Source organism: Nelumbo nucifera, chromosome 8 (assembly GCF_055504915.1).
Source record: "Nelumbo nucifera cultivar China Antique chromosome 8, China Antique-T2T, whole genome shotgun sequence".
In the NCBI taxonomy this organism is placed as follows: domain Eukaryota; kingdom Viridiplantae; phylum Streptophyta; class Magnoliopsida; order Proteales; family Nelumbonaceae; genus Nelumbo; species Nelumbo nucifera.
The window spans coordinates 30,600,880-30,672,968 of NC_142656.1; the positions used below are offsets into that span (position 1 = coordinate 30,600,880).

At 38.9% G+C, this 72,089-nt stretch overlaps 1 protein-coding gene and 1 long non-coding RNA gene across 2 annotated transcripts; one reads left to right on the plus strand and one right to left on the minus strand.

Annotated features, from left to right (window-relative positions):
- The first annotated feature begins 5,271 nt into the window (after nt 1-5,271).
- Nucleotides 5,272-38,864, plus strand: LOC104590070 (beta-mannosyltransferase-like protein). Its single transcript, XM_010248592.3, has 2 exons — nt 5,272-5,640; nt 38,259-38,864. Exons 1-2 carry the CDS (start codon nt 5,461-5,463, stop codon nt 38,430-38,432), a joined length of 354 nt encoding a protein of 117 aa, XP_010246894.1. The 5' UTR covers nt 5,272-5,460; the 3' UTR covers nt 38,433-38,864.
- Nucleotides 38,865-53,535: 14,671 nt separating this feature from the next.
- LOC148789817 (uncharacterized) lies at nt 53,536-59,388 on the minus strand. Its single transcript, XR_016079350.1, has 3 exons — nt 58,681-59,388; nt 58,071-58,221; nt 53,536-56,598 (listed from the first exon to the last, which is right to left on the minus strand). It is a non-coding gene; the product is annotated as an uncharacterized LOC148789817 (long non-coding RNA).
- Between the last annotated feature and the right edge of the window lie 12,701 nt (nt 59,389-72,089).

The window sequence follows — 72,089 nt, forward strand, 5'->3', positions numbered from 1 at the left end:
ACAGTACTCGTAACACAAAGATATAGTCCCAACTATATTTCGAATGGCATTGGGATAAAGCTGGTCAATGGTGACGTTAAAGTGATTTAGCACTTCCACTATCAAGGGGTGCACGGGGAGACGCAAGTCAGCCTCGAGTTGTTCCTGGAAGATTACTATGTCATTGGGACCATGCTCCCAAGGGAAGTTGCTAGTAGGGAGGCTGTAGAGTAGGTCCCTAGAGAGGCGAAAGTAGCGGATTAGAGACCTGAGTCTCTCCTTTGTCATGGAGGAAGGGCCGAAAGTGTCGGGCTCCCTCCCCCTAGAAGTAGACGCTACATTGCCGGAGGTCTCCCGAGCCTCCGGGATCTGCTCCCAGGCTCCCCCCGAGCTCGAGGAAGCATCGTCGTCCTGGTTATCGCCCCTGTGGTAGGTGTGGTATGGGTACCCAGACATGACTGACAGCGATTGGGACTCACTAAAAGAGACGAAACGAAGCAAACTGAGGAATTCGGGTAGACTAGATGAAGTGCGCGACCTCAGAATCCGAAGACAGCAAGATGGCATGGGAGAAAATGAGGCCTGGGAGGCCCCCTATTTATAGTCTCCACCCTTTCAAATTGACAGCCCGGATCAAAGCAGATCCAACGGCCCGTGGGTGCCCTAACCAAAACCAAAGGTGATTGGCGACACGTCTTCCATAATTAAGGTAATCGCGGCCGCACGACGTTCGAAGGTAAAAGCCACTTCAGCACATTTTCAGAATCCGAAAAGTCAGGAAAGTCAGAAAATCTCTTGATTCCCGCACATGCATTAATGTGGGCAGTCAATCAAGTTTGAATTTCGATCAAATCAGCTCGTCGCGCTTCACAAACTCCCTGCGCTAAGGCAGTGCTCTTAGCCCAAGGAGTGGGGGGCAATTGATGGAGGGTGATTTGACCCCATCTATGAAACGGTGACACATGAACACTGAATCAGCATGAGTGATAGCTTAGCGTTGTAACCCGGTACGACCAAGTGATGGGCTTTCCAAGCAGCTGGCTACGTTGTAGCTCACGAATGGATTTCGCCACCACGCGAACCCCAGGCTCCCCGAGCTACCTTTGAAGAGATACTCCGAGGCAACCTTAGCTCGTCCGAGCTCCCAAGCAGACAAGCCATTCTGAGGACCAATTCCACTAAGGGTAATCCTGGAGTGTTCCAAGCTCACTACAAAAACAGCTCACGAATAAGCCGTACGAGCGCCATCTAGGAAGCTTCTGACTGACAGACCGTGCCGGTCAGACTGCGTCATATCCCTTACTGACGGCGCAATCCCAGTCCTTTCGGCAGTCTGCGTCCACGTCTCTCAGCAAATAGAGGCGTGCCTGCCACTCTAGAAACGTGTCACTCACCCGGGCGAGACGTACGCCACAATGGCCACTTTCGCAGCCCTGGCAGGTAATGGCTGTGGCAGGAGCCCAGTGGCGGTTATGCCCGACCTGATGTGAGTGTCCCTATAAAAGCCCTCAGGACAAAAGATAAACTTCTTCTTGAGACCTCTAATCTCTCGAGTATAGTGAGAACGCGCTATCTGCACTCTTAGCTTCGTCTCCTTCTTGCTTCTCCTTCATAGTACTAACTTAAGCATTGGAGTATCCCCACCGAGAAAACTCCCCAGGGATTCTTCTTCTTCTCATCTCAGGTACCTTCCAGGAGCCACGTGAGTGCCAGCTAGGAGTGACCGGATCGCACCGCATCATTTGGCGCCGTCTGTGGGAATCGTTTCGAAAGGTATTTCTCTAAACTTTCACATCTTCTTACTCTCCAAAAACTCAACGCTCATGGCTTCCTTTAGCAACATCGGATGAAGCACGAAGATGAATAACTCCGCGGAATGTCTCCCAAGACACCTGAGGAGATTGAGGGCATGGCGGAAGTTCCCTATGCCTCAGCTGTAGGGAGCATCATGTATGCCATGCTATGCACTTGTCCTGACATTGCTCAGGCAGTGAGTGCGGTAAGTAGATACCAATATACCACAGGGCAAGAGCATTGGACCGCTGCGAAAAACATACTAAAATATTTTCGAAGGACAAAAGAGTTTTGTCTGGTATTTGATGGTAGTTCACTACAGATCCATGGGTATACTGATGCCGATTTTCAGTCAGACCCAGATGATAGAAAGTTTACATTTAAATATATTTTCACGATAAGATTGTGTGCTGTTAGCTAGAAAAGCAGCAAACAAGGGTCCATAGCAGATTCCACAACCCAAACCGAGCACATTGCCGTAATTGAGGTTGCCTAATGAATGAAGGTGTTCATTCTAGAACTTGGAATTCAACACATCACCCATTCCACTGTTGTGTGACAACACTGAATTTACGAGAGATTGATGGTAAAAGGTAGCAATAGCGGAGAATGTGGCAGACCCATTGAATAAGCCCCTGACACACAAAGTACATATTTGATTGCCCTTAGCTCCAATCAACATGATGTACATTATGACATTTATTGTAAATGAATAAAGTACATATTTGATTAATGTTATTGTGATGTGTTTTTGTGTAATACCCTTAAACTAGACACATATGAGACTCGTGTTAGTTTAGAATCTTTATAGTCGTTGGATAGATTTGGGGAGATTTATTCTGCCAATGCTGACACTGATGTGCCGCCAAGTTGGTTGGGTGCTTGTTTCACCTGATAGGGTGAGACTTGAGGTACATGCTGTGTGGGTTTTTCTCGAAACCCTGAACTAGACCAAATTCTAGTATTGCCCTGGACCTTAGAGATAGATGGGCAAAACTGGAATGTTACACCTGACCGCTAGACTCGATTATGATACTACGCTAGGTGTCGGATTGGGCTATCTTTGATATGCCAATCAGTGAGATCCTTAGAGGGGGTCAAAACCTGGGTATGTTGGGACAGTTCGAGAATTGATCTGAGTGGGTGATCATAGTGACATGATCAATCCGTTTGTCGGGCAAAGTGAATGATTGGGGAAATGCACTATCTCTGAGGGAAACCTAAACTGTCGGTTGTGGATTTCAAATATGTTTGAAATTTGGTTTTTGCAAAATATATTTATATAAAGATATACTTATATATTATGGTTTCAAAATTGTTTGCAAAAGGTTTTAAATCGTAGGATCAATGTGAGTAGAGAGTGCAACAGTATACCTTGCAGCCGAGGGAGAGGTCATCTCTTGTCGGGCAGTGTTTGATCATTAAGGGCTGAGATGTTAAGTATAAGACTATTGAGGGTTATACCTGATGGGCTAATCTTGCATCTGCCCACAGTCCTTGGGCCTTCATAAGATGGTTGGACCCAAGGACCATTTAATATAAATGTTGGACCCATTAAGAGCCCATAGTGATGAACTCAGGGGTTCACTGTATTTAACAGTGAATTCGACCAGGCCTTGTAACAGAGGTTTGGCTAAACCAATGTGGCTGATGTGTAGATCAATGTTAGGCATACCATACAAAGAGGCCTAAGCTAGCCAGCATTAAAGGGAAGTGAGCCTGAAAGCTTAATGGGCCTAAAACCCATTTCGAACTAGGTTAATTAAATAGGGGCAGATCTGGGTTTGGATCAGTAGATAAGGATAAGATGATAACTCTTATCCACTTAAAGAGTCCAGATCCAAATAAAGATTTGGATAAGGGACCTCTTAATTTGATTAGGAATAAACTGATTTTGAATTGCAGATAAGATAAGGGATTATCTTTATCACTTAAAGAATTTAGATCCAAATAATGATTTGGATCAAGAAACTCCTAATCAGATTTGAAGGTCACCTCTTTAAGGCTATAAATAGAGAGCAGGGCGGATCTAAAAAAGGACACACACACAACACAGAAGACAACTCAATTTGACTGATTTTTGCCTTTAGTTTTTTTTCTCCCTGCTTTTGCCGCTCTGCCTTGTTCGATCTCCATTTTTTGGAATTGATAAAGATTGGATGTTGATATTGTTTCCTTGCTATGAGAAACAATTCTAAAGTTGTGCTCACTACGCCATTCGATTCTTGCTGAAGAATCGCAAGTTCTTGGTGAAGGACTACCTACTGATCCTGTCTCATCCTACGTTGGGAGGAGTTTTTTGCATGGATTCCGTATCAGGTATATCCCTCCCTAATCTTGGTTTCAGATTTGGTCTAGTTTGGTTATAAGAACAAACATTGAAAGTGCAGTTTTCTAAATTGGGAATATGATTCCTGGATGAGAACAAAGAAATTTTTGAAATTTTGCACAACTTTCCTGTAGGGTTCAGCCATCCATATGATGGGTCTCTCATCTCTTCAAGAGATGTATTTAATAACATTGATAATGAATTAATCATGCAACACTTCCAAAACATGAAAACTGATAGGGCAAGTATGAGATGTATCTATTTGTCATAAAATGTTTAGAGTGAAAATGTTTTAATTTCATCTTTTATTTTATTTATTCAAATATTATAATTAAATTATTGTTATGATAATGTCTCACTGACTAAAATGAATCGCCACTACAGGTGTCCACTGGGTAAAATAGAAATTGCCATCACTAACACTCACACCTGACCATCATTTTATTTGATACCAAAAGTAAATGAGAGAGTGACGGTTCAGCCTAAGGTAATTTATAGGCACAAAGTACAGTTGGGGTAGGTGCCAATTTGGAATTGATGCTAATTCACGGGCGGGCATTGATGCATAGGATGGGGGTAATTGACCTTTTGAAATTCTGTATATCTGTAGTGATAATCAGAATTCTACAATGGGTCTGTTCGTACTTTTCCCAAATAAATTTAGACAAAAATCATAAATCACAAATTAATTAAATTTTATTCTTTCAATCTAAAAATTAGGAATAAGTGAACTGCAATCCACCTTATAAATCTGAATTGCAGCCCCCTCTAGTGGTGGACTGAACTATAAAAACCCCTTAAATTTATCCAAAGCCTACTTTTGTTAATAAGTCAAGTGCTTCAAAGCTTTTTTTTCCTTCATAAGTACTTCCAAGTTGGAATTGCATTTTATTACTTCCCCCGCTAGTGTAGGCAGAATAAAAGTGGATTGTGATTTGAATTTGAAGCCATGCTGGTTTAAGGAGGTTCATGGATGGAAAGGAATAACGTTTCCTTCACGTTAGATTGGAATCTAAAAGTAAAAGCACCTTGACGGTTTGACCTGATCTGACCCTATAATAAATATATTATACAAGTGTCGTCCCATCTGGTGGGACCCTCATTCGCAGTTCAGAGACGCATCCAGCTTCAAAATGTCTTTTGTCTTCGCATCTATGCCACGTGTCGAGGTACCAAGGTAATGGACGCTTACATTGGTTCCTAGTCCCGGCCGGATTGTATGTTCGGTGCCGGAACATCCTGATGCAGATATCAGGCGATAAGTGAAGCAATTGAGCAAGAGATGCCGAGAAGCGGCAGACCTATGTGATTCCAGTGTTTCGGAATATTGAGATATCTATTTCTGGTCGTCATTAGATATGTCGCTGAGAATTAAAGCTGTGGTAGATAAGTTCGTGCAGGAACTGAAAGAAGCCCTCGATGCAGACATCCAAGACAGGATCATGAAGGAGAGGGAGATGCAGAGCTATATAGAAGAGAGGGAAAGAGAGGTTGCAGAGAGGGAGGCTGCTTGGAAAGCTGAGCTATCTCGCCGTGAGGTAAACGCGAAAACAATAGCAATAAAAATGATTGAAATGGAAAGTTTCCTTGGGAGATGGTTATTGTTTTTGTCTTGGATTAAATTGAAGTTTTTCAGTTGTGAATGCTCACTTGGTGATTTGGAGAGTGCCTATGTTTAATTCTGTCGAGGGAAATTGAAATGGAAGCTTAATAGGTTATTATAAACCAGGATTCTTTTAGTTGTAGATTGTTTTGATAATTTAAATAACATAACCATTTCAATTTCTTATTTCGCTTAAAGGGGCTACAAGTATAGAACATATTAAGCTATAGCGTGTAAGATAAAAAAATGCCAAAAGTTAGGTGCATGTCCAATCCACCCTTCTCAAGACCCCAGATATCTGGGACCAACATTGGGCAATGGCTAGTCTTAGGAAAACTCGATGACCGTGATATCCAAATAAGGGGACAATTGAGATAAGGGGGAGGAAGAAGGGCAAAACCTTGATAAAATATATGAATATGAGATGTGCGGTTTGAGATAGTGGCAGAGTTAGTAAAAGAAACGCATAGATTAAGATTTTTCATTGGATAAGCTACTAATAAATACAATAAAACCAAACATAGATGTCTATCTTGATTTTTATTTTATTTAAAATAAAAATGTCACATTAAACTCCTAGAACCTGAAAATACATTAAGATCAACCAAAACTGTAAAATGCTAACAATAATTGACATCAATTGAAACAGCAAGTGTACTGAGTATCCATGAAAGAAATTATTAAGTATCAGGTAGTCGGCATAATAGAAAGATTACATAGTGTACATTGACAAAATCAAATACATGTTAACTAGATCCATTCTTCTTGTTAGTAATCAAAACAATTAAGTTGTGTGGTGTTTTTTTTTTCTTTGGTAATAAATAAAAAAGAAACTTTCATTCAAATAAAGAGAAGAATACAGGTAGTGGGGTGATGAGTAATCACCCATGAGTTTTTACTAGTTCCTGCACCAACCTTCCAAGAAATGCAGAGCCATCACAGAATGGAACTCCATAATCTCCTTCTACACCCCGCCCTATATGATGTTGAAACTTCCCTTGAATCCCATCCAAAATTAACCACCTCAAATTTAAAGCAACCACACTTCTCTATAAAACCTCCTTCTTCACCCGTAATCTCCAACTCCACTTACCCGATAAAGCTTTATTAAGCAACCTTTCTAACAAAAAAAAGCAACCTTATTCTTCTTATGCCCAATCCTCCCTTCTCCTTGGTCCTATATATCCAATCCCACTTTACCATGTGCATCTTTTTTTCCTCCACTCTGATGTTCCAAGGAAATTCCCTTTGCAATCTCTCAATTTCTTTTGCAACCAAAGTTTGCACTTTGAGAAGCTTGAGAGACCCTTTATGGAGGAGGAAATCAAGGCTGCCATTTCCAAGTTAGCGGATGACAAATCCCCAGGGCCAGATGGTCTCACCAACCTTTTTTATGTAAAATGCTGGGATATAGTGAAACAAGACCTGATGAATGCCTTCTAGGCGTTTCATGCAAATGCTTCTCTGCAAAGAAGCTTAAACACTACCTTTGTCACTCTCATTCCAAAAATAGAAGGGGCTGTTAATGTCAAAGATTTCAGACCAATCAGTCTTTTGCACATCTTTTATAAGATTTTAGCTAAAGTTCTAGCCGAGAGAATGAAAGGGGTGTTAGGAAATGTAATTTCAAACAATCAAAGTGCTTTTGTCCCGGGGAGGCAGATGCTTGACTCTGTACTTATTGCCAATGAACTGATTCATTCAAGAAGAAGAGAGAGAGTCCCTGGTTTGATTTGTAAATTAGATATTGAAAAGGCCTATGACCATGTCAATTGGAGATGCATTGATGCTGTACTGCAGCATATGAATTTTGGCTTGAAATGGAGGAATTGGATCAAAGTATGTATAACTTCCCCTAAATTCTCAGCTTTGATTAATGGTCAGTTAGCAGGGTTTTTTGACAGCTCAAGGGGCTTGAGACAGGGGGATCCCCTCTCCCCATTGCTAGTTTACTTGTGTTATGGACATACTTGTCCTCTTTTGCAAGAAGGCAGCTGACTCTGGTTGTTGGGAAGGCTTTGCAATATCCCTTGAGGGGGAAAAGGTCAATATCCTTCAGTTTGCAGATGATACATTATGCTTTGTGGATGCCTCCCCTTCTCGGTTGGACTTAGTCCTTGGGATCTTAACCTGGTTTGAGGTAGTTTCTGGGCTCAAAGTTAATTTGAATAAAAGTCAAATCATTCCAGTGGGGCAAGTTGACAATTTTGAAGATTGTGCTGAGGTGCTGGCTTGTCAGATTGATTTCCTCCTTGTGAAATATTTGGGACTGGCCTTGGGGGCAAATTGGTCTTCTTCCTCCGTGTGGGACTCAGTCATTGAAAGAATGGAGAGAAAATTAGCTTCTTGGAAGGCAAGATACCTCTCTTTTGGGGGCAGGGTTACTTTGATAAAAAGTACCCTCTCCAATCTGCCCACTTATTTCCTGTCTCTTTTCCCTATCCCAAACAAAGCAGCAAAAAGATTTTAGCAGCTTCAGAGAAACTTTCTTTGGAGGGGTTGGGAAGAGGAAAACAAAATCTACTTAGTCAAGTGGGACAAGTGTGTTGTCTCAAGGAAGAAGGTGGTTTAGGAATAAGGAAATTAAAGAGTTTTAATTCAGCCCTTCTAAGTAAATGGATTTGGAGGTTTTCTTCTGAAAGGAATGCTTGGTGGAGATCTCTTATAGCTGAAAAATATGGGGTGGAGTGGGGTAACTGGAGATCTAGGGATCCTCCTCCAAGTTGGGGTAACTCCCTTTGGAAAGGTATCATGAAGAATTTTTCTACTTTCTTGGAAGGAATTTCAGTCAAGATTGGGAAAGGGGATAGAACTAAATTTTGGAAGGATCCTTGGTGTTTGGATGACCCATTGGCTGATTCCTTTCCTCTCCTATTTAAGTGTGCTTTAATGAAGATTCCTCAGTGGCTGAGGTTTATTGTTCTTCAGGAGATTCTTTTATTTGGACCCCCCTTTTTAGGAGGAATTTATTTGACCGGGAGCTGGAAGAGGTCTTGGAGCTGATGGATCTCCCTCAGAAGCAGAAGCTAGACCTTGGCTTGGAAGATAATTGGTGCTGGAAATGGAACCCTGATGGCTGTTTTCTTGTCAAATCTCTAGCTTCCAAATTATGCAGCTCGGATCCCCCAGACTTCCCTGCTACTCAGATCTGGAATCCTACAAGTCCATCTAGATCCAACTTTCTGGTGTGGACAATGGTCCTTGACAAATGCCTTTCCAGATCTAATCTTGAGAGGCGTGGCATTCAAATATTGGATCTATCTTGTGGTCTTTGTGGTTCTCTCCCAGAATCTACAGATCATTTGTGTCTTCACTGTTCGGTCTCCTCTTAGGTGTGGGAGCACTTTCTGAAATCCATGGACATAGCTGGGTTATGCCTAGGTCGGTCAAAGAGCTACCGTGTTGCTGGAAAGTAAAAGGCCTAAGTAAGAGGAAAATTAGTGTGGAGGACCATTCCTGCAGCAGTTTTGTGGTCCATTTGGACTGAAAGAATCAACAGAATCTTCTGTAATAGAGTTAAAAGTCCTGAAGACCTTGTACAGAGAGCAGTGGGCAAGCTGATCTCTTGGGTGTCTGTTACTGAGGAGTTCAGGCATCTGAACTTGCCTCTTTTATTTCGGTCTCAGTCCTGTTGGAGCTTGTAATTTGTGTTGTTCTCAGGCTGTTTTTCCTTGGCCTGATCTCTGTCTGTACTGTATGGTTTCTTGTTCTGAATAAAATTACCTTACCTTTTCCAAAAAAAAAAAAATAATAAGTAGGTAAGTTGGACAAATTAGTGTAATTTTGCCTCCAAAAGGTAGGCACTTTTCTTTCCAACCTGCTAGTTTCTGCTCAACTCTATCCAACACTTTTGGCTGCCATGTGGATGCTGAAGATGCTTTAGCCCCAATTGGGAGACCCTAATAAGTAAATGGAACTTCCCCTACAAGACAACCCAATGATACTTCACAGTCCTCAAGCAACGAATGGGAGGATTTTTAGTGAAAAGAGTATAACAGAAATGGAAATCTTTGATTTGGTGAAAATTAAAGTGGCACATTTTGAGAACTTGGAAGGAAGTGGTCTTATCGGCTCAAGCCAAGGAAAGGGTAAACATGGAATGGAGACCCCCAACAACCAACTTTGTTAAATTCAATTTTGGTGGGAGTTATATTGGTAGTCAGGTTGCAGCTGGACTAGGAGGGGTGTTCAGAGACACAGAAGGAAAGGTCTTAGCACTGTATTCAGGGCCATTAATGCATTGACAGCAGAGCTCTGTGGATTACTCCATGGGTTAAAATTTGCTAGGCAATTTGGTTTTCACAACTTGGAAGTGGAAGTGGACTCCCATGGGTCTATAGACATACTTTTCAGCAAATGGGATGGAGGATACATTACCTAACAAGGGAAGCAAGGCATCAAATGTTTTGGGCAGAATTATAAAGTATAAAGTTTGTCTTTAAGAAGTAAATCCCACCTATTTGTAATACTTGAAATTGATATTAATAAAATCTTTTTTACTGATAAAAAAATGAATGAGCAATATCCTGTACACATTTTTGTTCAAGTTGATTTTTCAACACTGACAACACCGTAAAACATTTTAAAATAGCTATCAAATTCGGCAGTTGTTCTATTGAGGCTTCCACAAATATCAAAGTGTCCTCTGCATATTGAAATTAGTAATGCCTAATCTTTCACCTCCCACTTTGACACCTGTAATTAAACCTCGACCACCCCTTATTAATTAGCAAGTTTAACAACTCCACCACCAAAACAAAGAGCATAGGAGACAATGGATCTCCTTGCCTAATTCCTTTTGTTGCATTAAAAAATTGTGTTTAAACTCCAGCTACAAGCATTGAAAACGAAATTGAAGAAACACATGCAAACATCCAACTTCTCCACTTCTCCCCAAAATACATCCTGGTGAGAACTTCCTCCAAAAATCCCCAATCCACATGATTATGTGCTTTTTCAATATCAATTTTACAAATTACCCCCTCCACCCCACTTCTTATCCTTGCATCCACACATTCACTTGCGATTAACACTCTCCAATATTTGCCTACCCTCCACAAAAGCCATTTGAGCTGGGCCCACAATGAAGTGTAACACTCTCTTCAACCTGGATGATAACACCTGGTCAATAATCTTGTAAGGATCTGAAACCAGTGTTTTAAAAGGGCATGACACAAGAAGAAAAACAAAGGGGCCTTTTTGTTCCTGAGGTGCAAGGTGCAAGGCAAGGTGTGCACCTTTTTGAAGAAAGGCACAAAACTTTTTAAAATTTAAAAAAATGGAAAAATTCCAAAAAATTCAAAAAAATAGTATTAACAAAAAATTCATACTTAAATTTTAAACTAAGTGTTTTAAAAAACATATTAGCTCAAATTAAAATACATAAACATAACATATACAACAAATTCAAAGTGAATGTATACATATTTTGTTTTTGGATAATTAAATGAAATTTTATTGAAACAAAAAAGAGGATCAAATACAACAGGGCAAGGGGAGGGTAAAATTTCTTAACCCTTCCCAAGAACAAACTTATATTACAACATTGCCCAAAAAAGATCAACTCTTCCCACCCCTTGTTTAGCAAGTGCATTCGCAAAGGAGTTTGCACTTCTCTTAATCTGCTGAACCTTAATCTCCTTGTCTTGGATCAGCCATTTAAACTTTCTTTTTCTCATTCGAAAACTTCCAGTCCCATTCTCTTCCTTTTGAAGCCAACCAATGAGCAACATTAAATCACCTTCCACAACTGGTTTTCTGATAGTTATTTCCTTCGCTCTCTTTATCCCTTCCAAAATTGCCATAACCTCAGCTCTTAGGGAATCCCCTACTCCAATGGCACCAGAATACATAGCAATAAATTTTCCTTCCTCATCCCTAAAAAATCTTCCTATACCTGATGAGGTCAGATTGCTTTCACTACTTATGTCAAAATTCAGTTTTGTGAACCCAAATAGTCGGAGGGGACGAAAGTGGACTAGTCACATATTTAAGAGGAGTTGAACAAGCCACTTCTTTCCAATTCTTGGTAATGTCTCCTATTGAAATACCTCACAAGAGTTTCATAGTCTTTACACAATGAACCACCCTAATAGTTATTGTTTTAATGATGACATCCTTACTTTTTTTCTTTTTTCCGGAGATTTTTTTTTTTGATTTCTTTCTTCCCAAATTGTCCAACAAACAGCTGCTCTTACACATCTCCATAGTATTCTACTTCTTTTCTTTGATCTTGTAGTAGAAAAAGGAGCAAACAAGCTCTATAAACTTGGTGGAGGGTCCATCTACAACCAAATAGAGAGAGAAACCAATTCCAAAGCATTGAAACAAAAGGGCAGAAGATTAATAAGTGACAGCAACTTTCATCATTATCTTTACAAAGGATGCACTAGTTTGGGGATAAACACCAATTATGTCTTTTTCTTTGGAGCAAATCACAAGTGTTACACTTTTCTAAGAAAGCTTCCCAACAAAAAGCTCCTATCTTGGGAGGAATTGGTTTACCCCAAACTTCCTTAACTGGAAAAGGTTGCCTAGGGTTAGATGAATGATTTACTTACTCTCTAAAGAAGTAAGCATAGGAAAAAACACCCGATGGTGGAGTCCAAATCCGGTTAGCCCTTCTAGAAGGATCCAACACCACTCCATCTAGAACTTTAATCAAAGCAGAAACATTGTTCAATTTAGAATCTCTAAGTGCCCTTCTAAAACCCAGATTCCAGTAAAAAATTGAGCTTAGATTAGAATGGACTTGAAATGTGGTGACATGCTCATTTTTTAAACCTAGAGAGGAAATATAAGGACGGGAATTGTTCTTTCCAAGGTAATTCTCCCACCTAGACATGTTCCTAGAGTTTCACAAGATTTCCAGAGCAAATGTCATACCTGATGGAAGGAAGGACGGTAGAATGGCATGACTATATTTCCAAGGAGAAGTTCTTGTGGCCTTAGCCAATACTCCCACATTCCATCTTTCAGTTGCTTGCCCATGGATACTTAGAACCACTTTAATCCACAACTTAACCCTATCCACTCTCAGCCTCCATAACCATTTTCCCAACAAAGCCTTATTCTTCTTCTTTTGTAAATTACCTAATCCTAATCCACCAACACCCTTAGGAATCTTATACACTGACAAGAAATAAATAGGCAAATTATCCAACGTAGATTTAATTAATGTTATCCTACCTCCCAAGGAAAGGTAATTTCTTCTTTCATAAAGCTAATCTCTTTGTGAATCTATCAATCACCAGATTGCAAAAGCTGCTCTTATTCGGATTATCCCCTAGGGGTAGACCCAAATAACTCAACAGCCATTAAGCAACCACACAACCCAATATATGAGCCCTATCTTCCACTTCCGTATAACTCATATTACTTCCAACCACACAATTCTTATCAAAACTGTCTTTAAGATTGGACATTTGTTCAAACAAATTAATCACCAACTTCAAGTTACTAACCTGTCTGAGCTCATCTCCTTTGTAGAACAAGATGGTATCATTTGCAAATTGTAAATGGGTAATTGAAACCTTATCCCTTCCTACTTTCCACCCTCTCACCAAATTTCTAGAATCTACCCTCTTAATTAATCTCCCCAAAACTTTGACAATCAAAGTGAAGTGGAAAGGAGAGAGGGGGTATCCTTGCCTAATACCTCTAATGGTAGGAAAGCGATCTACCACTGAACCATTCACCAAAATAGAGTAGTGGCAAGTCCAAATACACCCCTATACCCACTTACACCACCTCTCCCCAAACCTAAAGGAATCTAGTAGTTCCATTAAAAATGACCAATCAACCATGTCATTTGCCTTTTCAAGATCCAATTTGCAAATTGACCCTTTTTTCCTACTTCTTTTAAAATCTTCAACACTTTCATTAGCAATTAAAAATCTACTCAACAATTTGTCTACTTTTTATAAAGGCACCTTGATTTGGGGAGATGAATGTATGAAGCACCTATCTAATCCTCCCAGACAGTACCTTAGCAATGATTTTATATTAACTGTTTACCAAGCTAATAGGCTGAAACTTTTGAAAGTAAGGAAAAATGCAAGGAAGCTTTAGTTGAAACAATAACATTGAGGGTGGCACATTGGGTAAAAAGCTTAAAGCTGTTCTCAGATTTAAAAGTTGAAGACTTTTTCAGGGTTTGGGGACTTATTGCTGTTTCATCATCTATGAGGTGACAGGTTTGTGAGACCTGGTCCCCTCCAACAGAGGGTTGGAAGAAGCTGAATTTCGATGGGAGTTGTGTGGGTAACCTAGGCCCTTCAGGTATTGGGGGAGCCATTAGAAATGAAAATGGTTCCATTATTGCTCTGTTCTCCGGTCCTGTGGAGGAGGGTGATGTGGCTAGGGCAGAGTTTCTAGCTGTAGTATATGGGGCTGAGAAGGCCAAAGAGCTGGGGATTAATAGACTGATCATCGAGGTAGACTCAAAAACTGTGATAAAATGGTTGCAGAAAGGGGAAGGAGTGACCTGGCAGCTGAAGAATGATTTCAGAAGGTTCAAATGGATGTCAAGGAATATGTCTAGCAAAGCAAAGGGTTCAAAGAACAGATATGTTTTGGGCACATTTGTAATTCTGTCCTGGGTCAGCTTCTATGCTGATTTCTTTGCAACTTCTTGTTGTATTCTGAAGCATCTTAATTAATGAAAATTTTTAGAGTTATTGATAAAAAGAAAGCTAATAGTCTGAAACTTTCTAGGATGACTTGCTCCCATCTTTGGAACTAAGGCAATGAAAGGAGTATTTAGACCCAGATTAATCACTCTCTTTCAAAAAATTCAATGAAAACCTTTTGAATGTCATCCTTAAGAATGTCCCACTAGTCCTGGTAACTTAGGCCAACCCTAACCTTCTAACCTTATTCTGTCATTTAGGGTCCTTGTATAGATATGTTTGAAGTGATCCATAAAAGCCCCTACAATTATCATTTACCACAAGCTTAGAGATGTGATTTTTCTTTCTCCTCCCATTTGCTATATTGTGAAAGTATTTTGTATTATTGTCTCCTTCCCTCACCCACTTGTGCCTAGATTTTTGTCTCCAACATATTTCTTCTTTGAAAAGAATATCTTCCAATTTCTTCCAAGTTCCCACATCTTCTTCTTACCCTTTCCCCAAAGTTCCTTCTCCTTCCTTTGCCTCCAAGACCTCAATTTGATTTATCACCTCTTGTTTTCTTTCTTCTATCCTTCCAAAATGCTGTATATTCCATTTCTTAATTCTAGATTTCAACTCTTTTAACTTCCAATGAAATTTCATTCCCTCCCTTGGGCTACTCTCATTCCACCAATCCTTTACTTTTTCCCTAAAATCCAGGTGAAGTAACCACATATTCTCAATTTTAAATGGGGCTGGACCTCTATCTCCAAACTCATTCTTACTAGTAGAAATTGGCCAATGATTAGAAGTTACTCTAGGAAGTGCATTGGATACTAAGTCGCCCCGATGCTCTTCCCAATCTGCAGTGAAGAGGAATCTGTCTAATTTTGAGTAAATTGGGTCAGCCTGGAGGTTGGACCAAGTGAAGCTGTTATATAACAAATTCAATTCCTTAAGCTCAAACATGTTGATGAACTCATTAAACTTCCCTATACTTGTGGTGGTTTTTTGCCTTGAATTATCAGACTCCTCTGTGAATCTAATTACATTAAAATCCCCTCCTATACACCAAGGTCCTTCACAAAGTCCTTTGATATCACCCAACTCTTCAAACAACTCATTCCTTTCTCTGTAACCATTAGGGCCATAGATGTTAGTCAAAACCCATTCATACTCATCCGCCACTTGTTTAAACTTAACAGAAACTGTAAATCTTCCCACCGGTTCTTCAACTCCCTTCACAATCTCATGATTCCACAAAGTTACTATCCCTCCAGATGATCCCCAAGTGGGACTCATTGCCTAACTAATTCCTCTTGCCCTCCACATACTTCTAGCCCACCTATCATCAAAAGTTGTCAGCTTAGATTCTTGAGTTAGAACTATGTCTAGGTTTTCTTTCCTTATAACCCCCTTTATTTGAGATCTCTTCCTTACATTTCCCAAACCTCTCACATTCCAACTTACAATCTTCATTTCTCCAAATTCTATTTGCCCCCTAGCCTATACTCTTGACTACCCGCTTCCCCTTCTCCTTCTCTTCCTTTCACTAAACTCTTTATCTCCTTCCACATCCAATCTTAATCTCTCAACTTCACTCAGTTTCCTTTTTATAAACTTTCCTTCTTCCTTCTTGTTCCTCAAACAGTTTAGCTCTTTCGGGTCTTTAGACCCCTCACAAATTTTCTCAGGTCCCCCCCATCCCTAGTTACAAGACTCCCATTTTCCTTTCCCATTATTCTTCTCCTTGTCCAAATCTTTTCTTTTTAATTCTTCAAACTCTTCTACTATTAAGTCCCACTGCCTTCTCCCTCTCTCCTCCTACACTACAATATCCCTGCTTTCTCCTTCAGCTTCCAATTCATGGGCCAGGGTTTCGTAGCAGTCTGGGAAACTAGAGAACAAACGACAGGCACAGAGCAAAAGTTAGTACCTGTAAGAATGAGGATCACCATGTAGGAAGGCATTTTTGATGTCAAGTTGTAGGAGAGGCCAATCATACATAGTAGCCAATGAGATCAACACCCGAACTGAACCAATTTTAGCCACAGGAGAGAATGTCTCCATATAGTCCACACCATATAACTGAGAATAGCCCTTGGCCACTAACCGTGCCTTCAATCGTTCCACATTGCCATCAGGAAGATGCTTCACTGTATAGACCCATTTACACCCAACAGTGTGCTTACCAGGAGGAAGGATGGTGAGTTCCCACGTATGATTATGTTGTAGAGCAGAGAGTTCTTCTTCCATGGCTTGCCGCCACCCTGGAGAGGCAAGGGCTTCTTGTACAGTCTTGGGAATGGGAACTGAAGAGAGTAATGATATAAACTTGCAATGGGAAGCAGAAAGGTGAGCAGTGGAAACATAGTCTGAAATGGGATGAGAAGTACAAGTACGTTTACCTTTCCGCAAAGCAATAGGGAGATGAAGATCTGAGGGAGAAGGAGCAGTAGCAGGATCTGTCGACGGGTGCCGAAGTGGAGGAGAAGCCGAAGCACTTCTGCGAGTATACACTTGAGTAATTGGCGGCCTCTCTGTAGTAACCGGCATATGATGTGCATCTGTCGTAGGAGTGGGAGCTACGGGAAGGGGGTCCACAACCGGAACAGGAAGAGGAACCACAGAGGGAGAAGAAGAGACCCCGGTATTGGAGAAAAAAGGAACTGATTCAAAGAAGGTGACATCCGGGCACACAAACGATTTATGAAACGTAGGGTTATAACATTTGTACCCTTTCTGAGTCCTTGAGTAGCCAAGAAAAATACACTTCGTAGCCCGAGCATCTAGCTTGTCTACTCCAGGCCCCAAGTGCTGAACAAAACAAACACAACCAAAGACTCTTGGGGTGAGAGGAAAGGGAGACAAAGTGGGGAACAACACGGAGAAAGGGGATTGACTCACAATCAGAATCCCCTTGATTGTTGATTTGTAGAGGTTTGGCCCTACATTTTCTTTTCCTATAATAATACTCTGGAGTCTTCTCCACCCCTTGGAAATAGCCTCTTTGTGTATTTGTAGGGGTAAGGCTACGTACATCTGTCTCTCCCCAGACCCTGCATTGGTGGGAGCCTTGTGGACTGGGCTACCCCTTTAACTTTCTCCACCCCAAATCTTTTTTCATTTTTCAATCTCCTTGTTTCCTCCTTCCTTCCCTTTTTCTAAGCCCTCCGTATTGTTATGCTTACCTTCCTTTTCTTCTACAAGACCCTCAGTCCTGGCTTCTCTTGGCTCCTAATGACTCTCCGCCCCTCCCTTTCAGATTTGAGATTCAACTCTATAGTTCTGTCCTCTAACTCCTTGTTTGAACTACCATTCTCCCCAACCTCTTCTCCTTTCAGCACCGCTTCTAACCTCTACCTCGTAAATATTTATCTTTTCTGTATTAACATCAACCTCTATTACTGGACCTAACTAGTCTTTGTGATTTCTTAACTCACCATCAACTGGATTATTTCTACATTCATCATGCAACCATGATTGGTAGTAAAAATTTGTCATGTAAGGTGGAGAAGCCAAAGGATGGAAATGACTCACCAAAATGGCCTCGAGAAATTCCTCTATTCCTAACTTAGTCCTGTCCTTATCAATTCATCTTTCACTTTGAACAACTATAATTGCATTGCCTACTTCGCTATTAATTCTTGTCCATTGATCATCTTCCTTTCGAACATTTAGGTCAATACCTACATTACCAAAGTGATTTGTTGAAATTGTTCCTACATGCTTGTATTCATAATGAGTGATAAACCATTGATAGTTGCCTCTCCCTCTTACCTCTGTTGTCTTTCGTGCTAAACATCTTGAAGCTTCTTGACTTTTCCTCTCCTTGGGATCCCTATCTTTGAACAACCCTTTGTAATGAAACCCTTAGAAGAATTTGGTAACCCCCACTCTTATTGTTAATGGGCCCAATTAGATTTGAATTGTTAACTGGTCCAAAACCTTTAAAATTTGAATTGGCCCCACCATTCCTTTTAATATTTGATTTTCCATGAATGCTGTTAAAATTTCTAGAATTACCTCGCTACCCTTCTTCGTTGACCCATCATCTTCCTTCTTCCCTTTCCCCTTTGCCTGTTTGTCACTTTCCTTCCCTTGTGAAACCCTAATTTTGTTCTCTGTCTTCTCCTTTAAGTTTTATGTTCTAGTGCACTTATCAATTAAAGTAAACATTGGGTCACCATTCCTCACAATCATTCTCAGTTCAAAAGCTTCTCCTACATGGAATAAATCAAGAAGAGTTGGAACTGAAGATGGGTCCTCTGTTTCTATTAAGATTTTTGCAGATTGTATTTGCTCCCAAAGCCTACAAAAATCAAATCTTTTGAATTTGCCACAAGCATTCTCTATTTCTACTAAGGTTTGTGTGCTCCAAGCATGAAGAGGGATTCTGAAGTCTTCAATCCAAATGAAGGATTTTTGCTGTGCTATAAACCTTGTGGGGACCATCTATCCAGCCTTAGTTCAGGTACCTCCCCCATTTTTCTCCCGATCTAGCAATGTCTTAGCACTACTCTTCTTGAAAATAAATAGGAAAGTACTTACTCCCAATTTTCTTGCTCAAGAGAAACTCCATCTATTCCATCCTGCAAATGCCCGCCTTTCCACCTCACTTATTTCACGATTAGAGTTTTGAAACCTCCTAACTAAACACCGGTGGATGAACTCCAACCTTTCATCTAGTTCCTGAAATTCCCCAACTATAACACCTCTTTGTGCCATCCCCTCCAATACTGTAACTTTCAATCAATGTTCTTCGCAAACAGCATCCCACAATCCCTTTTCCATTGTCATTGGCGATAGGAGGTCCATGCCAATTTGGATTTTCCACCCTTGTGAAGCATATATAGGAATCTATGTCTGTCTTCTATACTTTCTCATTACACGGAAAATCACAATTATTTTTTTTATGGTAAAGAAAAATTTTATTAAAAAAAGAAGGTATAAGGAAAGGTGATAAGAAATCAACCACCCTAAAATTATTGATAAAAAAATAACCACTCTAAAACCAAAATATAAACATCGTACTGCAAGGACAAGTAGCCCTTTATACATCAACCAGCCCAAATCCACAACCCCATTACTTCAACTAAAAATATCCACCTAAAAAGCACTATACCAGCATCTCCGGATTTTTTGAGATTCATTCCTCTTCCATGGCATCATTAGGCTCAGAATTTGGTATCTGCATCATTTCAATCCCTCCTCTCTAGATCGATAACAGCTTTTCTTGAAAACTAATCACCTCCCAAAAGGGTAAGGTAAGATAGTGCTTTTATTCATAGAACATGGAATATAGGACTTGTCAACAAAACATAATTGAGGCAATTTGCATTTAGGAAGACTAGAAGGAGAAATAAGACTAAGTTTATCAAAATGTGGGTGCCAAAGATGACGATGCCACAACTGCTAGTTACTCCTCGAAGAAGAGGATGTTGATGATGCAAGTGAACAACTATGGAAAGATGTCAAACTATTCCTACCAAACTCTATAGCAAAAAGGTGTCCAACCTTGTAGCCCCTCCCTTTCACAGTCCTAGTGAGTTGGTTCTCTATTAAACAACCATTACGAGAAAAATGGATAGAGTATCCATCATCAACTAGTTGACCCATAGAGATTAGATTAGTGGCTAATTTGGGAATAAGAAATATTTTTTGATCAATAACTGAATTTCATTAGATTAATAAAAAAATAGTTACAGGATTGGGAGATGTAAACTGTCTTACCTCACCACAACAACTATGCAATTACAAAAGAGCCCAAAACAAATGATTCCTTCCCATCCCTTGTTTAGCTAAAACATCAGCAAAGGCCTTTGCAGTCCTTTTAGCCCAGCTGAATTGCAATTCCATATCTCTCGTCAGCCATTTAAATCTCTTTTTCTCATTGTTGTAAATCCAGAAACCCTTATCTTCCTTTCTCAACCGTTCCACTACTAATTTTGACTCACCTTTGATAATCAACTTCCTAACATCCAGCTCCTTTGCCTTTTGCACTCCTTCCATGACAGCCGAGCCGTAACCTCAGCCCTTAGAGAGTCACCTACTCCAACAGGGCCCCGAATATAATCCAATAACACTGCCTTCACCATCTCCAAAGACCCCTCTAATACCAGAAGGACTCGAGTTTCTAGAACTACTCCCATCAAAGTTCAGTTTGATGTAATTAAACGTTGGAGGAGACCAAACAAGACTTATATTGGATCTATGACAATCAGAACTAGCCACTTCCATCCATGAATTCAAGATATCACCTGCTGAGAAGTTGGCAAACATATCCATTGATTTAACCCAATGAACCACTCCCACTGTAATGGTTTCTATGGTAGCTTCTCTACTTCTTTCCCTTTCTGAAAACAATCTTGCATTCCTCTCTTCCCATATGGTCCAACTTACAGCCACCCTAACACATCTCCACAAGACTCGTCCCGTTTTCTTTGGCCACCTCAAGAAAGAGGAATCAAACAAGCACAAGCTTTACACATTAGTCGGGGGAGACCACCTGTACCCAAGTAACGAGAAAAACCATTCCCAAATAGAAGTAACAAAGGAGTAGGAAATTAGTAAGTGAAAGCAAGTTTCTCCATTATCCTTACACATTACACATCAGCAAGGAGATAAGCACCAATTTGTTCTTTTCCTTTGGAGTAAATCGTAAATCGCACACCAATGAGGAGTTAAGCAAGTTTTTCCAGGAAGACTTCCCAACAAAAACCCCCAACTCTTGGAGGGATAGGATTACCCTAGACCTCAACCATTGGATATGGAATTTTGGAAGAATCAACAGGTTGAATGAGGGCCTTGAAGAAAGAAGCACATGAAAAGGAACCAGAGGAGGAAAGAGTCCAAATGCGACTATCAGGTTTTGAGGAGTCCAAGTAAACCCCATCAAGGATATGAAGCAAATCCAAGAGCTCATTAAATTCTGAATCCCTCACACCCCTCCATAGTTGTCAAGGCGACACCTAGGTGACAAGGCGCCCTTGGAGGCTCGCCTCGCCTAATCGCCAAGCAGTTTTCTATAGCGTGTTATAAAAAACTTTTATATTCTTAATTTTTTGAGGTTTTAATTATAAAAAGGACATTTTAAACTAAAATATTAATTTTATGTGTTTATATACTAATTTATTTTTATTATTTTCTTATTTGTTAGGGTTTAATCAAAACAAACATTGCTAAATGCTGTATTGAACCCTCAAAGACTTCAAAATCTGAACCAATAAGTAAGGAAGAACTTAAAATGCTGTCTTCTTTTTCTTTACTAATTATGTGTTTATATACTAATTTCTTCTTTTTCTTCTTGTTCCACCTTTTCTTCTTTTCCTATAATAGAAATAGGAGTTCAGCCCCTATATTTTTTTAATTTTTTTTCTTCTTTTTCTTCTCATGAATATGTTGGAATATGTTGATTTTCTATACTTTAACATGAAGTTTATACTTTTCTTATGAAAATTATGGATATTTATTAAGGAAATATATTATGGAACCTAGGGAACTACCCTAGGATACATATTTTTACTTAAAAAAATCCATCACCTAGGCGACAAGGCGCCCCCCTATTGCCTAGCCTTGCCTTGGCGCCTTGAAAACTATGCACCCCTCCTTAAACCCAAATCCCAATCAAAACCAATTTTTGAACTTGATGGAACCAGGAAAGATGACACAAATTTATCTTTATATTGCAAAAGGACAAATATAGTGGGATATTTATCTCTCAAAGATAGATTACCCACCCAAACCTGTTCCCAAAATTTTATAAGGTTACCAGAACAAAGGTCATACCTGATAAAGGATAGGAAGGATGGAAGGACAACAATAATGGCTTTCCAAGGAGATGCTTTGGTATCCCCAACCAAAATTCTAGCATCCCAGCCGTCAGCTGCAAGCCCATGAATACCAGTCACTATCTTAACCCAAAGCTTGTCCTTCTCCATAAGTTGTCTCCATGGCCACTTTCCTAGCAGAGCTTCATTTCTTTTGAGTAAGTTACCTAGGCCTAACTTCTTGCTTCTACTCATCATTTCCCAACAAACTCTATGGCCTTTTTTTCTCCTCCCCTAGCTCCCACAAGAAATCCCTCATCGACTTTTCCAGTTTTCTACTCACACTCACTAGCATCTTAAAAACAAACATAAAGTACACTAGCAAATTGGCCAAGGTAACTCTTATCAATGTGATCCTTCTTCCTAAGGATAGGTAGTTTTTCTTCCAAGATGTAGGTCTTTTGACAAATCTTTTAACTATCCTTCTTCGAATTATCACCTAAAGGAAGCCCTAGATACTCCAGTGGCCATTGAGACACCTCACAACCCAGATAATGTGCATACTCCAACAACTCCCCTTTTTCCAAATTCACATCCACAATACAACTCTTGTCAAAATTCACCTTAAGGTTGGACATTAACTCAAAGAGTTGTACTGTCAACTTGATATTTTGAACCCAATTTCTACTTCCTCCATCACAAAAAAGCAGAGTATCATTTGCAAATTGCAAGTGAGTAACTGGAACACTGCCATGACCTACCTTCCAGCCTCTCAACAGCTCTTGTGAATCCATAGTTTTAAAAGGCTAAAGAGGCGAGGCGTGAGGCGTACACCTTAAGGCGAGGCGGCCAAAAAAAGCCTTGCCTCAATAGCCTCAGAGAGAGGGAGGGAGGCAGGGAGCGAACCTTTGTTATTCTTATTCATGAATCACCGGAGAAGATAACTCTTTTTGTTGGAAATCCATTGGTAAAGTTGATCGAAAGAGTGAGATTGTGAGAGAAAACCCTGTTCTTCATGAACCAGAGAAGATTGAAGTTTCAATGATGCAGTTGTTGGGAATCTACCACTACCACTGGGAAGTCCATCTACCGACCAATCTGTTTATATAGATTCAAGTCTACAAGTTTAAGCTTCAAAACCTGAACAATATTTTAAGTTCAGATGTTTTGAGATCAATTGTACTTCAAATGAAGATTTTTAGGCGTGAAAAGATGGATGAAAAACTGACGGATAAGTACTTCTGTATTTTAATGTTTTGGATTGAGTCGTCTGACTGATTGTTGCTATATGTACTCTGTTACGATTAAATTTATTAATACAAACAATACCAACAGTCAAAAAAGTCCAATCGTCCAATTGGTATATGAGAGTGTCTTTTTGCTCATTAACATTTAACAGGGTTGTAGTTGCTTAACAAGTAATGGGATGTACGCAAATTAACATCCTATACTTCATTTTTTTTGGTAAATAAAATAAATTACTTTTATTTAGTGAATATAAATCCTAATCTTAAAATTCAAAAAATCAAGTAAATTACTTTTTTGATTGATAACAAATTGATTTTTTGGTATTCAAATGCAACTTTGTCTTCAACGTGTATTCACAAATACTAATTTTTCTTTGATTCTTAGCTTATTCTTCTAGCATATTTATTTACTTTTTCTTCTTTTTTTTACAATAATAAAATTATTAATTGGTCAGTAATTTAGTATGTTTTGGTTGACCACCAAATTACATGATCAGCTCCTTCATTACTTTGAATCAGTAGCCAATTTTTATTTTCTTTGTTAGGTTTCAAAGTAGCACCATAAGCACTTCATCATTGAAATTAATACATGTAGCAAAAAATACCTAATTGATTAGTATGTTCCAGTTTGATATGCTTAGTAGTACTTTTATAAAGTGTAAGCTAGCCTATTGGTCATTAGACTATCAATATATTACATAAGTTACTACAATTACTATAAACTATAAGCTATCTTATTGGTTATTAGACTATTAATATACTAAATAAGTCGCACAAAATTACACAAAACTTCATTTTCATTCTTTTCTTAATGCCTTTGTTGTTTATGAACTATATTTATAATTTTTATCTCTTTACTTTGAGGCTTACACCTCAAACCACCTTGAGGCTTGCACCTTGCCTCTCCAATACCCAATGGCCTCATCTCTGCCTTTAGCCTTTTAAAACTTTGTGTGAGTCGCCTTAGCAATAAGCATACCAAGAACCTCAACAATCAAAGTGAATAGAAAGGGGGCTCCTTGCCTAATTCCTCTCAAAGCCGGGAAAAAATCCACTACAGTTCCATTAACTTGTAATTAGTAATGACAAGACTTAATACACCTCTTAATCCAGTTACACCATCTAGCCCCAAAACCAGAACTCCTCAAGACTTCCAAGAGAAAGGAGCCATATATGGGGCAGTTGAAAGAGTTAAATTGCCAGAGCCAATGATATTAAGCTTTTTCCTGTATTTGTTGCGACAGTTTGAATCTTCCCACTATAAGGTTTATATGAAGTAATGATGACTAGGAAGAGCACTAGTGATGCGATTAGAGGTTTTTGAGTCTATAATCCAAATTGGTTTATGGAGAACTGAGGTGACAACATTTACAAGAGAGTCCAATGGCAGAAAAAGCAGATAATATGGTAGAAGAAATCATACATTGAACTTGTTGTTCAAATATGCCTCCAATAAAAGAAGATTGCCCTACAGTTGGAGTAGCAGAAGTAGAAAAGGGAACAATGTGTAGAAACTAAAAAATCAAAAGTGTCTTAATATGCTCTATGAACTTCACATCCCCCTTGTTGTGGCTAGGTTTTACATTTAGTCAAGATATGTCCAGAGTGCTTGCAATATACATAGAAGTTTTGCTTCTACCAATGGGAAGCTATCTGTCTACTCTAACCTTTCTATATTCACGAGACATTTTCTTTTTTGATGAATAACAATAGCTTTATTAAGAAAGAAAGCCAAGAAAGGAACAGGGAGAGATAAGATCTCTTAGCTCTCCCATGAGGGTTCAAACAGACCAAAAAACAAGAAAATTAGCAATTACAATTGAGCCCAAAACATTGCATCCCTATTCACCCCTTGCTTTGCTAGCCCACCGACTATGGAATTATCATTTCTTTTGACCCAAAGCACTTTAACTTAATATTGTGTTAACCACTTGAACATTTTCCTTTCATTGCTTTAATTCTAGAACCTGCTCCTCCCATCATTGAACCATCCCACCACTAGCTTGGAGTCACCTTCTATGATTAGTTTACAAATTCTCATCTCCTTTGCCCTCTTAACCCCTTCCAAAACTGCCATTAGTTCAACCCTTAGAGAGCCGCCTTCTCCAATTGGGCCAGAGAAGAGTGCTATGAACTTTACTTCATTCCTAAAAACACCTCCAATTCCTGACGACCCTAGATTTCCAACAACTCCCATCAATATTTAACTTGATATACCCATTGCTTGGGGGGTCCAAGAAGGAATTAAAACATTCTTAACCGGGATTGAGGAAGCAATTTCCTTCCAATTACTTGTGAAATCTTCCATTGAAAAATCCTTAAAAAGATCCAAGGATTTAGTTTAGTGTACTACTATGTTGAAGATCACTTCTATGATAGATTCTTTGGTTCTTTCCTTGTCTGAGAATAACCGTGAGTTCCTCTCTTCCCAGATGGTCCAACAAATAGCAGCATGTACAACTGAAGAACACCTTGGATTGCTTTCCAAGGGGAAGCTCTTGTAGCCCTAGCCACAATTCTAGTATCCCAACCATTAGCCGCAAGCCCATGAATGCTAACCTTAGCCCACAAATTGTCCTTCTCACTAGACAACCTCCATAACCATTTTCCTAAAAGGGCCTCATTTCTCTTCTAAATAGTTCTGATTACCAAGCCCTCCCCTGCTTTTGCTTTTAGTAATCATCTTCTAACCCACCCTATGATCATTTTTCTCCTCCCCTGGTTCCCAAAGGAAGCTGTCATCACTTTCTCAAACACCTTAGCTACTCCTCCCAGGATTTTAAAGACCGACAAGTAGTACACCAGCAAATTGGCTAAAGTAGATCTAACTAGAGTGGTCCTACCACCAAATGAAAGGTAGTTTCTCTTCCAAGAGGCAAGTCTCTTCTTAAATCTCTCAACAATCAGATTCCTAAAGCTACACTTCTTTGGGTTATCTCCTAAAGGCATGCCAAGATATTGCAAAGGCCATTGAGAAGCCACACACCCTAGAAGGTCTGCACACTCTAGTACCTCCACCTCCTCTAAATTTACTCCAGCTATACAACTTTTGTCAAAATTGATCTTTAGATTTGACATGTGCTCAAAAAGTTGAATAACTCTTTTTAGATTTCTTATCCACCTCAGATCACCCCACTCACAAAAAAGAATAATATCATATGCAAATTCTAAATGATTTAAAGGCACTCCAAATCTTCCAACTCTCCAACCTCTAACTAGGTTTCTTGAGTCAGCTCTAGAAATGAGTCTCCCAAGAACATCCACAATTAGGGTAAAGGGGAAAGGGGATATAGGGTCACCTTGCCTAATGCCCAATTCACCCCTGTTCACAAAGGTGGAATTCAGCCCTGGATTTATAACTCCTCTCTTGAAGAATTCCTCTAGGCAAAGATCTGAACACTAACCCTCCCAATGCTCTTCCCAATCCACTGAAAATAGAAACTTGTCCAGCTTGAAGAAAATTGGATTACTTTGGAGATTGGGTGGAGAAGGTTTTGCTAGAAAATCTTCATTTCGAAAAAAGTAGGAGAGAGGAAAACAACACAAAGAAATCAATAGGGGAGGGGGTGAGAGAAAAGAGAAGGTCTATGGTGAGTAATCTTTTAAGAAGACACAAGCTGGATATGGTGTTGTTGCAGGAGAAAAGTTGGAGAATTTTGATGAGGTTAAAAAATGAAATATAGGGCCATAGCAATGGGTAGGGATGCTCACAGTTCGGTTAACCGAACCATGAGAATTTTTCTGAAACCAAACTGGATCTACCGGTTTTTACCTTTCCCCGAATTGAAATCGAACCGGTACCACTAGTTGACTGGCTTTGGTTTTTGACCGATTCAGATCTTCAGTTTTTCGGTTTTTTATATTTATAACATATATTATTAATAAATATAATATATTATAAGTATTGTACAAATATAATATATAATACATACATACATACATAACTGCCGATTTTTTTCTAGGTTAACTAAAAACCGAACTGGTGATTATTTGGGATCCAAGGGTTTTAATGAGGGTTGGAGAGATGATAGATGTTTTTAATATCAATTTGTTTTCAAATGGTGGATGGGGAGTGGTATTGTGGTTTAACAATACCACTAGGTATTTCCACTTTCTAGCAGATGGCAGGAGAAGGAAGAACTTTATTTCCAAATTGGTAGTCGATGGAGTTGAGTTAGTACAACAAGAGGAGATTGCCAGGGCCTGTGTTGAGCACTTCAAATCTATTCTAAGAAGGCCTATGAGTAGAAGGGTGTGGGTAGAAGGTTTGGATTGGCCAGATGTAGGGGTGGAGAACAGGAGAAGGTTGGAAAGAAGCTTTAATCTAGAAGAGATCAAGGAGGCTGTGTTTTCTATGGATAGAACAAAAGCTCCAGTGCCGGATGGGTTCACAATGGCTTTTTATCAGGATTGTTGGTATATCTTGAAAGATGATCTCTTGCGGGTGTTTAAGGAGTTTTTCAGGAGAGGAATCGTCAATCCGGGTGTGAACTCTACATTTATAGCCTTAATTCCAAAAAAGAAAGATGCATCCCACCCAAAGGATTTTAGGCCAATTAGCTTGGTTAATAGCTTGTATAAGATCATTGCAAAAGTGTTGTCTTTGAGGCTGAAGAAGGTACTGCTAGATATCATCGCACACTATCAAGGAGCTTTTGTGAGTGGAAGACAAATTACTGATCAGATTTTAATTGCTAGTGAGAGTGTAGAGAACTTTAAGAGGGATAAGAAGAAGGGAGTGGTCTGTAAGTTGGACTTGGAAAAGGCTTATGACTTGGTGGACTAGGATTTCTTGAGGAAAGTTTTGACTTAATTTGGGTTTGGGGCTAGATGGTGTAAGTGGATCATGGGCTGTGTCCGGAATTGTCATTATTCAGTGCTAGTGAATGGGACAGTGGTAGATTTCTTTCCAGCTAGTAGGGGTATAAGACAAGGAGACCCCCTTTCTCCTTTCTTGTTCATTCTAATTGCGGAGGTTTTGGGGAAACTGATTCACAGAGCAGATTCTAGGGGGCTCATTAGAGGCTGGAGAGTTTGGAGGGTGGAAAACCCCCTCACTCACTTACAGTTTGCTGGTGACACGATTATGTTTTGTGAAGGCGGTAATGTGAGCTTTATTAGGAACTTGAAGTCGGTGATACAACTGTTTGAGGAAATGTCCAACTTGAAGGTTAACCTTAGGAAAAGCTGTGTAGTGGGGGTGAATTTGGAGGAGGGAGAGATCAGGGAGAGTGCTGAAGTGCTGGGGTGTGAAGTTTCGGGGTGACCTTTGAAATACTTAGGGTTGCCATTAGGTGATAATCCCATGAGAGAGAGTTTTTGGAACCCAGTGGTGGAAAGGTTTGAAAAAAGACTGGTATCCTGGAAAAAGAACTACCTCTCTCTTGGTGGGAGAATTACACTAATTTAGGCCACGCTTGCTAACTTACCCATCTTTTTCCTGTCGGTGTTTAAAATCCCAGTGAAGATTGCTAACAGATTAGAGAAGCTAATGAGAGAGATCCTATGGGAGCCGGGAGAGGAGAAGAGGGATCATAGAGTTAGCTGGGAGATAGTGTGTAGGAGTAAGTCTTGTGGTGGTTTGGGGCTTGGGAGTATTAGGAGAAGGAATATGACTTTGTTGGGGAAGTGGTTGTGGAGGTTTCTGATAGGTTCCGGAAATCTCACACTCAATTTACAGGCACTCGGCAAACACACACAGTTCAAAATGAGAGAAAACTTGTATTCATTCAATGGAGAGTGATAACAGTGGTCGGTTCTTCGAGAGACCGCCGGCTCTCCCAACACTCAAAATGTTCTTTCCTCCCCCCTCCCCCCAATCCAGACACCCCCCCTATGTAATAATCCCCCCTGACATCATAACTAATTCCCTCAGAAATATTCCTTCCTGACATCCTAACTGATTCCCTCCAGAATTATTCCCTCTAGATATCATAACTAACTCCCCATATAATATTCCCCCCTAACATCATAACTAACTCTCTCTAGCAATGCCCAACTGGCATAGCTAAACATTTCCCTCAACCGACTGCTGACCTGGCTTGCGCTGCCCTTTCCCTCTCCTAGCATATGTGAGGATAATTGGGGGCCTACCATTACCTGCCGCCCAAAGTCTAGCCTTGTCCTCAAGGTTAAAATGAGGGAATTGATCTCGTAGCAAGTCAAAGGGCTCCCAAGAGCCTTCAAAATCAGGCAGGTCCCGCCAATGGACAAGCACTAACAAACCAGTAACTCCCGGCTTAGTGGATGGACACACACCGCGCATGGCAGCTAGTTCCACAAGCATCTCCATATCAGCAGACAGAGTGGAAGGAATCACAGGAGAAGAGATATGGTTACTAATCGCCTTTTTGAGTTGCGAGACACGAAAAACTGGGTGAATTCGTGCATCCGGAGGGAGGTGAAGTTAATAAGCGACAACACCAATTCTTTCCACAATAGAAAATGGTCCATAAAAACGAGGGGCAAGCTTTTCATTGGCTCGGCGAGCTAAAGACTACTGACGATAAGGTCTCACCCTCACATACACCAAATCCCCAACATCAAAATTCACATCACGCCGGCTTGCATCAGCCGAGTCCTTCATCTTTTGTTGTGCACGGTGTAGGTGAGCACGTAGCTCCGTGAGTACAGCGTCACGCTGAAGGAGAACAACTTCTACATCAGCGTTAGTAGTAGAACCAAGCTCAAAGCGGATCAATGGGGGAGGATTGCGCCCATAAACCCCCTTAAAAGGTGTCATACCAGCAGTAGTGTGAAAAGAGGTATTATAGCTGTATTCTGCCCAAGATAACCATGAAGACCAGCGAGAGGGAGAGTCAGCCGCAAAGCAGCGCAAATAAGTCTCTAAACAGCGATTAACCACCTCCGATTGACCATCCGTCTGAGGATGGTAAGCTGAACTACGACGCAATTCTGAACCTTGCAAGGTGAAAAGCTTGCACCAAAAGAATTGTGTCATACCAGCAGTAGTGTGAAAAGAGGTATTATAGCTGTATTCTGCCCAAGATAACCATGAAGACCAGCGAGAGGGAGAGTCAGCCGCAAAGCAGCGCAAATAAGTCTCTAAACAGCGATTAACCACCTCCGATTGACCATCCGTTTGAGGATGGTAAGCTGAACTACGACGCAATTCTGAACCTTGCAAGGTGAAAAGCTTGCACCAAAAGAAACTCATAAAGACTTTATCACGATCAGACACAATTGATCGGGGAATGCCATGTAATCAAATTATGTTGTGTAAGAAAGCCTATGCTACCGTGAGAGCTGAGAAAGGATGACTTAGGAAGAGCCTTAATAAAGTCCATAGTAATGTCCTCCCAGATCTGATCAGGAACGGGTAAAGGTTGCAAAAGGCCAGCAGGAGACATGGATTCATATTTATTGCGTTGACACACGTCACAAGCCTGCACAAACTCCTGAACAGAGCGTTTTATCCCCCGCCAATAAAATTCAGCTGCTATACGCTGATATGTTCGACGGATATCAGTGTGACCCCCCACAACACCAGAATGAAACTCTTTAAGTAAGAGGGGTATATATGGAGAAGAAGAAGGCAGAACCAATTTACCATGATAATGAAGGTGATCCCCAACTAAAGAGTAGGAAGGATAGGCCGCAGGATCCTGCTGTTTAACTTTTTTAACGTTGGCCAGAAAGGAATCAGTGTCAACTTGCTCCTTAAGGTCATTAAAATCAAGAAAAATAGGGAGTGTAAGAGAATTTAAGTGCACTTCAGCAGGAACTCTGGAAAGAGCGTCAGCCACAACATTCTCAGTACCTGGTTTGTATTGAATCTCAAAATCATAATTCATAAGCTTAAGGATCCACTTATGATGCTCACCTTCGACAACTCGCTGCTCCAACAGATACTTAAGGCTACGCTGGTCAGTACGTACCGTGAAGCGCCTACCAAGAAGATAGGGCCGCCACTTTTGCAAAGACAATGGCCATCAACTCACGCTCGTAAACAGATTTGGACTGTGCAGATGGACTAAGCTTGTGGCTGTAAAAAGCTTCCTGAGTTGATCGAAAACGTTCAAGGAGGAGTTCTTTGAATTCTTCCCATCTGCGAAAAGGTCGCCGTCCTTCTTCCCAGTAATACCAAGCCAACGCATCTCCTTCTAGGCAGACCACGGCAGCTTGTAGGCGCTCCGCCGAAAGTAACCCATTAATTTCAAAATAGTGCTTAACACGAAAAAGCCAGCCGTCTGGATTCTCCCCATCAAAAATAGGCAGCTCCAACTTCCGAGGAAGAGAATCAGAAGCATGTTCCAACACCGACATCGAAGAAGACGCTGGAAATGCCGTGCTCCTCCCTTTGTCAGCACCACTACTCGATGCGAAAAATGGAGGAGAAACATCAGCAGTAGATAGAGGAGCAGATGATACCTGAGGAAGATCACGTTGATGAAGCAACATATCAAAACGTTTCACCAGACCCTGAACGCCTTCTTCTAGAGATTGTACAGAACTTTCCAGAGTCGGAATCTTCGAAAGACCAGCTGCTATCTTATCTGGATCGAGACGCTGAAAGTCATTACATAAGCCATCCATCTCCAAACGAAAATCTGCATGCAGAGAAGACAAGCGTTCTTCGAATCCCTCCACCTGCGATGCCACCTCTTTAACTGTTACCATGGCCGAGGAAGTCACGCTCTGATATCACTGATAGGTTCCGGAAATCTCACACTCAATTTACAGTTACTCCGCAAACACACAGTTCAAAATGAGAGAAAACTTGTATTCATTCAATGGAGAGTGATAACAGTGGTCGGTTCTTCGAGAGACTGCCGGCTCTCCCAACACTCAAAATGTTCTTTCCTCCCCCCTCCCCCCAATCCAGACCCCCCTATGTAATATTCCCCCTGACATCATAACTAATTCCCTCAGAAATATTCCCTCCTGACATCCTAACTGATTCCCTCTAGATATCATAACTAACTCCCCATATAATATTCCCCCCTGACATCATAACTAACTCTCTCTAGCAATGCCCAGCTGGCATAGCTAAACATTTCCCTCAACTGACTGTTGACCTGGCTTGCGCTGCCCTTTCCCTCTCCTAGCATATGTGAGGATAATTGGGGGCCTACCAGTTTCCTATGGAGAAGGAGAAGCTATGGGCTAGAATAGTGGAAAGTATACATGGGCTGGAGCAAATGGATGGGATGCTGGAATCAGAGCTAGGACCACAAGCAATTCTCCTTGGAAAGCCATTCATGACCTGCTACCTGTCTTCTTCCCTAATATCAGGTATGACTTGAATTCCGGTAACTCCATAAAATTTTGGGAACATACCTGGGTGGGGAGCGCCCCTCTAAAGGATCAATTTCTGTCTTTGTATGCTCTTTTTAATTTGAGCTGATCTCGTCTTTCACCACCCCGTCCTCTTCCACTTCTGGGATTGGGTGGAACTTGGGTTTAAGAAGGGATTTGAGGGACTCAAACTTCGACAGTATTTCGAACCTTATTGCACTTCTTGATAACGTTGTCTTAGACCCCACTAGGGCGGATTCTAGAATTTGAACACCTACCCCCAATGGCATTTTCTCTCGTGCTTTGTTCTTCAAAGTCTTAAGTCAGTCCACCAATCCTACCTTCCCCCCTTTCCCTGTTGGTGAGGTTTGGTGCAGAGCAATACCTCCTAGGGTTGGTAGTTTTTGTTGGGAAGCCTATCTGGAAAGAATCAACACTAGTGATCTACTCCAAAAGAAGAGACCCAATACTTGCTTGTCACCTCAGTGGTGTGTTCTGTGTAAAGCGGATGGGGAGACTGGTTTTCACCTATTGGTGTCTTGCCACTTTGCAAGGTCTATTTGGGATTGGGCTTTCTCCTTATTTGGATGCAACTGGAATCCCCCATCAGACTTGCAGGGCCTTTTCTCCCCTTCCTTGTTCAGGTGGCGGATAAAAAGGGGAAGGACAATGTGGAGAGGACTAAGGGCTGCAGTATGTTGGACTGTGGGAAGAAAGAAACTCTAGGATATTCTCAGAAACTCAGAGAGGAGCAGCAGATCTGAGGGCTATCATACATATTAGGGCGGTACAGTGGCTGAAATCTTTGGAACTATTCACAGATTACACTGTGGATGACATGTTGAGGAAGTGGGGTGAAATTGCAAATTGCACACAGACCAAGTCAGTAATGAGTGTGGCTTGGACCCCCCCACCTAGTGGATTCTTGAAATTAAACTTTGATGGGTGTAGTAGGGGAAATCCGGGACAATCAGGGATTGGGGGTGTTTTTAGGGATGAAAATGGGGTCATCTCTGCCATGTTCTCAGGCCCAATTGGAGTGGGTGACTCCCTTAGAGTTGAGATCTTTGCAGTTATGGAAGGAGTCCGGAAAGCTAAGGAATTGAACATCAAGAAACTCATAATTGAAGGGGATTCAGAGGTGGTGATAGGGTGGCTGACTAAAGATCAAAATGGTTTATGGAAGTACAATAATGAGAGGAGGAAATTCAAGTGGCTGGTGCGGGAGATGGAAGTTAAGACATGTTGGATTAAAAGATCGGCTAATTCCCTTGCTGACGGTTTAGCTAAACAAGGGGCAGAAAGGGATTCACTGTTTTGGGCTAAGCTGTAACGTTAGTGTCTTTTTTTCTTTTTTCCTTTCTTGAAGCTCTTTGTGGCTCTTGGAAGATAAGTGTGTTTGTCTTCCACTTGTAAATTTTCTATTGATGATTTAATGAAAGTGTTATTGATAAAAGAAAAGTGGTATTGTGGTTTAACAAATGTCTATTAGTCTTAATAAAGAAGGGTTGGGAGTGGAATTTTGGGAGGAATTGGAGGGGTTGAAGCAGTTGGGGGTGGGGGAGAGTGAGCTTGGGAATGAGGAAGTTTGGGGATTTCATGAGAAGGAATCACTTTGTTGACCCATCCCTAATTGGTGGTAGGTTTACTTGGACAAATGGTCAATGCCCAGCTATCCTTAGAAGACTTGACATATTTTTATTCTGTGTTGATTGGGAGGAGTATGTTGGGGAAATGGTGCAAGAGGAAAACCTCTTGCAAGGTAGCTGGCTTTATTTGGACATTTTTTTTCTTTCCTGTTCAGTGTCAGAGATTTTCAGCCAAGATCTCCTGAAGAAATCTTCTCCTCTTGGATAAAGATTGGAGGTAGTAAGAGGGCTAGAGTGCTTTTGAGTTGCACCCCTTTTTCTGTCTGTTGGAACATATGGAAGGAAAGGATAGGAGATTATTTGAGAACAAATCCTGGAGCATAGAAAGGCTGGTGGCGGACATTAGCAAACCAGCGGCAGATTGAGTGTTGGTCCTTCCAGATTTTGTGCAAGTTAATAGAGGAGATTTGGGGGAGAATTTTTGGGAAATGCTTGATTTGCAGAATTGTAATGCTATTAGTTTTTTTTTTTTTTGGGTAGTTCTTGTATGAAGTTCTTATCTTAACACCTTATTAGCTTGCAATCCTTTTCTTTTTCTTTCACTATAAAAAATCTAGTAAATTACCTGTTGATAATTGATGGAATCCAGTGATCACATTTTCCTCCATTGCCAGCTTGCTTGGGAAATTTGGAGTAGGATCCTATGAGAGCTCAAAATCTCTTGGTTCTTGTTCCCAATACTCAAGGAAGCTCTAACTTGTTGGTAGGGTTGGAGAAATCTGAGAAAGGCTGGAAGGTGTGGCAATCCATTCTGGAAGTTATTTGTTGGATCATTTGGAATGAGAGAAATCAAAGGATATTCAATAAAAAAATCTTCACAGCACATTGAGATTTGTATGAAGGTGATGGACACTGTACTCGTGGTTAGAGGTGCACAAGAAATCAAAGGGACTGCTTTTGGGGATATACTGAATGCCCATTCCATATAATTTGACTTGGAAGACTTTTGTTTTCTGTTTTACCTTTTTTGTAGCTTGGATTGTATAGTCCCTCACTGTAAAGTCAGTATATTTGGGGGTGTTTTACCTCCCTTTTTTCTAATGAAAATTAGTACATTTTCTTTTTCAAAAAAAAAAACAGAAAAGAAAGAGAAAAGATTTGTATAGAATATTGAATGAGCAGAAAAGGTCCATAGAAGACATTGTGGAGAGAATCCAAATCAGAGTTCTTCATTGGGTAAAAACGGTGGAATCATTTGCCTATTCTCCACTGCTGACCTTAGAGATTGGTGGTACATTGCTATTCATCGTCTTCCCAAACTGAGACTATGATGCAGTGGAGCCCACCTCCAAATCATATAAAACTGAATTTTAATGCATGCAGCAGGGGCAATTAAGGTGCTTTAGAAGCAGGTGGCGTGCTAAGAAACTTCCAATGGGTTATCGTAGGGAGATACTCTTGTCCACTAGGTGTATGAGACTCAACAAGAGCAGAGATCTAAGCTGTTCTCTGGGGACTCAGGTTGAGCAAGGCACTTCAAATCAGAAATTTAATAGCGGAAGGATATTCTAAACTGGTTGTGGGATGGTTAAAAAGATCAACAATTGCACTTGTCATTATAGAAACATGATGAGGGAAAAATAAGGCAGCTAGATATAGATGTGCTGATCACTTATACATGGATTAGAAGATCAACTAATGGGCGAGCTGATTCATTGTCAACCAAGGGATGAAGGAAGCAGTTGTTTTTGGGACTACAAGAAAAATGATTTATAGTGAGAAAAGAAAAGGCGGGTAAAAGAAAAAGAAAGGGATTAGAAGGAAGGAGAAAACACCTGGAATATTTATAATGAAAGGAATTTTATTCTAAATACCTATAGCAAGGTGGGTGGAAGATTTCTCCAGAAATATTTTTCTGAAACATGCCTTCTCTCGTGTTAAAATTTTGTTATTATCTTATGTTTCTCTCTTTCACTCTTGATAAAATCTGTCTGCAAAAGAAGGTAAGAAGCCATCTACGGTTGAGTTATTTAACCAACTGATTATGGTCCCCCTACTAAAGATGCTTCAAAAATTTAGGATCAAACCATTTATAGCCTTCTCCTTTGACTTGACTGACCATGGTAGGGCTATTGGAGGGGGGATTCTCTGAGGGCTGAAATACTGGCAGTCTTGGAAGGGATTAAAAGAGCGGCAGCTGAATATTAGAAAACTGGTGGTGGAAGGTGATTTGAGCCTGGTTATTAGGTGGTTGCAGAAGGAAGACTTCAGTTTGTGGAAATACCTAAATGAGAAAAGAGAATTAAACATTTGATTCAAAACATGGAAGTTCACTTTCAGTGGACTAAAAGGTGTGCTAATTCCTTGGCAGATTCTTTGGCTAAGCAAGGGGTGGGAAGAGCTATTCGTTTCTGGGAAACTTTGTAATCTGAAGTAAACTTTTGGGAGGGTTAAGAGATTTTACTCCTCCGTCCTATTGTATCATCCTTTTTAATCTCTTTATTAATAAAAGTTTTTGTTATTTATCAAAAAAAAATGGTAGGGCTATGATCAGTTTGTATTTGGATTAGATCTAGCTGCATTTGAATCGCTTCAAATTATTAAAAAGTTAAATCCAAATCCAAACTGAAATCTGATCAGATCTAGGGGTCTTGGATTGGATTTGGGATTTAATCCAAGTCTGTTTCATTATCTTTAAAATAAGAAAAAGAAAAATAAAAATAAAAAAGTATTCACTTTTTAACAAGATAAATTTATATTAATATAAAATACTAAATTTATTGATTACAAACTTTATATAATTATATATTATCCATATATAAATAGATCATCCAAATCCGAAATAATTGAATTGGATCTTGGACCAGGTGTCAGATTTTTGGACTTTGTCGACAGCACTAGATTATAGATCTGTCCAAATGGAAGGTGCAAAAGAATAATTCCCCCTGTGATAAAATTATTTACTCTTGTTGATTATGGTCTACTACAGAAAGAAATGAAAAGGAAACTTGCAATCCAAGACGTAAGTGTATTATCATATCTGTAAAAGAGGTTTGGTGTTGTAAAGCTTCTTGGTTGTATTTCTCATCTTGTAAAATTTGGATATGAAAAGAAATGCAACCAGAATTCCAATCAAAAGAATTTCTAGTGTATATGTTATGCATGTTGGTTTATTCTATTTATTTATATTTCTAATTTAAAATCAAGAAGTTTTTCTTCCCTATGTGGAGATGTAATTAAGGGAATCATCTATATGACACCCAGTATGGCCCTTCTCTAGAAAAAATAAGAACTTCAATCATTTGATTGAGTGAATTGTGTTGTGGGAAAACGTTTTCAACATTTCTCACCAAAATACACTAAAAAATAATATAGTATTTAATTTGATATAGTTTCAATGGTCTAATTAGACAAAAATACCGAGGAGAGTCAATAATATCATTGTTGATTTGGGTGGGAAAAATTGTTCTACAGAAAAGGATTTAACTAATTGCCTAATGCTATTTTTGTGAAACGTAGTGAGATATATTATTTCATCATAACAATTTTTATGTCCAATTTTGTATTGTGAGGTTCTTGTACAATTTTCTTAGCATGCTGGAATTTAGAGAACTTTGATTTGTGTCATTTCTTACAGTTTCTCAAAGTAGTGTATAATTTAGGGCTGTGTGTGATTTGAATTCCTTGTGTGCTTGTAGAGTAGTGGATTTAATATCCTTTTGCCTATAAAAATATGCAATTTTTATTAGAAACTCTTTTTAACTAGTTTGCTTATCTGATTGATCCATACATTAGCCTAAGATCCATCTGGATAATCTCTAGAGAACTTCCATTGAAGATCAATTATACATTAAAAAAACTTTTTTGTTTTCATAGTTGACATACAAGGAGCTTGATATCTGATTGATACAGGTTTATTTTTCATATGGCTTCAATTGGAAATCAATTTATAGAGTATCAAATGGAAATCAGTTGGAATTCTACTTGTGATATTTATTTGTAGCAAACCTTTTATTATTGCCAACTCAATTCCTAAACTAGTATTATAGATGTTTGAACTTCATCCATTGTTTAACAGGCTGAGATTGCACGGCAAGAAGCAAGACTAAAAATGGAAAAAGAAAACCTTGAGAAAGAAAAAAGTGTTCTGATGGGAACTGCATCAAATCAAGATAACCAGGATGGAGCCCTTGAAATCACTGTTAGTGGCGAGAAATACCGATGTCTGAGGTTTTCCAAGGCTAAAAAATGAGGTTTAAATGTTGAAAATAAGGGAGGAAATATGGAGACAACTTCCAGGTCTCTTGATGCTATCAATTCTTTACCGACCATGAGGCCCTTGATGCAATTTACGCAAGAACTTGTTTCATAAGGTGCAATGATGGTTTAATTGCATATATTATCTAAATTCAATGGGAATAACCGGTGGGCTGACGGGGTGCTTCAAGTTGTATGTGTGGTCTGTTTTTCAGTTGAAAAGGGTTTGGTAACGCAATAATGGTGTAATTCAAGTAGACAAGCTGTATCTTAGTGTTTGCTTTTTTTTCTTCCTTTGTATCTTGACGATATCCAGTCAGTACTGTTACTCATGTAAATGGTGAACTTGCTCACTTAACACTTGTTGATACAATGGGCCAAAAGTTGCTCCGATGTTGTGCAGATTACATTTGTACGATTATCGTGATTTACTTGCCTCCTTTGCTATTGGTGTGTTTTAATTGGTGTAAGCATATCAACTCATAAAAAGCAGTGATGGTCGAGTCTTCGGAGGTTCAAGGACAGCGGCAGTGACTCGGTGACAGTGTTTTAAGACTCCGACTGGAGTACAAACGGAATATTTTCTGGGTCCCGGTTTTACTAGTTATCCAGGCAGTTTGCCCATCCAACCCATCAAAATCGTCATTCAATCGGGACCCAGAAAGGCCACTGGTTCCCAGTTTCCATGGTCCGACCATCTGGATCGGGTTAAGCAAATCGACCGGACCCCTGAAGGGTTGTACTATGTACCCTCTAACGAGGTATCAGGCCTTCGTAGTTTCCCGACGATGGAATTCTGGAGTGACAGTCGATGGTCAAGAAGGGAGAAAGGTGGTGGAGCTCCCAGAGGGGGAGAGAAAAATCGAGGGAGAATCTAGATCTCCTCCCCATAAATTGGGTCTTAGATCTGATGAAGTGTCTTGGGTCTCCATGTGGATAATGGACCCTTATTTATAATATTCTCTTCATTAATTATAATTCTAGAAAAATTTCCTTCTTTTTGCATTAATGATACTTCTGGAATTTTAGGAATCAACAATATAATTTGATCTGATATTTTGGATTCAAGGTTCAAAATATCGTAAGTATTGGTTCGTATTGGTCAATATGTATTGTATAGTGGCCTTCCCGATATGTCCCTACAGGAGGTGTTTCGGGTCAGACCATAGTTCAGAGGGTAGCTGGGCCTTAAACTGATCCTTCTGAACTAAATTAAAAAAAAAACACAAAAAAAAGCACCGATATAGGTCGGCCTGTATCGACACTTCGAACTTGTTTGGATTAGACTGGATCTGCTTTGTTTGCCGTTGAGTCAGCTTCGTCAATTCCCTTTTATAAATTTATTGACATTAGCCCCCCTGTTCAACTTGGTCACTTGTGGCTGACGTTGAACATGAATTAGAGTTCTAACTTAAGTGATTTGATGCATATTCATCTAAACTGTCATTCAAGAAGTGACACCAAATTTAGAAAAACTCGGGTTGTGAATCTTGAAATTCATGGTTTATTATGTGCGAGCGCAAATGGCAGTCTGTGAATCTCTTGTGAAGTCAAGACTGGACTTGATTTTGCGATTTCAATTCATGAATCCAACTTGCAATTTCAATAGTAGGAGGCTAGTTTGCCTTGCAAATCTGTCTTGTATAGTTGTATGGCTAATTTGTTCTACAATTCTGTGAACTTTATTGTTTTTTAAGTTTATTTGCAAGTTTGTGATTGTGCAGATTTGTTTGTGATTCCACGATTTTTGCAAATTTGTTTTGCGGTTTGCAAATTTGTGCTGTGAATTTGGTTTGCAATTCTATGAATATGAGCTTTGAATCTGGTTTGCAAACCTGCCTATTCACACATTTAACAACAATGTCTAGCACTTGTCTTCGCTACCTAAAAGTTCAGGCACTATATACTAGATCAGAAGGTGGTTTGATAGCAAGAAATGACCCAGTCAAATACTTCATAGATAGACCAGTGCTCTCTGAGCGGCTTGTCAAATGGATGATGCAACTGAGCGAATACAGTATTGAATACACCCAGCCCAGAGCAATCAAATGTCAAGCCGTTGTTGATCTGCTGGCAGCCTTCCCATCCAGTAGTGATTTCCCCATCTCTAATGAAATACCAGGAGACCTCCCCCTGATTGCAACAGTAGAAAATGCCGAATGGACTTTAACCTTCGACAACAGTAGCACCCAAGGTTCAAAGTATCGACATGTATCGGCCCGTATCGGCTGATACGTATCATTTCGGGACCCCTTCGACACGCCCCTACAACGGGTGTATCAAGGGTCTGACCAGTTCAAGGGGTGGAGGAGGCCTAATTCACCCCTCTGAACCGGTTACAAAAAAAAGGCATCAAAAGCTGTATTGATTCGTCCGATACGCCCATACCGACGTATTAGGCGTATCGATATTTTGAGGCGTATCGGGCGAATCGATATTTTGAACCTTGGTAGCACCTACTCCTCATATGTTTCCCTACAATGATGCAACATATTGCATTGTCGGTCACCTCTATGCCATATTGTAGAGTCCTAATACTCCAAATTATTCGTGAACCTTTTCTATTTCAGAAACAAGCTAGACTCCTTATGTCTAGTCTTCTAGTCTTCCAAAACACATAAGCCATGCGAACCACACAATCCTGAATCATCTTCATCGTGAAGCCCATTGCGGCAAACGAGACACAGGTCTTTAGCTAGTGAGAAAAAAGAGACCACGATAACATTTTGACTGACCGAGACATCACTGAATTCATCAAGCTGGCCACGGTGTTTAGAGAAGCGCTCATAACCACGGTCGGGAACTTGGTAGTAGGAAGCCACCCCTTTTGGATAATGAAGGACACCATATCTGCGACGTTGCAGATAGTAATGAACTGCTCTTGCCTATGGACACCTTGAACAGTAACAGGATTGGACACCGCAAAGCCGACAGGTACCATGTCCTCTTTCACGTAATAGTCCATCTCTTGGTGCACTACCGTGAGTTCCGCAGAAATATCCAATTCATCGCAAGGAGTCTCAAACACATCACCCCCGCAAGTTGAACATCTGCCATAGGTCCTCCTGAAACATCGTCCTCTTCCACGATAACCGGGACTCATTGAAGGGTCGAACCTCCCTTCATGCCAAACCGGAGGGAGCGATAACTTGTGTAGAAGCCTCAGGGGCCGTATGCTCCTCAGAGACATCAAGGGCCCCCAAGGGCTCAACAATAGGATCGTCAGCAGACTCGATGCCTTCCTTGGCTGATCAACTTGAGATCCCAACACCTTCAATAGATGTTGTACCAGACCAATGTCACCACCAACTCCATTCTCCTTCACAACCTCAGGGCAGAGAGCGCCCAATTCCATAGCCAATTGCTGGATAAGTGGTGATACAATGACACACAAGGGGATGGACCAAAGGATACCTAAAGGAAACACAAAGTCAGAACAACATAATACGTAGAAAACACACACTGATAACACAAACATACCTCATCGCAGCTAATATGGCCGTTGGCCAACTGTGAGCCTATGAAATTGGGATGCTCTTCCTCCACCTCCACCCTATTTAAGACAAAATACTGCAAATAAACAATAACGATTAGGCACACAACAAATAATCAAGAAGCGATATACAAAACATAACGATAACAGAAGCTTACTAATTCGGAAGCCTTCAACTCCTTCCTCCGGATATGAGGAGCAATCTTTTTAACTCGACCACCCGCGATGGGAACTATAATAATAGTAGTAGTTGGCATGACACCCCTTGTTGATTGCACATACTCTACACTGACCCCCTGCACCCTTTTGTGCGAAGGGTTAGGTCTACTCCGCGTGGACTCCTTACAAGAACGCTCGGCAGAGACCCCTTCTACAACACCCTTGCCACCGGGGTCCTGCACTTCAACCTGGGGCACCCTCAATTTGGTGTTGCCACTGAGTCACCTTCGGATCCTACCACTAACAACAGATAGGAATGAACCCCTCTCACCCTCTTACGCTTCTTACTAACATGGGATGACTGCTCTCCCCCTCTTCGATTGTGGGCCGCTTACCTTTAGCATAAAAATTGGGATGATGCTTCCCCTCCAAAATAACCTGGGCCACTGACACACCCATAGGGCCATGAACATCAGAGGGAAACTCTCCAACCTGTTCAGCTGCATGACTTGGTAGGGTGGGGGGCATCACATGTCGCGGTCGGGGCTCCATCACCATAAACATCTAAACCCCACCAAACAACACACACAAGTAACCCAAACAGACAGAGCTACACACTTCCACCTGCCTAAAGCTGGCCAAAGGGAAACACATAACACCCGAAAAGGCAAGCCCGTTGTGGCATTGCCAGAAAACATCCTCCCCATCCGATCGTAAAAACCGTGAGCCCATATTGTCGTACCCAAACCGGTGAAGGAGGTGGTTAGGGCAATACATCGTCATTTGCGCCTCACTAGAATGGTCTAGATATGCCACCACACCAGGCCACAATATCAAACGAACAACACAAACTACCAGGTTGTTGGCATCCACTTCGCATTTCTGATCACTGCCCTCAGGAACACTTACCCTTATACAAAAGGGCATGTCATGGCGGACATGATGAACATAGGGACGTGACACAAAACCCTCCAAAGAAGCAAGCCCCAACTCTATTTCACCGACACCAAACCGCTTGTCCCGTTTGGCATTCATCCATCACTTCCCACGAGACACACATCCAATGTCATATCTTCAGTGCCCTTGCCCTTCAATGTCGCTATGCCAATAGACATCAGGGACGTACGACGCTTGTAACTCAGATCCATTTCAAGTGGAAGTGCTCATAGATAAATATGAATAAAAAGGGGGCAAAAACATAGGACGTATGATGCTTGTAACTCAGATCCATAATCCGATGAATCGTGTCGTCCATCTGGTCGTAAAAGTATCCCAAGAACATGAAAGCCAGGGGAAGTTGATGACCACCGACTACCAGGACTGCAAGTGGATCCAAGACGGTGCAGAGACCATAATCAGGGTTTCCTAGAAACAAGAATCGTGATGCAAACATAGAGAATGAATGCAACGAGATGGCATTGGTTGTTTGCCTTCCTGGCCATCACATTTGTCGAACCCTTGCTCTCAAACCAATAACCTATCGACGCTTTAAGGGGCCACTTCCCCCAAGCGGTCATAGCATCTACCTACGCTTTAAAAGCGTCTAGCTCCCTCCCCAACTCCGCATACAGACCCAATAGTGCGCTGGGAATAGACTCGGCATACTACAAATGGTGGGTCAAAATGGTACTAACCAATGACAATGCAAGTAAAGCAGCCACGTTTCGACAATAACGCCAAACTCACCAAACACACATAAAATGTATGTGTTCGGCAACACCAGTGAGACAAGAGTGGCCACATATAATCTACCCCTTCCTTACCTGGAAGATACATGAAATAGTCGATGAATCATAACAATCTGATACTGTGTAGTAATCGACAGTATGTAGGGTTTTCTAGGACAAAAAGAGCCCATGCTGTAAAATTTGCAAGAGACTTAGAGCCATTGGTCCTCGGTTTAGAACACCTAAAAGAAATAGTGCATTTTAAGCGACCGTACAGACATGTAATTTCATTCCCCTCCACAGCATCAAACTCGCCCTTTTTCCCTCTCAACACCGGCATGGGAGGCTAGAAACCCTTCTCGCGGTCACCAATCGTAGTAGACTCATACTTAAATGGTAACTCAGTAGTGCCCACCTCCTTGTTAAAGTCGACGAAAGGGTAGTTAGATTGTGTAATCTTCTTTTGGTTGTGAGGAGCCGTTGATACCAAACAAGAGAACACTACCAAAGGGAGGAAAACGAGCGAGGAAAGCAATACCAGATTGAGGTTATCTTCGCAATAAAGCAAATGTTGAGGTGAAGGATGGACTGTATGATATCGTTTGTAGAAATCCTATGTGCACTGACAACCGAAATGGCGCCGTAGGGAGATAAAATGAATGATTGCCTAGTCACCCGTCAACATTCAACTGAAATACCAAACATACAAAATTACACTACTGTTCCTAGGAAAAAGGTGGAACACCTAGACACTTAATTTAAAATAGCTGTCGCATCACTATACGCATAGCGGCCAATTTGGTCGAAGAGCATGAAGTCTGATACACCCGCCGACACACATGACCCTCTAGCAAGAAGATGAACAGGCGTTAAGACATTCAACATGGTGGGGAGTCCGCCATCACCCACTATACACAAAACTGAAATAAGACTGTACAAAATACGACCATAATAACAAGAGTGATGGGGTACCTAGAACATGACCCAATACCTCTTCATTAAAATATTGCATGAGGGAGAAGTGGGGAAGAGAAGCACCCTTCAACAGACTTCCCCAAGACAAAGAATACACTTACAAGTCATTGGAAGCAGAAAACACCTTGCCAAGGTACAGGGGGGCTGAAATGACCACCCTCGGACACATAAAACACTCAAGGTGTTTCCCGATAGAAAGCACTTTTCCAAGACACAAGGGAGGGGGGGGGGGGGGGGGGGGCTGAAAATTCAAATGTAACCAAAGTTGTCTCTTGACAAAATGCTTCCTATTGAGAAATAGGGGGGGCTAATAATAACTATACAAAAATAATCAATCCTAACAATGATGAACTCCGAATCATGCACCCAGCAGCAACATCATTTCCCAAGACATGATCAAAATTTCATGATCCCCTCAACAACTATAGTCACCAGAAGCACGCATGTGATACCAAACTCCAAGAGGTAACCAGCGATCAGACGAAAATGAGCTTAAAGTCATCTTCCCCCACGTGCCGACCATAATAATCTAACCAATACCAAAACACGCTATGAAAGGAGCAACACGTGATAAAGAAAGCTGAGAAATCACACCAATTGTAGAAATGCTTATTGATAAGAATACTGTTACCAATAAGCAAGGGGGCTAATTGTAAGTACATGTGTTTCCCTACAATGATGACCACGATAAAGGCATCAAACCAGTCCTACGGTGGACCCGCAACTATCATAGAGGCCATTGCGAACCTACGATGAACCCATAACTCGTCGTACACTAGCCATGAGCTCGAAGCCATCATGGACCTACGATGGACGAAAGGAGCATTACACGACTGTAATGAGCCAACGTCACTCATGGTAGGACACCTAGCAGGCTAAGTGGAACACGTTAGACTAGCTCTGATGTCACCCACCCCACGTTGATACGGGAGACCCGCAAAGAGAAGTAACGTAGGTGCACTATGAGAATCCTCAGACGAAAGGAAACTTCGTCTTGGGAAGATCTCACGTGACACATGGCAAACCCTCAGTAGTGTCTTGACAACCGACATTGAATCGAAGATCCCCTTTCCAAATAGGAGTCAAACCCCTTTTTGGTTCTTTCCCTTTAGGGCCTTGGGATCTCCCCTTTTAAAAAGGGGCGTAGACCATAACAAACACACGATTCCGTCAATTGAAGATACCTGCCTACCTCTGCTACCTGATACCTCTAGCCTTTCTTCTTCCTTCAAGGAGATCACTACACTTAGCCTTATCATACCACTTACACCCCTATAGATGTTGCTTATTTGGTTATTGTAGAAAAATTTGAGAAATTTTTAGGAGAAATTAGCTCCTAAAATTTGGAGAAATTGTGTGAACAATTTGTTTGCAAGGTTTGTGAAATATTGTTGAAGAATAGCCCCCAAAATATTGTTTGCAAGGTTTGCCAATGGGCCGGTATGAAATAGATTCAAAACTATGTATAATTTACTTCAAGTTAAGAGGACTTGCTGACATGGCTATCTTATTGATCCTTTTTTTTACTAAGGTAAAGGTTCTCTAATTGGATCAAGTAGGCAACTTCCCTATATGATCTGTCATATTTGTGCCATGTGGAGGGATGATGTGGCCAATCTGACCCAGGCAAGGTTGGGATTCTCCTCTGTATTTGTATCCTATACTCAATTTTTGCACTCCATGTCAGCTTTATATATCCCACCTTTTATTAATTAGTGTTTTCCACAAATAATATTAGGTCTTTGAAGTTCTAAAAGTATCACCTAAAGATGAGTTTTTTCCTGCCATATGGCTAGTATCTTCTTAAATCGGGGTCCAAATTGACCCCTTAATAGAGGATGATAGTACGAGGAATATGTCGTGTCAGGTGCTACATTATTGGGGGTCCCTAACCAATTTGCCACGTGGAAGATTCTTGGGTCATTTATGTGTCCTTCTGAAAAAAAGCAGATTAATTAGCAGAGACCCATTTTCTTAAACTAATGATGATTATGACGGCAACAAATTAAAGATGCTCTCAAGCAACTTAATTAGCTAGAATAATTTCAACCTGTCCCAGATAGAGCCTTCATTTGGTCAGAAGCTTATTCAATTTACATTTGGTTTGGCTAAATTAATAAACCTTTTTCATTAATCTAGGGGCAGATCTTAATTCTCTAGTTGTGTCAACACTAAAACCATGGAAGAATGGAACAAAGCCGAATAACCATTTTGACCTGTCAATAGTGATCACTATCAGACGTTATTCCGTTATTTATGACTGAGATAGTATAATAATGTTGTGATACTCTCTTAATTAATGGATCTTATTAATTACTTTTGGCAATTCAAACATTAAACCAAGATGACAAAACATTATATATTTAAGAGAGTAAAAACAAACAGGAAGAGAGCTGATCTGAATTTGGACCATTCTGCTGCCAGTAGAATTGATCAGAAACCTCAAACCTCCCCCCAGTTTTCAAAAAGTAATGGTTGCACTCATCGGGTCAAGGTTCAATATTTGAGGCCATTGTCCAATGAAGAAGAAGCAATATAGACAGTCCTACACGGTGTCTATCATGACCATTGAAGAAATCCAGTCTATAAATATTCATGAGCTAGTTTTCATTGAGAAACACAAACAGACAAACGACCACTGTGTAAACCAAATAATCCTTCGTTTCCCTTAACCCATGGCTCAATTGCGTCTATCCATGCCTAAAACTTTGTTTCTAACGCCCAAATTGAAACCCATCAATCAGATGAGAACTGTAATGTAAGCTTATCTTGGTTTGTTATAGCAAGGATCGTTTTACTTTGACATTTTTCTATATCGTTTTTAATCAGTTGATCCAACCTTTCATGGTTATATAAATGTTATTGAATCCTTGTTTTTTGTTTTCCTTTCGATTTCTTCAGAAGGTGTGCGACGTCTGATTCACCGGACATAAGTAAGGGCGACCCTCCTCAAACCAACTGTGCTCTCAAGGTCACGGATAGAGGAATGAAAGAAAGGAGTGTGGCTTACAGTGGTTCTGTTGAAAAGAAAGAGATGAAGAAAAAGAAAAACAACTCAGGAAAAGTTGATACTGGTGATAAGGAGCAAGAGAGTGATAGTAGTTGAACTCCTGGCTAGTTTATGTTGATGAACACCGAAAAAAAACACAAAGAAGATAGTTTATGTTGATTGTTTTTTATACTTAATTATATTACATGTGGATTTGTCATGGAGATTGATTCTCACTTTCTTTGTAAAAGAAATTTGAAATGAAGGTATGTACGTGGGAATTGATCAGTTGATTTTGGTTTAGTGACTCTGTTCGAAAACAATGTTCTAATCATCCAAGTAAGAGACATGTGGTAAGTGAGGCTTAGAGACTGAAATTCTAACTAGGGAGAGAGGGTCACAGTCTCACAGACTCACAGAGTCACAGCACTCTCCCTTGCGACTTCCATTAGGGGGATCTTTAACAGGGTGGTGATAGCATCCTCGTGAGGAAAACCGCTAGACAAAAATAGTTGGATTAGAACTTTTCAATTTAGAATTGAAATAATACAATCTGTGCCCAAAGAAAGAGTGTAGGGCTGGTCCCCATTGTTGTTGACCCTCAAATCCTTTCTATCTATATTATAATATAAAATGGAAAATGGACCTTAAGGTTATGTTTGGTTAGAAGGAAAAAAGGTAGGAAAAGACAGAAAAATCAATACAAGGATTGTAAAGGTTTTCCTATCTTTCTCTTCCTTTTCTTACATTTTTCTTCAAACCAAACATAGCCTAAGTATTTCTGGATTTATATAGACACTGAAATATCCCAATTTCGGAGTTTGACCCTTCTCTATTGTGAGGAAGGAAAATGTATATTTGAATTATGACTTTTCAGTTCATATAATCTTTCTCATTAATTTCTATATTTAAGGTATTAATTCGTATTCTTTAAATAAAAATGTATTAACTCTTATACTTAAAGAATTTTTATCTCTCACCATGGAGTTCCAATAACTCCATCCCTCATGGCTGTTGGATTGGCCACATGTTTAATCCTACAATTGATATCAACCATACATATGCTCCAATTTATATAGTTGGTTTTTAAAATTAATACTAACTATTCGTATTCTTTAAATAAAAATGGTTTTTATGGGCCCAGATTTGATTTAGTGGGCCTATCATAAACAGTCCACTTTCTTCCGATTCAGTACAGAATTAGGATATAAAAGTATCGTCATTATAATTAGCGGTGCAAGTCGGGCGGGTTGATGGTCAACCCAGCCCTAGCCCTAAAATTTGGGCATAAAGTCTGAGCCCGGACCAAGTCCAATTTTCTCAACCCGAGTCCAGTTCTCACTATAATTTGATGCACTCGGGTGGATTCGGGTTGGCAATGAGCTTACTCTAAAATTATCTATATATAATATTTAGACACATATCTAATATTTTATGTTAATCATATTAAAGAAAAGTAAGTGTGAAATAATAATAGCTTCATTGAAGTTGGAAATAAAATATAAAATTTAAAACCAACCCAAAAAGAAAATTATTTTTTTGGTGGCAGGTCAACAATTCAACCTTTCGGGTCATATGTGCACCATTATTTTCATAATTATGTAATAATAATTAAAAAAGATAAAATACAATAAATATGAAAAAAGATTGAAATCCTGTAGAAAACATTTTCACACATCTCTAATATTTTATATTAATCATATAAAAATTAGACATAGTAAATGATAATTGATTTTAACTTTTTATTGATGATAAAAATAAAATACAAAATTCAAAACTCACCCAAAAGTGAAATTGCTTTCATGTTTGGTGATAAATCAATTCAAAATTTCAGGTCAAATGTGTTAACTTGTGAAATTATAATTAAATAATAAAATTTTAAAAAGATAAAAACACAAAAATATATAAACATTATATAAATTAGGTAGAAAACATTCGGGCATATCTCTATATTAATGTACCATTATAAGTGTGACAAATAAGAATAATTTTTATAGATAGAGAAATATAAAATTGTAAAAGATTTTAAAACATATTATATACTATCATCACAAAATTTCTCAGGTGCACAAATACTAATTTATACTACATATAAAAGTGCAAATGACTTATTGGTTTTTGCAATTTTTCTTTACTAAAATACCCTTTTGAATTTAGTTCATCTCAGGGTAGAAAATATCATTAAGTACATCCAATTACCTCTTATTAAGTCTCACATTTAAGTCATTAAATAAATCATATCCTCTCTCTCTCTCTCTCTCTCTCTCTAATTGAATCCAACATTTATGCTTTTGTTTATCATCATTAAATTCCGCTAATAAATTCATACACAATAATTATTAATATAATAAAATTATTTTTTTACATTAAACTTGGAAATGAAATCATATTTTCCATCTAAGTGGTTAGTTCAACCATTGGGGTTAAATGGATAGTTCCATGATGTCATAAATAAATAATATGAATTTAGAAATATAAAAATTACAAAAATATAAAAAATAAAGAAATTTGAAAAAATATGACACGCTTCCATTATTATATATTTGTCATATTAAAAAAATAAGCATGATAAAATAAACATAATTTTATTAATGGTGGACATGGAATATACAACTTAAAACCGATGGGAAATAAAACTATTTTCCTATCTAAGAGGTGGGTTAGTGGTTCAACCTTTTAGGTCAAATGGGTTAACCCATGATGTATAATTAAAAATAAAATTTTTAAAATAGAATAATACAAAAATATAAAACAATCTTGGGTGCATCTATAATATTATATATTAATCATATAAAAAAAATAAGTATGATAAATAATAATTATTTGATCAATGATATAAATGAAATGCAAAATTTAAAACCAGTTTGAAAATGAAACCATTTTCATGTTTGGGTGGAAGGTTAACGATCTAACACACTGGGTCAAATGGACCAATCTATGATATCATAACTAAGTAATAAATATTAAAAAATACACATATAAACTTAAAGAAAAATATAAGCTTTGTATAAATCATTTTGATACAGTTCTAATGTTATACTCACCATACTAAATTGAAATAAATGTGAAAATAAGAATTACTTTTATTAATAATGAAAATTGAATGTAGGATTTAAAATCAAATGAAAAAGCAAAATGGTTTTTCCATCCAAGTGGTGGGATAGTGGTTCGATTGTCCATGCTAAATGGATCAACACATGATGTTAAAATTAAATAATAAAATACATAAAATTCTAGAAAATATAAAATTTTGTGGATAAATTTGGGTACATTCTATAATATTGTATATTTATCATATAAAAAAAGTGTGATAAATGATAATTATTTTCATTAATGATGAAAATGAGATAAAAATTAGGAGAAAAAAAATAAAGAGCATTAATTTCTTACAATAAATAGCTAGGTCACTATAAGCAAGTGGTTAATTTGGTGGGAAAATGGACTTATAATCTTGAATTGGGTGGTGGATTGATCAATCTAATCAATTGATTTGACCACAATATTAAAAACCAATATTCAAACAATATATTGGCATTGCATTTCCTCTTGGTAAATAAGTAATTTTTATTATAACATAAATTAAATAATAAAAAATAAAAATATAGATTATTTTATAAATTCTTTAGAAAAATTTGAACATGCATTAATATATATATTCTTCATTAAACAAAAACATCGAAAAAATGAGAAAATCTCAAGATATTTAACCATTTCCAATCCCCAAAAAAAATCGAGATATTTACCATAGATACATTATTCTGGTAGATAATCATTGCCGTTAAAATAAAAATTTTGAATCATTTAAAATAGGATTCGACAGAACATTACCTCGCAAAAATCCCCTGCTTCTTTTGTTGTGTTGCTCTTTCACAAATGGGAGTTGTGTGTACTCCGAGGCATGGACAAATCCCATTTATATAGATTTCGAGATAACTGCACTCCCCATTCATGAGAGAAATTGTGGGAGAGTTCGTGGGAGAATTCATCCTCAAATGGGCCAGTTCGTGGGAGAATTCATCCTCAAATGGGCCAGTTCGTGGGAGATATGGTCCTCGTGGAGGATAGGGTACAAAGGATTGAGGGTTTGAGGGAGAAACCTGATGAAGGAAGATTTGGCCCGACCTCGCAATCACGCCACGTGGCAAAAAACAAGTAGCTCGGCACTTAAAGCAACATACCCAGGGTGCAAACATCAAAGGGAAGAGACCAGTAGACCAAACTCCCCTCGAGGAGACCAACTCCCTAAGGGGAGCCCGAACTCCCTACAAGGGGCCCGAACTCCCTAAAAGGAGCCCGACCTCCCTACTAAGAGCTCGAACTCCCTACTAAGAGCCCGAACTCCCTACGAGGAGCCCGAACTCTCCCTTTGGTCCCGAGCCACACAAAGCAGTGACCCGAACTGGCCCGTCTCATGGCAGTTCGGGACACCCCCCCTATCCGAACTCAAGACTTCGCCTCGCACACCGCTCCAAGCACTTCGCCTCCAGAGCATTGAACTGGACAAATCACACCGTACCTAACACCGAAGGAGTCCGTATCCAGGAGCGGTGCACCTAACTGACTTGGGATCTAACGCTTGATGGCCGCACTTCAACGGCCACCTGCCACCGTCACCTGCCACCGCCATCTCCAGTTACAGAGACAGCTCCGATAAAAAGAGCAGTGACAGTTCTGCCCCAGCAGAGGCAATGACGCCCGAACTGGCAGAAGCACAGAAGTAATCATTCCCGACCTGACAGAAGTCTAGGAGTGAGTGCACGAGGTGGTTATAAAAGGCTCTCCACCCCCCCAAAGAGGAGGTATGCAAACTTTGCGCTATCTGGTTTTATCTTGCCTTTGAAGGATTCTAACTTGAGCTTCGGAGCTTTTACACCGGGTTCCCCCCGGAGCTTCCTCATCTCCTCCGTTTCAGGTTCCCTGCTACTCAGTTCAGAGGCAAGGTTGTTGACAGCTAAGACCGGCCGGATTGCGCATCATCAAAACCGAACAGGGAGAAACGTAGTGGGAGAGTGTCTTAACGAAATAGAGTGAGCGAAAAAAGCCTACATGGTTAGAAGTTACCAATTTGCTACCAAAATAATAGGAAATAGTGGAAGTTATAGTGTTCTTCCTCGGTTCCGAGAGAGAAACCGAAGAGGGAGAACGTACCAAAATAATCGGAAATAGTGGAAGTTATAGTGTTCTTCCTCGGTTCCGAGAGAGAAACCAAAGAGGGAGAACGTAGTGGGAGAGTGTCTCAGCGAAACAGATGCAACCAAATGTACAGATTGGAAAATTACCATTTTTCCCTTCAATATCTAACCAAACGGTTAGACAAAGAAGGGTAGTATATGTCCACCGAAATGTCTAGAATGGAGATCTATTCGCTCTTTTATTAGTATATATATATATATATATATTAGTATGGTATAATATATAGTATAAAATAATTTAATTCTAATAAATAATTGTTGCCAGTCAAAATGGGCTGAGGGCAATACTGTCAATTCGCTTCTGAGCCGAGGCGTGGTCGAGTAGTCCGAGGCCTGTTGACTGGTTTTCTGAAACCAGCAATAATGTGAAAATGAACCATGCTGCTGAATGCCCTTTTAAACTGTTGATTAATTGGCAAATTGTACAGATAGGTTCACTGTATGGTTCTTTTAATATCATAGACCTTACAAACTCCAACGCTGTGTTTGGTTTAAGAGAACTTATCTCTGTGACATGGGCCTAAAGTTATACTTGAAGTAGACACCAATTTGTTTGTTTTTTCTCCTCTTATCTTATTCAGCAAATTTCTTCTTTAGTATTAATTTTCCCTTTATACTATTCTACTTCTGTTGGAGGAGGAAGGGTGATCTTTTAGCAATTCTGTTCTGATTATAGATTAGTATTTTTCATTTTCTGACCAAGCTTTGGTTGTTTTTCAGTAGGGTATATGAAACTAAGAAAATTGATGAAGATGCCAAAGTCAGTAGTCTCATTGCTTCGTTCATAGAATTAGTATTTTTGTTTTTTGATCAAGCTTTGGTTGTTACTACAGCCTTGTAATAATGATTCATTCTCAATTTAATTTCTAGTGTATGTATCTGATTTATCAACTTGACAACCATTGGATTAGAGATGTATTTCCTTTTTTCAGTTTAATAAAGTTTCCTTTTATCCTTCAAGAAAACAAGGGCAGAAGAAGAATAATGAAGAACAAAAAGCTCATGAAAGGTAACCTACTCATGGTGCCATGACATTAGAAGACTTCTTGATTAAAGCAGGGGTTGTTGCTGAAGCTTCAGATAAGCACAATGTCGGTGTTGATATTGGAGTTGACCCAGGTCCATCTCCCCCACAAAGTTTCCCATGGAAAGCTCAGTGGTTGCAGTACCCACTCCATCCAATGCAGCAGCAGTAGCAGCAGCAACAACAACAACAACAATAGCCTCAACATTTGTAGAAAAACATCATGGGGGTTTACATTCCAGGCTATCCAGAAAGAAGGGATGTCCCCACTAACACTTGGGGTCATCCCCAATTTTAGGAAAATGCTTGGTTCAAACCAAAGGCTTCAGAGCGATGCCCCCTCATTCAAGGGGGGCATCTCATCCCATAAACTAGAAACTTAGCAGTTTCAACAGTCTGCTTCCCCTGTTCAAATCAATTCAAACTGATCCCAATTTCATCCTAACTTGATTTTGACATATTCTAATGATTATGTTAGTGACAGGAGGTTATGGTTATTCATTGTGATCACACTTGCATAAAAACACTGTGTAAATAAATACTCAGACAAACCCAAGTATCAAACACCATGGGGACAATACAGGAATATGCATAAGTGTAGCTTTTCTTCTGAATATATAAAAGGAGTTCAACATAAAAAGAAATAGTTCAGTGTAGGTCACAACAAATTGTTGTGTTAATTTTTGTATTTAAGCTGGGTATGCATTTTTCACTTTCTATTTCTTCTTTTTCTGTAGATATAACTTCCTGTTAGTCAGAACCCTCTGCAAGATTTTATTTTTCTAACATTTCTATCCTTTTCCTAATGGTTAATTTTCTTCTCTTGATTCTTGTATATGTATTTTAGCATGCTACTTCAGGCCTATGTTTGTATTTTACATGATAAAATTTCTCACTAATGTCATGTGATTCATCGTTTACAGTTAATTGTTTTTCTTCAAGTTTAGCAGATCCTCATTGAGTTGGTTTGTTTTACAGTGGAAGCTTCATTTATTTGAACTCGAGGAGGAGATGAAGATTGATCCTCTGTCAAATATGTTCTTTATCAGGTACTTTAACCATCTTCCAGCATAATTTAATTTAGTATTGTGCACATGTGATACAACATATTAATTAACTTAACCAAATAGCAAATGTATTTCTCATGGGAGTCTAAGGTTATGTTTGGTTTGAAGGAAAAGGTAGGGAAACCTATACAAGTTTTGTAAAGGTTTCCCTACCTTTCCCTACTTTTTCCTTCAAACCAAACAGAGCGTAAATGTTCCATGGAAAATTTATTGTTGTGACTTCATATTTTTTTTCTTTGCTTTGGGGGAGGGTGATATCTTTGGATTAATGAGGGGAGTGGAAACTCAGGTTCATTGGGTGAAGAGAACTGCAAATGCCTTTGCTGATAACTTGGCTAAACAGGGGGTGGGAAGGGGTGAAGAGAACTGCATGGTTTTCTGGGCTAGCTTCATTCCTGTGTCGCATGAGTTTCTTCTACATATCTCAGGTATTGGTTGCTGGGTCCAAATAGGTCTTGCCACCGGGTTTTGGTTTTCAGTTTTAACTACTAGCATGGTACAATCTGCAGTTTTCATGGGTTTTGGGGCCAAAGAGAAATATTTTCTGGGGGTTTAGAAGTGCTATGATGCTTATGCTTCTCCAGGGATTAAATACCTTGGGATTTTACATTCTACTTCACAACTGAATATTTGTGTTTGCATAATAGTTCTTTATTAGTTGATTAGTTCAACTTCATGAAATCTCTTTTTCCCATCACACAGCATTGATACACTTGGATTCATTCTTAGAAATATTTGGAAATGTTGAGATTATCTAGTGTACTGCTTTTCCCCCAGATCAGTGGATCTAGCTCCCATGGTTATTCTTGCGAGAAGGATTTGTGTTATTTTTAATAAGAAGATCTGATATCAAATCTTATGATTACATATTCTTATTAATAAACTTCTGATTGGTTACCAACTTACCATTCAAAACAAGATGTTTTTATAGTATTAGTTTACCAAAAAATGGTCATTCAACATGAAAGTATGAAACATCCGTTCTTAAGAAAATTTAAATAAATCTCTAAGTTATAAACTTATAACTAACTCTTCCTATCTTCCAGGGTAATTGCCTAAAATAAATTCCATTTGAGATGATAAGGGATATTTTACCAAATAGAATTCAGATATGATCAAAGTACCTTTTGATCAGATTTAGGTAAAGGCAATATTGGTGCCTTAGCTTCTACTGGTGTAGATGCTGGTACTGGTGCTCGAGCTGATGTTGGTGCTGGAGCCACTATTGGTGGTTATTATTGTGATTCTTGAACTACCTCCACATCTTCTTGAGTGATTTGGCAAGACTGAGATGAAAATATTGATGTTGGTCCAGGCTACAGCAGCTGACTTGGGGTTACCAGAGAAGGTGTTGATGTTTCAGACTGACTTGAATTGGATGTCCCAACTACAGACGGAATAGACTAGGGCATAGTTTGATATGGCAATGTTGGACCAGGAGCTTCCTTAGGCTTGTTGGGGATTGGTGGTACAATGACATTTATATCTAGATTGGTAGTAGTCAAAGAGGAAACCAGCAGCAAACTGGCATTCATTGACACCATAGGAAGAGCAGTTGAAGGGGCCTTATTTTATATCAAACCAGGTGTAATTTCCTGTGAGAAAGAAAATATTTAATAGTTACTACTAACTAAATAGGGGACTAAGTAATACCACTGAAGCATCTATTTCCTGATGCATAGGTCATTGGATGTAAAAATATTGGATTAGTTATAAAATATTTAATAGTTACTACTAACTAAATGGGGGACTTTTTTTTCCATTGTTGATGTTGAGAGTTTTGTATCTTGTGCAGCCTAGCTAGTACATCTTTGGTATCAAGGAAGCCACTGCAACCTGATAATAAAAACCATATTGATGAAGAAGATGCTTGTTTTGTTGCTTCCTCGTATCCTTTGACCCTTCTCAGCCTAAAGTCTAAATAATTCCTTTTTTAGTTATCTGTTTATAACTTATTTTTTGTTTCTGGATCTGGATTATCCTTAGCCATACTTAGTACTGCAGAATCTGTTCGAGCATTAAAACCCAGGACAACCATTGCATCAGCACTTAAATTCCGATGCATTGAGCGTGCTGAGAAACAGAAGGAGGTACTTCAATTTTTAGACTTCTGAATATGAAATTCCCTGCTTCAGTGACATTCTTGATTAATGGTTCTTAATTGCAACCCATATTTAAATTATGTGCTCACTCCATTCTCATTTTGTTTCTCTTCTAGTTTTACTCAAAGTTAGAGGAGAAACACCAAACTCTGGAGGCAAAGAGAACCCAAGTTGAAGCTAGGACTAATGTACATTACTTTCTTTAGTTTCCCTAAAGCATTAGATTACATGTTGATAGAAAAGGACATGGATTTATTTAACAGAGGATATATGTTAGTATCTATTGTTTCTGGGGTATTTTCTAGATATCATTTACTTTTATCTCTAACCAGAAACTGATTTTATTTATGAGATTAAGCGAAGGACCCCCTTTGAGATAGATAGCTAATCCCTCCATGGGCACAAAATATTACTCTGTGTTTTGATGGAAATCCTCACATATTCACTCAAAACATAATGATTGATCTCTTTATCTTATAGACATGTTTATAGATTGTAGGGATTTACCATTTCTACTAAAACTAAAACAGCAAAAAATTTCAAACAAGCATACATGCTTACTGCATGTATGTGATCAGGCATGAATTGTAATTGTATCTTATTAAATGGGTTAGGTGGAGGCTTTCCAACCTAAACATCAGGATGTCTAGCATATTGTGTACACTCTATTCTTTGATATAATACAACAAAGCTTTTCAGTTACCTATCAAAAAATATCAATAAAGCATTGTTGTTAAGGTATGAACACATGATGTCTATAATAGATTCAACTTCTTGGAACAATATTTGTTGGTCTTTTACTTTTTAAGGCTAGAAAAGAAAGTCATATTGGCTACTAATTCTTGCTAAGGACATTCACAACAGCTTCTTTGATTTTCTATATGTGCTGTCTTGACAAGATATAAAAGAAATTCAAGTTTAATCCTTGAGAGTGTTCATAATGATGCAGGAAAATAAATACTGACAACAATCCAATGTTTTTACTCCAAGAGCCGCCCAAGTCACCATTGCAGACCAGATGTGTGTCATGAAAAGTAGAACAATTTAGCACCCGCACTACATCTCTTCCTCCAACCATATGTTTTCCATTCAGAATCTTTAGCAAAGTAGTCTTCCCTACACGAGCACTGAATAACATTAAGTTTACAGGAGAAAAGGGGAAAGGACATGATAGCTTTATCCAACAAATTCATTCCGGTTTACCACCATCACAAAAAGGTCATAAAAATGTCAACTAGAAAGCAGTGTTATGAATCTTATGTCCAACTTCAGTATGGGGCAGTAAGATTTTAATATTTTATCTGTGTCAACGTCAAGGGGTTTGCACAGTTAAATTTGTTGCACTAATGTATATGCCATGTCTTTACCATCTATGCTTCATAAATAAACTAGCATACATGCAGGTCAAAAGGTTCCCCACCGATGAGCTAACAAATATGACGAGAAGAAATCATGAAGAGAATTCATCTAAAGGATCCAAGCTAATAGAAGGTAATAAACAAACAACAAGACAAATTCAAAACAAACAGAAGACAAAGCAATCTGAGATACATTTCATAGATGGAGGAAAAGGACCTTCCCAATTCTCAGGTACATGGCATATCCAGAGAAATGTCTCCACAAGTACGAAATCCACATTGAGATCCAAGAGTGGTAAGGTATATTTGGAGAAGGGGCTTGATTATGAGAAGTATACCGCATCAGGAAATGGAGGTCTCCCACTTCTTACTTAATTCGAGCTTCAGAGAGAGGTGTTGTTCCCGATGCTGTCACCCGTGAGAAATCAGAAATTGTCCATTGTGAAAGAGAGAGAGAGAGAGAGAGAGGAGAGTGGGAATACGAAAGTGAGAAGATAGAAGAGAGGGACTGCGGGAGGGGGGAGAAGCCTGGGTTTCACGGGGTGTAATGTAGCGGCAGCCAGTTTGGCATTTAGCAGCAATTTTAGATGAAAGCGTTAGTCTGGCATTTCTAGCGGCAGTCACCCATGTGCCAGTTATAAAACTGCCGCTAATGCCCATTTTTCTTGTAGTGGAATGGAAATTTGTAAGAAATGTGATGGAAAGAATGGGTTTTGGACAAAAGATCATCAGTTGGTCATGCTCTACATCTCGTCTCTATCTTATCAGTTACTAGTGAATGGCAATCCTACCTCAAAATTCTTCCCTTCCCGTGGACTCAGGCAGGGGGATTCTCTCTCCTCTTGTTTGTTTCTAATAATATTTGAAGTTTTATCCTCAGCTTTTCATAATGCTCATGTTAATGGTTCTTTCTCTAGGATTAAAATCAATCGAGACTGCTCCACAATTACCCTTTTGTTTTATACAGATGATTCTTATATCTTCTCAAGAGAAAACTTTGTGGAAGGAGGTGCGGTTATGGAAATCTTGAAACAATACGGGGAAGCTTCAAGCCAAAAAGGTGAATTTCACAAAATCTGAAATTTTCTTCACTCCAAAGTAAAGAATCCTTCAGATTATCTGGGTCTCCCCTCCTCTTTGGGAATATAAAAAAAATGAGCATCCTTAATTACCTAAATGAAAGAATGGAAAATAAAATAAAGGGGTGGAAATTTTCTTTTTTATCACCTATAGGGAAAGAGGTAATGATAAAATATGTCTTTGACATCTATCCCTTCCTATGCAATGTCTTGTTTCTTGATCCCAATTGGTATATGTAAGCAAATTGCAAAAGCTCAAAGAAACTTTATGTGGGGGAAAACAAAAAATCAGAAAAAAAAAAAACTAGATTAAATGGTCTAATGTTTGCAAAAGTACTAAATCCATGGGGCGTGGGTTGGGCTTTAAAGACCCTTACACCTTTAATATTGCTTTGTTGGCAAAAAAGACTTGGGGATTCTACTCAAACAAAGAGAGTTTGTGGGCAATTCTGATAAGCAAATATCTTTCTTGGAAAAACTTTTGGAGTATAAAAGCTCCCCTGAATTGTTTGTGCTATTTCAGATGCCTTTTGGCAGGCAGAGATCTGCTAAGGGAGGGGGCTTGCTAAAATGTGGCAATTGGAGAAGACCTGGATATTTGGGAAGACCCTTAGATTCTTGGGCTTCCAAATTTCAAGCCCATAGGTCCAAGGCCTAGGCTGAGCCCTTGTAGAAAGGTGAAAGACTTTATAGACCCTCAATTCAAATGTTGGAACCTTAATCAACTGCAGTCAATGTTTACCCAATCTATAGTAACCTGCATCACCAATCAAGTCCTGCCTAGACTGGGAGGTAAGGACAAGCTCATTTGGACTCTGGACCCAAAGGGTAGACTTTCTGTAAAGTCTGCCTATCAATTTGCTGTAAGAAAGGATCTTAGATTAACTGAGGAAGGTTATCCTCCTTTCCTTTTAAGCAACATTTGGAAGAAGACTTGGGCCTTAAAAGTCTCTCCAAAATTAAAGCATTTTATATGGAAATGTTGCCATGAGAGTATTGCAATTAATCAAATTTTGGTTAGAAGGAATATAAAATCAGAAGGGAAAATGCATTGTGTGTGAGAAGGACAATGAAAGTATCTTGTATGCTTTATTGTATTGTGACCATGCTAGAGCTAGATGGTTTGGTTGCAATCTTAACATTCTTGTGAACAACTTTGTCTCTTTCAATTCCTTTGTGGATTGGTGGGCTTGGTGGTTAAATCAAGAATTTGTTTCTTTAGCCTTAGTTGATCATGTTATTGAATTATCAGTTATTATTTTGTGGTGTATTTGGAAGGCCAAAAATGGATTTGTATTTGAAGGATCCTAACCTAACCCTTTTATCACTTTGATTGTTGCTCATAGGAGGATGAAGTGAAAAAAGATTCCCCTAAAAAATCAATCATTTGTTCATAGGCTAACTAGGTCTTGAACAACATTTTTTCGTCTTTTTGGAATGCTTGCTTGGGCTGTAAAGCAATGGCTAATGGAAGCTTTAGTAAGGATGGAACTAGTGGCTTTGGGTTTTGGATGGTAAATGATGATGGTATCTTTTTGTTTTCTAAGTGTGGCCCTTGTAAGGTTGTTTCTATTGAATTCTCAGAAGTGGTGGCTATTCTGGAATGTTTCTTGACTACAAAAAGCTTTGGAATTCAGACTTTAACTATTTTCAATGACTCGGCTAATATAGTTTCTTCTTTAAATTAGAAGTGTTTTTCTGTTTATCTAGAGGTGTGGCCCCTTCTCAATGACCTACATGCTTTTGAAGACTTTGTTTTGAGGTTGGAGTACATAGGTCGAGTTTTTAATAGAGCAACTCATTCCTTGGCTGCAAAAGGAAGGTTGGGCTTGTCTACTGGTTGGATGTTTCCACCAGATTGGCTTGTTCCCTTGTTGGCTTTAGAAGGAAGAAGTTTAGTGTTTGAGGTTTAGGAACCTCCCTAATTTTCTTAGTTTCCTTTTCTGCTTTTCTATTTTTCTGTTGTTGTTGTTGTTTGGTTTTTCAGCATGTCTTGTTTTTGTGTTATTGGCCACTCCATTGCAATCCATTTTCTTATAAAAAAAAGTCAAACTCTTGGCGGATTACAAACCAATTATCAACAAGAGCAGACATTTCTCTAAACAAAACACCAGACCAAAGAAGTTGAACTTATTATTATGCAAAATACAAAACGGATGATGAAAAAAAAGGTGACGAAAAGATGATTTCATAATGAAGCCTTTATTCAGCAAAGTAAGTAACCCAAGAATTAGGTCACTTCTATTATTATCATTATAAAGCATTGTCAGCATGTCCAGAACTTTCCACTTAACCTCATCTTGCTCTTTATTTTTCTTCTATTCTTTCTCTAACCCCTTTCATCTTAAAGGAGCATCAAACCTCAAACAAAGGATAACATATGCATGAGGCAAAACAGGGAAAAAAACAGAAACGTGCACATGTGTGTGTGTGTGTGTGTCATTGGTTGCATGTATGAAATGCAAGAAAATGATGTGAAGAATCCTTGGATAAGATAGGGCATAACCTATCAAGGGGAGCAACTTAAGGTTGTTCAGCAGGTATGAAGAAGCCTAGAATTGGAAAATTTAAATGGAAAGGTGATTAAATTATGGAACTTCACTTGATTATGAGATTTTATGTTTATTTTTGTTTCGACTGCTGCTACAGTAGTCCGAACAGGAAGAGGAGAAGAAGAAGAAGAAGAAGAAGAGAAAAAGAAGAAGGGCTTGTCGAAAATCTAATGGTTAACCCATCCAGTCCACCCCCTTAATCTATATTAGATTCTAATAATGTTTACAAAGAGAGAAATGCCCTTAAGTGTGGGGCAGAGTAACTCTAATAACACTGCCACATAAGCAAGTTACTTAACAAACAGAAAAAGACTAAACTACCCCTATTCGACACATCTTAACACTCCCCCTCAAGCTGGAGAATATATGTCATATAATCCCAGCTTGTTACATAGATAGTTCACTTTCCCTGAGCTTAGAGCTTTTGTAAACAAATATGCCCACTGGTCATTCGAGCCCACATGTTCTATATTTATCTCTCCAGCAAGAACCTTTTCTCTCACAAAGTGGCAATCAACCTCTATGTGCTTTGTTCTCTCATGAAAGACAGGATTGGATGAGATATGGAGTGCAGCTTGGTTGTCACAGTACAATCTCATAGGTTTATTCATGTGAAACCCAATTTCTTGTAGGAGATTCCTCAGCCACACTAATTCACAGGTAGTGTGAGCCATGACCCTATATTCGGCTTCAGCACAGCTTTTGGCCACAACCGTCTGCTTTTTACTCTTCCATGTCACAAGATTTCCTCCAAGAAATGTGCAATAGCCTGTAGTAGATCTTCTGTCATTCACTGAGCCTGTCCAGTCTGCATTTGTATACCCAACTACTTCAAGTTTTCCTCCTGGTTTATACAATAGCCCACGGCCTGGAGCTCCTTTTAGATACCTCACAATTCTAAGAACTGCATCACAGTGAGGTATACGAGGGTTCTGCATGAATTGGCTCACCACACTGACTGCAAAGGAGATGTCGGGTCTTGTGATAGTTAGATAGTTCAGCTTTCTCACTAGTCGTCTATACCTTCCAGGATCTTCAAATACTTCTCCTGTATCACTACTCAACTTAACATTTGGTTCCATAGGGGTCTCAGCTGGTTTTGCACCTAACAGTCCTGTTTCTTCCAATAGATCAATGACATATTTCCTTTGGCACAGATTCACACCTTGTTTTGACCTGGCAACCTCTAATCCCAAGAAATACTTTAATGTTCCAAGGTCTTTTGTTTGAAAATGATTTTGCAGAAATACCTTTAGTTTGCCAATCCCTAATTTATCACTACCAGTGATGACAATATCATCCACATAGACCACTAATAAAATCTTCCCAGCTTCTGAGTCATAGCTGAACACTGAATGATCAACCTGGCATTGCTTCATTCCAAAACTCTTCACCACTTCGCTGAACTTCCCAAACCAAGCACGTGGAGATTGCTTCAACCCATAAATTGCTTTCTTCAGCTTGCACACCTTACCAACCTCCCCCTGAGCAACAAACCCTGGTGGTTGCTCCATATATACCTCCTCCACTAGATCACCATGGAGGAAGACATTCTTTATGTCAAGTTAAAAGAGAGGCCAATCATACATAACTGCCAAGGAAATTAGGACACGAACGGAACCAATTTTAGCCACCGGAGAGAATGTCTCCATATAGTCCACACCATACAACTGTGAGTAACCTTTAGCAACAAGTCTGGCCTTCAGACGCTCCACACTACCATCTGGCAAGTATTTCACAGTATGCACCCATTTACAGCCCACAACATGCTTACAAAGTGGGAGAGTAATAAGTTCCCACGTTTGAGTATGTTGAAGAGCAGAAAGTTCCTTCTCCATTGCCCGCCGCCATCCAGGTGAACTAAGAGCTTCTTGAATATTGTTAGGTATGGAAATAGAAGACAAAAGTGAAACAAACTAGCGATGTGAGGTAGAAAGATGAGATAATGAAACAAAATTGGAAATGGGATGGAATGCAGAACTGCGCTTACCTTTCCGTATGGCAATGGGTAGGTCAAGGTCTGAAGGTTCAACAATAGGGGCCATGAGAGGATCCGCAGATGAGGTAGAAGCAGGAGGAGGGGCCGGTGTCGTTCGACGTGTATACACTTGCCGGATCGGTGGTCGTTCAGTGGTGACCTGCATTGGATGAGGTGATGAGTCTACGCCAACAACAACCTCTGGAACTGAATCACTGACAGGAAAAGGAAGATGAGGTAAGGGTGAGGACAAGGGTGCTTAATGATTGGAGAAGAAGGGTACAAACTCAAAAAAGGTGACATCAGGGTAGACATAACACTTTCGGGTAATGGGATTATAACACTTGTACCCTTTTTGAGTCCGAGAGTAGCCAAGGAAGACATTTAATTGAGTGTGCATCTAGCTTGTCTATTCCAGGACTCAGATAATGAACAAAGCACACACAACCAAAGATACGAGGAATTAATGGAAACGGAGATAAAGTGGGAAACAAGATGGAGAAGGGGGACCGACCATGAAGAATAAAAGAGGGCATCCGATTAATGAGAAAACATGTAGTGAGTACAGCATCACTCCAAAACCATTTAGGAACATTCATGTGGTGAAGCATAGACCGAGCAATTTCAAGAAGCTGACGATTCTTCCATTCAACCACCCCATTTTGTTGAGGGGTGAAAGCACATGAGGTCTGATGAATAATGCCATGATGTTCTAAATATTGTTGAAATGAAGTAAGAAAGTATTCACGACCATTATCTGAACGAAGAACTTTGAATGGAACACCAAATTGTGTGCATATTTCAGCATGGAATTTTTGAAAAAAGGAAAATAATTCACTTCTTTCTTTCATTAAGTAAATCCATGTCATTCTTGAACAATCATCAATAAAGGAGACAAAATACTTGTACCCATTATAAGACTCTATTTTGATTGGACCCCAAACATTTGAATGAACCAAAGAAAAATGACTTAACATATGATTCTCAACTCTTGGACTGAATGACACACGACAATGTTTACCAAATTGACATGACTCACATTGTAAAACTGACATCTGACTCAATGACGAAACCAACATCTTGAGAACCTTGAGAGATGGATGTCCCAGTCGGCAATGTCATTGTAGAGGAGTAAGGGAAGTCTGAAGTGCAATTGAAGATCCACCACCATCAAGGTAATACAATCCGACGGCTTCATGCCCCTCACCAATCTTCTTCCCCATCTTGATATCCTGAAAAACACAAGTGGAAGGAAAGAAGGTAACAAAACAATTAAGAGCTTTGGTTATTTTACTAACAAACATAAGATTGAATGAAAACTTAGGTACATATAAAACAGATGATAAGGGGACAGAAGCCATATCAACATTACCAACACCACAGATGGGAGATGAGGACCCATTGGCAGTGTAACAGTTTGTGATGTAGAGGTTTCAGAAAGAGAAGAGAACACACCTGGAGTCCCGGTCATAGGATCTGAGGCTCCAAAGTCAATAATCCAGGAAGGAGTTTTAGATGACATGCCAGCAATACCTGATTGGGCAAGTGTGGCAGTGGTATGCTGTGAAGTAGTTTGAAGGAACCGTTCATACTCATCATGCAGAACACTCACCATTTCCCTCCCAGAAGTAGATGTAGATGTGGGAGGTGTTCGGTCTGCCAATTTACTGTCACTAATAACAATCTCGCCTGCTATAACATGATTAACCCATTTAGAGGGAGGGCCATGTGGGTCATAACAGAAATTCACTGTGTGTCCTTCCCTACCACAATGAGTACACTTCCTTGTAGAGTTATTTTTTCCTCTGCCACGGCCTCCCCCTGAGTCACGGCCACCTTGACCAATCATGGAATTGCCATGGCCTCCTCTGGGAGCATGACCTCCCCCTCTTGTACTATGTCCACCTCCTCTAGCTGTCACAAGTGTTGATCTATCAGATTGTGTGGGGTTCTCTATCTGTCCCAAAGAAATTCTATAAAGTCTTGAGAATACTTCCTCAAGTGTAGGAAGAGTAGAGCCCCCCAATATTTGAGCTCTAACTAGTTCATATTCCGACTTCAGCCCCACTAAAAATCTTGTAACATCTAGCTGCTCCCTTTGTTGTTGCTGAACTTGGATATCTGGAGTAAGGGGATGATAGACATTGAGTTCATTCCTTATATTCTTCATGCAGGCATAGTACTCCTCTAGTGTTTTGGTTCCTTGTTGTAAATCAAAGTACTCCTGATAAAGCTGATATACTCTTGTTGTGTTATCTTGTCCAGAATATAGCTTCTTAGCGTGCTCCCATATATCCTTAGCCATATCAAGGAACATGAAGTTGGCACTGATTTTGGGTTTCATACTATTCCACAGTCAAGTCATGATTTGAGCATCTTCTTGTTCCCAATCATCAAACCCTGGAGAGTCAACCGGTGGCTTCTCATCTCTTACATGCTTTACTTTCTTCTTTGCCTTGAGAAAAACTTCCACTGATTTAGCCCATGGAACATAGTTATCCCCATTCAGCTTAATTGAGGTCATTTGTACCCCTAGGTAGTCGGGGGAAATTACTACACTAGGATTCTGATAATTGTAGCCATCTCCTATTGCTGCCATTGTACTTTTTCACAGTTACCTCTAACTTTACTTCTCAGCTACAAGCTGATTGATGTTGTTCATAGTTTGATATTTCAGCACCTATTGCAGCCCCTAAACACAATAGTGGAAGCACACACTTGTTCTTATTCACACTACTGCTGACTTCTCACACCTACTTCCCACATAAGCATCAATTTACCACTCACTAACCACAAGTAGGCCCTCTTACAACCACTCAAAACAAATTGTGCATCACAAGCACCACAACACAGTCAAATCTGCTGCACCCAGTTCAGACTTGATAACACACTTAAGAGGGCATTACACAACCACAAGGAGTTCGACAAGGTCACTGCATTCCACCTTACACCACTCGGCCACTTACAGCAGACCTAATCACCACTTAACAACTTACAACAACCCTACACCATTCAACAACTTACAGCAACCCTACACCATTCGGCTACTGCACACACAGCCCTTCCTTGGGCAACAATGAACCTAGTTCTCTAGGTTCTAATCAATACTAATAGCTTCTTGTAGGGTTTCTACCCAGAAATATAAGTAACACTAGAAGAAGAGAGAACCGACCTTCCTTTGAGAATATCAATCAACCATTCACTGCTGAAGTCACTTTTCTTGTTGAAGAAGTTTATGCACAACAGAGAGAGACAAGCTGTACTGTTTCTGACCTAGGGCGAACCAGTTCTCTCCTTTGACTGACCAGAAATGAAGGAGAAGAGTCACAAAGCTGAGGTGCTTTACCAACTAAAGTAGGTCAGGAGCATGGCTCTGATACCATGTTTCGACTGCTGCTACAGTAGTCCGAACAGGAAGAGGAGAAGAAGAAGAAGAGAAGAAGAAGAAGGGTCTGTCGAAAATCTGATGGTTAACCCATCCAGTCTACCCCCTTAATCTATATTAGATTCTAATAATGTTTACAAAGACAGAAATGCCCTTATTTAAGTGTGGGGCAGAGTAACTCTAATAACACTGCCACATAAGCAAGTTACTTAACAAACAAAAGAAGACTAAACTACCCCTATTCGGCACATCTTAACAATTTTATTATCCTAGTTGAATCTAAGCACAACTGTCTAGGCTGTCTACGTACCCCTTGTGAGGGATCAGACTAAGTGTAGTTTGGGTTATTTACAACTTTAAATAAAAAACAACAAAAGAGGAACACAAAACCAAATGCTCAATTTGGAAAGAGTATGAATACAAATATGTAGAGTGCAAAACCTTGTATTTTGAATGTATTTGCATAGTACATATTTGTATTTGCACTCCTTCAAAACTAAGCCAAAGGAACAAAACTCGTGGTAAGTCACTAAGGATGAAAATGTTCCACTATCAATAAGATTTTGTATTCAATGCTAAAGAGGAACACACTGAACAGTAGGATGTCCTGGCATTTAATGATAATCGGGTAATGTACTCGATTTGAACCTTTGAGGAAGTGGATTTGGAACTAGCCTGGGCTGAAGTGGAATTACATGTCCTTCATGTACTAGTCGAGGAAGTAACTGAGAGAAAGGCACTGGGAGTGGAGTAAGCCTCTTCTCTTAACCCTTTTATATGATTGTGAGGGAGAAGCAGGATGCTTTTGACCTAAAGACTCAACTCGTTGATAATTACCAATAGCGGCTTTCACTTCTTTTAGTTACTTTTGACTTGAAGACTTAACTAGATAGTGGAGGGTTTGTAGTCAGACCACTGCTTCCCGACTGAAAGTCATGCTCAATTATCTTTCCAATAGTGACTATGCCCTTGAAATCCTGATACTTCATGAATGTTGAGAAAGGTGTCTCTAAGGTTCTCAGAAACAAATCGATCATCTCCTCCAAAGGGATGGGAGTCTTCAATTGAGTAGTAGTAAATCTCCATCAATATGCATATTCAGCAAAAGATTCCTTTAATGCTTTCCACATGCCTTCTAATGTCCCTCTTGTCGGGGCTAGATCTATGCCATACTCAAACCGATCCAGAAACGTTGTGACCACTTGGTTCAAGTCTTCTTCTTATCTATTTGGAGTGATATGAACCATGCTAGTGCTTCACCCTCCAAACTCCTATAGAAAAGTTGAACGAGAACCTTTTCTTCTACTCTAAGCTAAACTTCTCTCCACAATATGTGCTCAGATGCACCTTAAGACTTCTTTCATTATACTTCTCAAAGTCTAGAATTTTGACCCCTTTTGGAAGCTCCAACTATGGGTATATACATAGCTTGTTAAAGTCTTGCACAAGAGGGGTCCGTATGTGCCTTAACTCCTCCAAATCGTTTTTTTTTTTAACTTTGTTACATCTTTGTAGATGGGTACTATGCTTAGTGGCATTATTGCACTTGCTAAAGGCTGATGTTGATCTTCTGTCTTGATGTACAATTCTCCGAGATTCTCAAATCTTGATAACATGATATTCTTTGAATCCGATGTCTTAACCCTTTTGGAACTAGATGCCATAGTCCTGAATAAACTCTTCTAATTCAGAAATGTGATTAGCAATTTCATCTTTTTAATCTTTATTTTTTGTTTTTACTCATTTTAACTATGAATTTTCTTTTATTAATGCAACATTTGTTTTATTTTTTATTAAATTCTTTGGCCAACTGAAGGGAGTGAGAAAATCAACCTAGAAGCTATGTAGTGGAAGGCTTGATTTAACTCAATTAAGATGGGATGATACATAAAGAAAAAACCATGAAATGCTGACAAACCACTAAGAAAACAATTGTAAAACTAGTCTACCCCTAGTTCGAAACCCGATGGGGTGAAAACTCAAGCAGATAAAGAAATATGCATGAATATAGGAGTTAAGTCCAAGGGTAATGATGAAAAGGTAGGAGTTAAGGAGTTGAGTGTGATGGATGTTGATTTATTAGGCTCTAGTTGCATTAGAATGGGAATGAACTAATTATGAATAGCAGATAAAGGAAATTTAGGAAGACGGTCAATGTTGCTCTATGGATGGAGCAGGTAAATGAAATTTAGGAAGAAAACTCAAGATTTCTTTATAGTTGGAAAAGCAGCTAATGCTTCTATAGTTGACTAGGCAAAATAAATATTGCAAAATGTAGTACAATTGAAACAAGGTGGACCTCCATCGTGAAAAACATAAAAAATAGGGAAATATTTCCAAAACATATCCAACTGAGAGAAAAAACTAGGTTCAGATTAAAACAATTGTAATAAGTAGTTTATTTGGGTTACCACAAGTTTGAAACGGAATACTCAAATTATTCTTTTCAATTTTCATTTTATGAAAGAAAAAAGAACACATCCAATCATTAACAATAAACATACATGTTTCATTTAAGGACCTAGAAATGTTTCATTTACTTCTAAACATGCAACCATAACCAAAACATACAAAAGAAAAATGATATTATCTTATTATTTTTATTTTACCCATTTATATTACTTTTCCTTGTTATTTTTTTCTTTTTTTTTGCTTATTATTCTTTCTTTATTTTTTTATGTTTTTGGTTATTTTCATTTTTCTTATCCTTATCTTCTTTTTGCTTTGAGTTTTATTATTTTTTATCATTTATTGTATATTTTTTTGCTTTTTATTATTTTATTTTTACTACTTTCAATTTTTTATTAGATTTCCTCTTGGTCTTTATTCCTACTTGCTTAAAAATCAATCTTGTTATTTTTATTAATTTTCTTATTATCTTTTGGAGAATCCCACTTACTCTCTTACTTTTTTCTTCTCTATTTAAAGTTTCATCCTTTTTTCTTTTTCGTTTTCTCTCATTTTTTCATTAATTTTTTATTTTATTTCATATTTTATAATTTTTTGTTGTGTTTTTACTTTTCATGTTTTTATTTTTTTATTCTTTATTTTTTTGACATTTTTTTTATTTTGTTTAATTTGAATTTTAATCTTATTCTTTGATTTATTACTTTTATTTTTATTTTATCTTTTTTAGGACTTTGGCCTTTTTATATTATTACACTATGTGGGTCTTACGTTATATATATTCTTAATTCTTAACTTCTTTTTCTCGTAATATGATTAATTATCCCAAAGAAATATGATTAACCCTCCCCACTATGTTTGTTTTTTTCCATTTTTTCTTCTTTTTCCTTTTCTATTTTCTTTTACTTTTACTTTCTTTCTTTCTTTTTCTTTCTTTTTCCTTTTTACAACTTCTTTGAAATTTTATGTTTTTAATTTTCTTTCTCTCCTTTTGTCCTCCTCTTTTTTAAGATTTTTATACTTATCATTATTTTTTATTTATTTGTTCATTATTTTTTAAATTTAATTCTTATTTTTTAATTTTTTTTGTTACATTTATGCTATGACTAATTTTTCTTATCCTCTAATTAATTATCCAAATAAATTATTTTTATTCTTAATAATTTTATTATTTTTTTTTCATTTCTTTTTTCTCTTTCTTCTTCCCTCTTCTTTTCATTTTTATTTATTTATTTGTCATGGGGCTAGTCGGCAAGGCCCCATGTGGAACTCAATTGGGTTGAGTAAGCCTACGAAAGCAAGTAATAGCACACAAAAGGCAACAAAAAAGGTACACGAATTAATCAAAAGGCTCTTTATATTGCATAAAATGATGGTAAGTACAAGCACACATTTTAACTTTACACGTTCTTAGCACACTCGATTACTTACCTCCCCTCAAATAGTAAGTTAAGCTTTTGGGGGAATGACATAAGAATACATCAAAATGTTGAAAAATCATACTAGTAATTACAATAATGCCATTGGCATTCTCCCCATACAAAATACATATGTTGCCCCACCTGATATACACTAGAGACACTTTGATGGCATAACACGGTCATGGTAAAGGCACTTGGTGGTGCGGAAAAATGGTCACTATATTTATATATATTTTTCTTTTTTATTTTTTGTTTACTTTTTTATTTCTTATTATATTTTTGATTTTTTATTTTTAGAAATTTGATTTTCTTTTCTTACATTTTATATTTTTTCTTTTTCTTTTTCTTCTTTGCCTCCCTGTTTTTTTAGTTCTTCTTTAATTCCCCTTTCTTATTTTCCTTTTATTTATATTCTTTTTTTTCTTTCATTTCCTCACCTTCTTTTTCCTTTCTTTTTTCTTTCATTTTTTGACTTCTTTTGTATATGGTGTTTGATATTTTTCTGATTTTTCATGTCTTTTATTTTTTGTTTATTTTTACCTTTTATTTTTTTGTTTATTTTTGGAATTTTGGTTTTATTATTATTTTTTGACATTTTTATATATTTTTGACTTTTTTCTTCCCCTTTTTTCTAATTTCATGCTATCACTTTCTCTCGTTTCTTTTTTTATCATTTGTTTTTTCTTTTTCTATTTTTATTTGTTTTATTGTATTTATTATTCTCTTTTACTCTTTACTTATTACTTATTTATTATTCTTTTTTAGATTTGTATTCTTGATCGACTTTTTATTTTATTTTTCATTT

Bases quoted from the DNA above. Each gene is read 5' to 3' on its own strand.
- LOC104590070 (XM_010248592.3), top strand. From the start codon at position 5,461: ATGTCGCTGAGAATTAAAGCTGTGGTAGATAAGTTCGTGCAGGAACTG. The intron at 5,641-38,258 runs GTAAACGCGAAA...ATTGTTTAACAG, and splicing joins CTGAGCTATCTCGCCGTGAG to GCTGAGATTGCACGGCAAGA.